General features: G+C 43.6%; 1 long non-coding RNA gene across 2 annotated transcripts; it reads right to left on the reverse strand.

Moving 5' to 3' along the window:
- Positions 1-8,951: 8,951 nt before the first annotated feature.
- LOC125501512 lies at positions 8,952-42,859 on the reverse strand. Of its 2 annotated transcripts, none has more exons than XR_007279100.1 (3): positions 41,511-42,856; positions 27,946-28,011; positions 8,952-9,026 (listed from the first exon to the last, which is right to left on the reverse strand). It is a non-coding gene; the product is annotated as an uncharacterized LOC125501512 (long non-coding RNA). The 2 variants fall into 2 exon arrangements; XR_007279102.1 differs by having other exon boundaries at positions 8,955-9,029; positions 41,511-42,859.
- Between the last annotated feature and the right edge of the window lie 27,503 nt (positions 42,860-70,362).

A 70,362-nucleotide genomic window follows, 5' to 3' on the forward strand; every position in this document is an offset into this window, starting at 1 on the left:
TGTATGTATTTACATGTACCCTGCACGCTGCTAACTATACTGGAAATATTTCGTAAATCTAACCACCGCAGAAGCGACGTACGTCCGCACCTCGTTATGTGGGTGGACCGTAACTTCGGCGCACTTTAACTATACGACCGTCTTTTGTCCCATCGCAAAATAATTTTCATATGCAGCGCACACATACGATATGTAATAACGAAATTGAATTTCAAAAGATTTTTTTCGCAGATCAAAAAGCGGTCGTATTTCACGACGCCGAATCCGCGTCTCCGCATCTGTGCGAGAACTTATCCATCGGATCTTTGATTATTTTTCAGAATTCTCGCTGATACTTCGTCACCTTCAAACTTTTCAGTTTCGAATACCTCGTGTCAGGTTGAACGTCTGAAGTTGCATTTGCATATATGTGGGGACGAAATGCGTTTTCAAGGATGTGGTGTATATATATGCGTTTTTTGCTCACCGCGTATATATTCGACGGACGCGCGGTTGTTACGGCATACGCGGCGGTAACTTATCACCAACGTTAACCTTCGCTAACCCTGTCGTAGCTGATGTTCGAGTGCAGCTGGTGCGGAAAAGATTTATGATTTTGACCGCGACACCGTATACCTTCGGCGCTGTACACGTTACCAACTTTCTACCGTAAGCTCTTATAACGAGATCTATGTACCGAGGAAAAAAAAACGCGCCATCCCGTATACGCGCGAATACGATATCCGAATATATCGTGCGAAAAGCGATATCGGGACAAAAAAAAAAAAAAAAACAAAATGGAAACCGATGTTGATGCCGATAGGGACGACGTGTTGAAAAGTATTATTGAATTCGCCAAAGATTTAGCAACTATAATATTCAATCGTTATCCGATAAAGGCAGTTTGTATCATATACATGACGTATACAATCGCAAAAAGCGCGCGTCGGTAATTAATTTTCCACTTCCTTCGTGTAACCGGTGTGCGTTTAACAACCGAGTTTCACGTGTAGATGAGAATTTCCCATTTTAGTTAAATACCGGGGGCATAACGTACCTACCTACCTACCTTTGCCTATATATAAAGCCGCAAATTGTCGGTACTCGTTATAACCCCCGTATATACGTATACTGTGTCAAATGAACAGAACCTCTGCAGGAAGTCAAAAGCACATTAAAACTGTACACACATCATTCCAAAGCTATGCAGACACGTATATTACCTATACCTATATACACGCGGGGTACGGGACAAAAATGAAAAACTAAAGAAATTCTCAATTTCAAACACATATCGCTCCATTATTTTGGTTCGCGTGTATCAGACATAGGAGATAAAAAAGAAGGGAAAGAAAAATTGTTACCGCACCACCTGACTAGGGACGAGGACCGATGATTACCGCGTGCACCTCGACGTTCATTGACTTTTCGTATGTTTTTTTTGCTTTCTTTTTCTTTTTTCTTTTTTTTCTCTTTTTTTTACGAGTCATAACAGTAAACTGTCGTAACTCAGCAGCTTTCAAATAAAAAGTAAAACACAATACTTGCGCTCATCTGGTGCATGTATAGCGCGACTTAAGGGCCGATGTGTATAGTGGTATAGCCGCGTATCGTAAAACTCGTATTTATAAAACACCCGTGACTCTGCTCGCACGATATATATGTATACGTATATATATATATGTATATACACAGAAGCAATTACTCAATTCACGTTTCAGAAATGAAGGTCAACCCGCTAGACGTCTAGCGAAACAAAAAGTCGAATAAAATATAAGGATACGTGCTTTGTTTTATAAATATTTCCCCAAATTTTCTCGTATATATATATATACTTTCCCCATAAATATAAACGCACATAAATATCCTAATACACATTTCAGTCATCCACAAAATTCATGTATCTCCACAAACCCGAAGTATAACGAATTATTATACAGCGCATAGTTTATTTTCATTCCCGCTTATATGTCTTATTATATTGAAACAAAATTGTTGAAAATCGAGTAAATTCTCTGCAGGAGCGTAATTTTTTTTTCTTCCTTTTCCTATTTAATCGTCGCCTGTCGTGAGATTTATAACGATGTCCTTTACTCTTCGAGAGTTAAGCGATTTCCGGTAATTCCCGTTACTCCCTAATTGCGCTATTTCTTTTTTTTCTTTTTTTTTTTTGAGAAAAATTGTTGCGTACGCGTTACATCTAAACCGGTAAATAATTCATCCGTATATATTCGTACGAGTAGGTAAATTATTTCAACGTCGTACACAGCGCATCTGTGTATGATCCACCAATTAACCAACCCGCACACCGTCAACGCATGTGCATATAATACGGCGGAAGGAATTAAATCAAATGAAAAATACCGAAACAGCTTTAGTTTACTGCCAGTTATTACATGCACTCTGAGTATATAGTATACCGGCTGCTACTTCGGTATGCGTAAAGTCGTATATATCCACGGTATAACCCGTAGGGATGAGAGAGTGACCAAATTGCGATACACCAAATTTTAGGGTCCGTCCTGCAACCCTTTCCGGCGTCCTTCGGTATTATGGGCGACAATTTTCGAGCTTCACCATTAAATGCGAAGGTTATTGGAGCAAAAAATCGTCCAGGGTTACGGGGAAAAACTGCGACCTTCGAATGGGTAAATATCTGCCGTCTTCGATGAACCGTGAAACTCAACCATGTCGGTATTGTATGTTGGATGGATTATGCAATGAGCGAATAGGTATGCTGGAAAATTTGTCCTCGCTTATTCGATCGTGGTTTATATTAATCGTTTGAATTTGATTCATATTCGATGATCGATCATCGAATGCGTATATCATGGTGGAGGAAGAAATTTTGGTTACATAATTTTCCCTTTACTTCGTCGCGATACGATTACATGTATATGTATACAATATGTATATAAACGGACTTGTAATTATTCGCTTTTGTGTTTCAAGAGTCAAAACCGAAAACGGATATATTTATTGCAGTGGATAATTTATGGCACCTAACGCCGGCTAAAGACGCTACATTATGGACTATTAACGTTTTATATGACCGCGAGCATCGAAGAACATTATGGTGGTATATGTATATATAGGTAGGTAGAGTACGGTACACCCATATACACACCACCGCTTGTAAGTTTAAATACTTGTGTATTTCAAGTACGATTCGGGACTCAAGGGTAGCTTTAATATTGTACAATTATATATATTATATTATTATTTCCCCGTGACATGCGTCCAACATTAATAAATTAAAACCCACCCCTTCTATCTTCCCGTGTATATGATACAATACAATATCCGTAAACGATACAATATTCGACTTCGAGGAGGTGTATCGGGTGTATAAATCTTCGTCCTGTGGACACGAGGCAACATTTTCATTTATATATATATATATATATATATTATTCCTTTCAACCATTTTTTCTTTTATCGCGAAGATGGTCGTATACGTGGTATAATACAAAAGTCTCAATGTCAGAGTCAGTCCTCCGTATGGTTCGGTCCGAGGTGGTTCTGGAAATCCGAGAAGGAGAAGGAAAAAATAAGGCCAAGAAGAATGAGAAAAAGGAGAAGACGATCGCGCTGCACAGGGTCGGCAGATTTACGGGAAATACGTCAGATCTCGCATCTATATAAGCGTACGCCGTGTACACGTATGTATAGCGAGTTTCGTCAGGATGCGGAGGCGTCAAATATAACCAAGTCCGTAAGAATATCCAACGAGCTGAATCTCCTACTCCTCTATATGTACGTCCATCGCATATGTTGCCTTAGAGCGCGGGCGAGTCGTCGAGCCCCCATAGGTCGCTAACTGCAACATCAAGTATCAACAATATTGCCCGGTCCACACGCAGCCGGCGTTGGTATATAGATATATATATATGTATAAGATCCCGACTTTTTTGACACGACGCACAAATAAAACGAGTTAACGAGAAACGCGTTGGGTTCCCTTACGTTCAGCCTTCCTTCGGGATGCGGATAGCTGCATCGTCGCGCAACCGTCGGCCTCGAACCTCCTCCTCCTCCTACCTCCTACCTCCTACCTTCTACCTCCTGCCGGTGGACCGGTAACAACGCACCAGACGCAGAAACTTATACTGTACGAACCGGGGAAGGAATTCAAAATGGCTGAATGCAGCTTAGGACGGCGGCCCCTGCACGTGTATTATATGTACATATATCGTCTCTGTGCGTAGCGAGTGACGTCAGCGAGTAATCTTTCGCACATACTTATATGTACGTACGTATACGTACGTATGTACCCTGCACTCGTGGTATATAATAATTTCCCGCACTTATATATATGTATATATATTTTTATATACGTGGCAAGGCTGGCTACTCGTATACGCAGCCGGTGTGCGGTAAATCAAGATTTAACGTTATCGGGATTTACCTTTACCTCGTCCTCCCCCTTATATCCCGAGGCCCGGCATTTATACGTTTCTGTGCGATATTTTTATTCATCCCGTCGTGTCAAGCGAATCCAGTGGAATCTAACGGTAGCCAAACCAATTTTACACCCGAACAGGATAATAAATAATACCTACCTATACTTAATTACGTTAGATTTGGTATTAAAATGGATTAATTACAGATTTTATACACGTGTGTTATTTAATCGAGTCTTATAGATGTACGTGTCTTATTTCTCGTTAGATTCAAGGATAAGATTTATATCCCGATGACGTGTATATGATAAACTCGTGCCGCTGATATTTAGATTGCTTTTATACACTAAACCATGCAGCTACTGGGCAGACAACGCGTTATTGTAACCATTTATAATCGTATATACACGTAGTAGATGTATATAGACGAACTTTATAATTATAGTATATACATACATAGATAGACGTGTATATGCTGTTCAAAAAGAAATATCATGCAGTTCGAATAAACTTAATACTCCCCAGGGATTATTATTCCCATGTCAGCTATCGTATCGTTTATGCACTACGGGTGTACGTTCTATACATATACATATACATAGTTTATGTAATTTCCGTATATCGCGTCCTCCGTATCTATCAGGATTTTTGACCTCTCCGCGCATAGATAATAATTCCAACTGTACAGTCGAGTTATCGCAGTCCTATACACAATATTCCCAGTTTTATATTTCTCCGACTATCCACCTGTCAATAATAACATCGGATAAAAGATTCTTCGGAATCTCCACATTCGTATTGCCGTTTCCTTATATATATTATAGCTCGGATAGGTGAGAAACATTTCTACGTGTATCATATATACGATATCGGTAAAGCTACACGTATATCTATGGGCCAAAGTGGCGAGAAGCGTTTGCGGGGCGGAGGGGGGGGAAGGGGTGAGTGAGGAGGGGGTGGGGGCGACGGGGATTTCAGCCACCCGCAGTTTCGAGGGAGCTTTAGATTCAAGACGTAGTCGCGCAACATGGCGTCGGTATACTATACGGTATACTATATATATATATATATATATACATATATATACGTGTGTACGCAGAGAGTTTGAACGGGGCTAACTCAGGTTGGCCTGGGTCTCTCCTCGTAGGGAGGGTTTGGTTTAGTTCGATGCGGCTTAAGGTTGGGTTGGGTCGAACCGTTCCGGTCTGGCCGGGCCGGGTTGTCTGGCTGGCTTGCTTTGCAGGCGGAGCACCAACAAGAACTCGATCCCGGTCCGCCCGCCTCGCTCTCCATTACCGTCGGCAGCCATGCTCTACAACCGTACGCAATCTCTCCTTTTACCCTCTATCCACTTTATCCGAACGTAACCCGCCGATTCTTTTTGGCCAAAGGAAATTTCGATGCTATCATCTGTACGATTTCGTACCGTCGATTCGGTCGAGAAATTATGGAAATTTCATCGCGTTATTCGTTCCGATGCGTTGAGGGGTGGTTTGCGCTTCACTATTTTCTCCAGTCTTCTGTGGTTTTTTTTTTCCTATATTTCAAAAATCGACTGCACAGCAGTCGCGTGTGTTCCGTCGGTTCATCGCGTACGTGGAAGAGAATAAAAGAGGGGGGAGAAAAAAAAAACGATCGGACAAAAAGAGTGGAAGAGTCCAACCAGGCGTGTTTTTTTTTTTATACTTCGTTTTTACCAATCGATGCGCTATGGGAATCGGAATATGGATTTTTAGGATTCTCACTGGGCGACTCTGTTTACCCTCTTCGACACGAATGTGGGAGAATTTCCGAGTTTTGAGTCGATCATCGTAGACGACGCGTTGGAAACGACTAAATTATACACATCCCTTGTTGTATACATCCGTACCTATGATGTCCATATAATATACGGCTCGCCTTGATCAAGTGGTGTTTTAGTAAAAGGTTATAAAAATGTATATAACACGCCCGGGGCAGTTTTGTTTTCGAAAGATTCGGGTACCGCCGAAATATGGACTTCGTTAGAGCGCCGACGATGCGAGTGTATATATAGGTATAGGTACAGCGAGATTTTGGGGGGTCGGAATCCGTGGTATGTTCTCATTAGCCGAGGCCGGTCCCCCCTCCCCCTTACGATATTATACCGTTGTGTAGGTTACGTTGCAACGGAGATGATCGTGTACATATATTTATCACGCATAGGATACACATAGATGCGTACGTGGTAGATATATATATATACATACACATATGTACGTATATAGAATCGTCCTCAAGAGCAACTCGCGAGTTGGTAGCTGCAGTTCGTTGGCATCGTCGAGGGCAGAGCCGTATAGACCGTAGAGACAGCGAGGAGCGTTTCCCGTTCTCTCGCTTCTGCGGCTCTACGGTCTCCCCCTGGTCCCTGATGGTCTTTCCAATTTACGATCTTCCTAAGGCTGCGCCACCAGCACGTCTGCATCTCGAGTGTATATAGTATAAGCGGGAGCGCATCGGGAGCACAGCGGCAACGGCAACGAGGTTAGCCTTGTTTCTCATTATATTTCGTTCACCGCGTCATCTTCCTCTCGTTTTTCTTCTTCAACTATTTTTTTTTGTTTTTTTTTTTTGTTCCTCCTCCTGCAGCGGTGACGAGTGTACCGAAATCACCGCCGTAATCACGACAATCGTAACCACGTTTCCACAACGAGGAGGAGACGAATGTATTATACATATATATACATGTATACATACCTCGTGTAGATACACAAGTATATATAAAGTAATATAAAATACCGCCGCTATCTAAATTACCATTTGGCTGATTATTGTACGTGTGCCGGCACAGCATGAGCGCGTGCGTATTAGATACACCACCGACTGTATACTTCTACGTTCGAAACGAAAGTAACCGTGCGCAAGTGTTGGTACGTAGGAGGACGTAGGTACCTACTCATATGTACACCGAGTACATGTATAGGTATATACATATATCGTACAACATCGGTGGGTTTCTTTGGAAACCGCGCGCGAGCAGCAAACGCGGTCGGCCATCCCGGCAGCTATGGGGGATAAAGAAGACGCAAGAAGACGGGCGAACCGGCGGCCCGAATAAAATTCAGAATTTATGTAAAACGAGGGAAGCTAGCGCGAGGGCGAGGGAACGGCAGAGGCGAGAGGGAGGGAAGAAGAAGAGAAAGAAAAAAAAGAAAGAAAGAAAGAAAGAAAGAAAGAAAAAAAACGGAGGGAGAGAACGAACGCGCGGGAGAGTGGTAGACGCCGTAACGAGCGAAACTGGGAGTGCCGGCGGGGTAGCAACCAACCGCCGTATCTCCCAGGGTTTCTTTTTTGCTCTGCACAGCACTGCCCCGTCGCTCTGCTGTACGCCGCTGTACGCTGCGGCTGCGGAATGAATTTGAATAAAAATGAAGGAACGTACGAGGGTAACCGAACGCCTCTACAAGTTGTATATATCCATGAATATATGGAATCTTAAATCTCCTCTCGCTTTTTTCCCTTTTTTTTTTCTTGTTTTTTTGTTTTTTTCTTTTTTCTTTCGCTTCACCCACTCGACGACGATATCAGATATTACAAGTCCTCGGGTGGTATATTAAGCCTGATTCATAGTCATCCGCGCACGCTTCTTATAATTTCGTGCAAGTATACAACAATAATATAAGTCGAAAATTTATCCTCCTTATCGCGCTGGGATACGGATAATTGGACGAGTTTCGCTTCGCACGGTTCGCGCCGCTCATTTTCTTCGGTATCTTTTTTTTTTTTTTTTTCTTAGCAACGCTTCTCAACGGATCGTACGCACACACGTCCATTTTGAATCGTATATACGAAAAACTTACAAACGAAGTAATAAAAATCGACGAATTTTTCACGGCTCTCTTTCTGCTCTTTTTTTTTTCACGTTACTATCCGCGAACCAACAGCTTTTCGACGAACTCTCGTCGCAAGGTGTATTACCTATATGTACAGCACAGTAGAGAGAAAGGGTGCATTGAACTAACAGAAATCAATAAATACGCCACAGAGTCAATTCGGTGGCGTACGGAAGAATTTACCACCTGCGTATAAAAGTATATTAGCATGTTTGCGAACGTCAAACGTCAAAGCACTTTTTTTTTTCTATACATATAAAATACGTTACACGAGACAAAGGTATTTAAGGAATGTCTCTCGGTTTTCCAAGTGGGCATAAAACTTAATTGAGCGCTTAAAATACCGCTTGCCGACGCTTTTCAATTTGTATCCGACGTTCCAAACGCCTTCGCGATTCGTGCGTAATATTCACTCGCGTTTATGGAATTTGCGAAAAAACGAATCAGACAACGAAAAAAAAAAAAAACAAAAAAACGAAAAGTTCAGTAATACCATGTAATACTACATAGACTACAAATAGACGGAAGTATAACGGATATATTCTTATATACACACAAGTTTGATAAAATAAATAATATCGTTGCGTTTGCAAAATATTGATAATAATTTCTGTGTCTCAAGATAAAGCAATTCACTCACCTTGCGGCTGTTACGTCGTTGCGTAGGAGGGCGTTGCGGAGCGTCGCTACGTGTTAGGGTTGTAGGGAGGTGGGGGTGCTTCCCTATTCCCTCGTTGCAGGGGTTGGTGAACCTGTGACGGCAGCGGCTAGTCCATGACTTCCCGTTCTTCAGCTGCTGGAAGAACACGAATTCCTTTCGTCACGATCACCATGATATGTACAATACATGTATATCAACGGCAACGCGATAACCGCGTTGTATACAATCCGTACACCGGGAGGACCGAGAACACAACGTGTAACGACTCGCGGGAGGACGAGAAGCATCGGCGATAGAATTCTTCTTCGAACATCTTCAATTTCCGAACGACCGATATCCGCCGATTTACATGTCGTACCGAACGACGCCACTGCAGGTACATCGTACGCTCAACGACGAGACGATCGTTGTTCGATTACAACCGGTCATGATGCGGCGCTCGCCGATATTTTCCTACGAACCGAGGAGAGGCTCCGAAATCTACAGGATCCCGTAGCGGAAGCTCGAGCGCGCGTTGTACCCACGCAAAAACGCCTAAGAGACTGTTTCAAAGGCGAACGAACGTCGGTATCGCCCGGTGCAGTCGTTTTTGCGTTCGGCGAACAGAAATAATATTCATACGCGAATACGAGAGCGCGCAACGGGCTCGCGAAAAGCTGCAGCCGTCCGTCCGTCTGATCTCAGCTGCGACGTATGTGATGCGTGCACGTCTCGTATAAGTATATACACCGTACGTGCGGAACTCTTGGTGTTGATTTCTGAGACGAACGACGAACGATTTGTGCGATTTGAAATTTTGTGCGAGAGCGCGTAGCGGATCGAGAAACTAGACGGAACGAACGTGGCGAGAACGAACGAGGCGGAATAAACAACACTTAGAAAATCGCGAGGACGAGGTCCGCACGGCCGTGCTCGGAGGCAACGATCGGGTCGAGGCGGTCGGTTTCTTCGTAGGATGGTACCAGACCAGCTGGAACAAGCCAATCAGGGTTCAACGTTGTGTAAGGTCTACCTGCATCACCGGGACACGGCGAAACTTTAACTTACGGAGGTAGTACTCCTCGTTCGCCTCTTTCCCGTACGGCAAAAGGCACGTCTAACCCGTAGTCGTTCGACTTACACGACGCACACGCGCGTTGTACGTATATATGTAGTATACGCATCGGTGTAGCACATAACGTGAAATATAACTTTTTAAACGTGTGCTACGCGGCCAACACCTGCGGCAACTAAGTCCGCTTTTTTACCCCCACCCCACCCCACCCCCCCCCTACTCTTTATTTTTCTCTTTTCTTCGAACTACTTTGTAGACGTTACGGTGGGCAGCAGCGACCACTTCGTAGTAATTGCGACTTCCCATAGAGACGACTACGAACTACGACGACGACGACAGATTGTAAACTATGAGATTTATACAGGGAAATTCTTGTCTTTCTTTCAACTGCCGCGCACGCCGCTAAGAATCGCCACACTATTTCTTGCTATCGTTCAAACCGAATCACGTGTATATTTGTATATATTTATATTTTTTTTTGTTTAAACCCATCATCGAAACGACCTGTTCTTTCTCATCGAAAAACGCTGATTGAGTCACTAAACGATTTTACCTGACTCACCTCGCGCGCTGCGGTCTGCGGTTTGAGAGGGTAAAATTTTTCGTTTTTCCTTCCTTATACTATACACCGGCGAGTTTTGGATCCGGCGAGGGTAAAGCATAGAGCGTTGTAACTTCTAATACGCGTACACATCTTTTGCAGCTCGTTACTTTCCCGTCCCGCCCCACAAATCCTCGAAATAAAAAAATTTCCGTCTTTCCCTCGATCGGACGATTTTTTTTATCTCCGACGATATTCGCCGCTCCGCGCCGCTCTTCGATCCACGCGGCGTATATAATATATATTTTACGGGGGTATTTGTGAGGATTGTACGTGAAGAGCGGAGGTTGAAAAAAACTCTTCTCAAGATAAATCCTTGGGACGATATAAAACGCGAACAGGGGGTTCGATTTTGCAGTTTATACACAGCTATAAGTGTTACCCTATATGTATACGGCTTACCCGCTAGCGAACGGGCGTCGCGAGACGCTGACCTTGATCCAACGTACTCCGTCTCTTTTCCAAGCGTATATATGTATGTAATTTATAATACATATTTACACTAGGTACATACATACATAACTGCGCAACATTCGGTGTATACAAAGTAGTAGGATAGGTATGTAGACGACATAGTCCCCGTTCCGCGTACCCCATGTGCCCAATAACTCCGTGGCCATTTGCATGTTTTAATAAAGTTTATAGGCGGGCAATTGTTTGCTTAACAAGCGCGCTCGGCAAACTGGCGTTAGCCGGAAAAGGGGCGAATAAGAGAATTTACAAGGGAGGGTAGCAGAGTGAGGGAGAATGAAGAAAAACCGCGGTGTGTATAATACGCACAGGGAGAGAATGAAGAGGGCGTTACAGAGATAGCGAGACGGAGGAAGAGGAGAGGAGATATACACGCGCGCAAAGTATATCGCGCTAAGGAGGAAAAGCGGAATGGAAGGGAAATGAAACGAAAACGCGTACGAGATTTCGGTTTCATTGTTCCTATGCGTCCCCGCGAATCGTACAGCGGCAGCGTACCGGTGCGTAACGTATTATACGTTACATCTAAGGGTGTTTTGTTTCCAACGCCATCTTTTTTTTTTCTTCCCGTTGTACGAAAGCGATTCAAAGCGCCTATCACCGTTCGCCTACGTGCTGTATAATATAGCTGCTCTGTACGCAAGTTGAAGTCAAGGATCGCTGGTTTACTTCGTCTAGATTGCAAAGCAGCGCAATGATTTATGACTCGTATAAACAAGCCGACTTCGCGTCTTCGCGTATTCCACCCTATATACGGTATATATGGATGTAAATTATATAAACGGAATTCAACGAAATAAGATTTCGGCATGTCGAGCTGAAAAAAAATGAAATGAAAAAAATATCGCGGATTGATGAAATTTTTTTTTTTTGTTTTTTTATCAAATGGCACTCAAAAATTATTTTCGAACGCTTTGTATCCCGCGTATATATCGATATTCGATACATGCAGGTTAACCGGGCTCGTTGGAATCGAGGATTGGTATATAAAATACCGATGAAATTTACGACGGGTGATTTGTTCGTGAAATTGAATTAAATCGTGCTTTCTATGCCACATCCGTGGCCCGCGTTTACATTTATTACAGTATTAGATAAAATCGAAGGACGAATGTACGCAACCGACGGGAAAATATGAACCGCGCATTGTGTATCGACGGATCCGTACGCGGTCGAAGAAAAAAACAAAAAAAAAAAAAATACAGCGATTGTCCAGACGGAGCACTACCCACCGATTCCACCACCGGCCGACATATTCCTAAAGGTAAGAACGAAGTATAGAGTCGAGAAAAGTGGAAAACAGCCAAAAGAAGACGTACCTATACCTATACCTGTACGTACGTACCTATACACCATAGGTCGCATGCTGCTAAAAATGCTAAGCCAAAGAAAGCTGCACGGGCACGATATTTTATCGCCGTTTAAGTCCCGCGACACGGCAACGACGGAGAAAATGTCGACGAAATATATATGTATAAAGACCGCGGTATACCAGCGACAAAATGTACCCCGCGTATATACGTATACTTGTATATATATATATAAATATATATACATCAGGTAAATATAGGCTCCACCTCGTTGCAGCAAAGGTGAATGTGCAGCGATCAATGATTCCGCCTGCCTCTGCATATATACACAAAACACATAACGAGGGTTGTTCTCTGTCATTATGTGCCTACGAATAGAGTCTACCGGCTCCGCGGTGTATTTAGAAATGCATGAAAAATTATTCACGTATATATATTACATATATACGTAATTGCGTGCAAAGGAAAATAGCAACGGCCCTTCGGCGTGTGCCTGTAATTAATGAACGTCGATATACCGTGAATGGAGGTATAATTGCAGCGGATTTCTGCACGCAACTATGTCAGAGTATGCATACATGTATACGTATAACGCGTTATTTGCACCCGAACATTGCGGTAATTCCAAGTTTTTCTCTATTCTCTCGTACCGCGCCGATACAAATCGGTACGGATATCCTAATACGTAGTCGCATATCTGGCATATATCCCGACAGATATAAACGTGAAAGGAATTACGAACACGGGGACAATAGACGGGAGAAGAGTACAGTTGACGGTATAGGTGGCATCTAACCACTTACTGAAATTGCCCGTCGGGAAAGACAATAAAACATTCATTGCCGGGCATCAAGGCTGATTGCTGCCACTATAAGCGTAGGTATACCGCGCGCGACTCTCCGGCGTTTAAGCAAATCCCTCGACTCTGCTGTGTATAGGTATAGGTATATATATACTTATGCACATGTGCGTATGTAACGTATACGCGTACACTCTCATTACACGCAACTTAGCCAACTCGCAACGTTTGTCAATCATTCGCGCGCGGCGCGCCGTTCTAATCGGGATTCGATCTCGATGGAAAAATATTTAGGAATGAGGTAGAAGCGAGTTTCGGCTTATACTCGAGAGTAGATCACTGAGAGAATCCTCGTGTTGTATTGCTATTCATATGTTACACGCATAAAAACGGTTATTGGTATAATACATATTTTTTCTCCAATTTTTTTTTTTTTTTTTATTTTTTTCACTTTTAATTTACTCACCATCGATAAAAATGTCAAACAGCTCAACATCGTTTCTTTTCAACGCGGAATGGAAAAAAAAAAAAAAAAAAAAGGACGAGAAACAAAAGGATTTTATATATACCTTGGCATTAACGACGCGAGTAACGTGAGAAGAATTTCCTGCTCACCTGTGCGATGCAACAAAGCTACGCGGGTTCGTGTAAATTTGAAAAATTTTAATTGAAAAATTTAACGAAGACGATCGTTCGGTTCGCCACACGCATATACCTATATCGTATCGCATCGCCGTTTGCAACGTTACAGCGCTACGCAGCATCGCGGCGCGATGATCCCCCAACGGAAATGAAGTGGGCCGATATCGCGTCGGGGTGTCCGTGGAAATTGGGAAATCGTAGCTGCGGCAGCGGCGGCCATAAGCGACGTTTTATACCTTATATCCAAACGTTGTGAAGAACCAGCGATGAAAACGACTCGCCCAACTCTTAAGGTTAATTTCGGCGATTGGCTCATCGAGCGACGGCTCGCCCGCCGCCCGCTTGTCCCGGAATATTCGGTCCGGCCCACGAATTAAGAAACCCGCTCGGATATCTTAATTGGTTGGCTGCCGCTCGTTCCCTACACGATCGCTTCGCCGCGGTCAGCATCCGACCTTCTCTCACGCTGGTGCTCTTTCATCTCAGATCCCCCCCACCACTCGGCTGCTTTGTATTATATTTTCTTTTTTTTTCGACCCGGAGCGCCCGATCATCCGCGCCTCGCTTTCGTTACTTTTATTTCGGTTCAAGAGCCTCCCCCGATGATACGGGCGAGCCGCATCCTCGCTATCCCTAATTACCGAGGCTGTAGCTAAATTATATGTATGTACACATAACAACCGCGAGGGCCTATGTGATTCGAAAATCGAAAAATTTTTCGAACAATTTCGAGCGATATTTTCTTCGAAGTCTTTTCTAAGAAAGTCGAAGCAAATCACGCGGATCTTCGTTTCGATATTTTTGAAGAAGCTGAATTTTTTCGATCCCGTTTCTATTTACCCTTCGTCATTTCGGAGGCAGCTGTTCGGCTAATTGCGGCAACAAGGAACGAAATTACGATACGAGAAGTGTTGCGCGAAGTGGTTTGTATTATATGTATATGTACAAGGGGGTAATTAGAGCCTGACAGTTTTACAAGTCAGAAATATACGGGGTGGCATTAAAAAGCGTTGAGAATTACAAGACGCTTTACGCGTGTATACCTACCTGGGCAGTAGCCACGGACACGCGTGTACGTACCTCGGTACAGCGTATAGATTAACGGTCTAGTAGGTGCGAAGTGCGTGCGGCAATGAGAAAGGAATGCGCGTCCGAGCCACCGTATATAACACGTATATACTCGGAAGTCGCGCGTCGCTTTGTACACAGTAATAATAATTCTCACACTTCGTCCGCTCGTGTGTCGCCCTATATGATATGCGCAATTGTGTTTTACGTGTTCACGACTTCGCCGCGGGGGCCCCGATCCATCGACGCACGTAGTTCGAATTATAAATGTGTAACGTGTGCAGATGGCTTTCGGATTTTTGAGATACCTGCTGTCCGATGTGTGTACACCGCGCATCCCCGAAGAGGACGTGATGTTATACTCTTGTATCAGCAGAGTATTCCGGTGTAATGTACAGCTGTCCTCCGACTATCGCGTTGCGTTCAACGCGAGCTTTTTCCAACGCTTCTTTTTCGGACGTACGCCACATGGCTTTTTAGACTATTTTAAACTGTTTTCCGAACACCAACATTATAACTCAGAGACCGTACGAGCTTTTTCAGTCTACGAAAAAAAATCTAGACGCACCGCAGCTGATCTATATTTGTAAATTGTGAATCTGACTTTTACTATTTTACGTATATGTATATAGCTATCTTGGGAGAAAAACTAGATTCACTGCGCTTCACGTCAGGTCGATAAAAGCATATTTCATCTGACGCGTGTATGTATACATATACACGTAGGTATACATATATACGTACACGTACGCGTTGTGCGGGGTCATCGGTTTTTTTCATTCATTAAAAAATTAACGATTACTATTGTCGTATAATATCTGTCTGTAGACATATTATGCGTACATACATATATACATATCTATCATATTTATCGCCTACTTAACTTCTCGTGCCGATTTGTCTTAGGTACCCACATAACGTTACCGTTCACACTTCTCGCAGCTCGCGGGTCCCTCGAGCGGTGGGAGAACATATAAGAGCTCATAAATGTGAATTTAAGAGGCGCAATAAAAACACATTGAAATCGAGAGTGAGCGACCGTATGCAGAAGCCAGATTGATTCTACCTTTCTTTAGTTTTTTTTTTAGTTTTTTTTTAGTTTTTTTTTAGTTTTTTCAGTTTTTTTTTCTCTTGTTTTCCTATTCCTCTCGGTCTCTCATCTGTACAATTTTATCGCAAGTAGGTGCGTAGAGTTCACTCCGGTTAACCCTGTCGTCGCTGGAAATCGTTCCGAAGATCGTCTCTCGCTTGTGGTGCAGGAAAAAAAGGTGGAAAAAAAAAAACTCAAGGCTGCGCGGATAATTTTCGAAGATTTTCAAGGCGAGTTGTCAACGTTTCACGTTTATTTGGACTTTCGGGTCCCACCGCCGTGACGTAGTCGGTCGTGCTTATTACCCCGGCTCGCTTTCCCTTTCGAAGGTTGTGCAAAAAATTTGTAGTAAAAGCGAATGAAGGAGTGAGAAAAAAAAAACGCACAACGACCTACGGCCGAATCGATCCCTCGCCCTTCAAATTCTGTTGATACTTTCCAAACGAGATGTTTGTCCCTCAAAATTCGATAAGGTATACATAGAGTTGTTGTTTTTTTTTTTTTTTTTTTTTCTTTTTATTTTCCGTCAGCCAGCTGCTGAGTTTCCAGACTAGAATCATTTAGATTACAAAGTTACAAATTTCTTCGTGCTTTATATCAGGCTACCGAATCGAAAAATCCGTATAGAGTTTTTTTTCTTTTTTTTTTTTTCTCTTTGAAGAGAACGTTTATAACGTGGGATGGATATAATCGATGGAATTAGATTTATTTATTCGGGTCGATTATATTTGGAATTCAGAACCCCGCGGCGACTATATGGTTAGACGATGGAAGAAAGCAAAGAAAATGAGAAAAAAAAAAAACGAAATTGACGTGAAATAAATATGAAGGTGTATATAAATGTTGAATAAATTCATCCGCGTAAATCGTCTCGATGGAAGAGAAAATGCAGACTACGAGATCGGTTCGAATTTGAGGAAAGTATAGCCGCCGCTTTTGATACTCGAGGTGTAAATACATCATCAACCAGAAACTCCACTATCTATGTGTATAACCCCCATCTTCAGACATCAAGTATTTATCCGTCCACCCGAGGATGACTGACCAGTGCTCGGCATCGGAGACGGAGCTTCGGTTTCTTCAGCACGCTCTTTGATCGTTCAACTGCAGCAGCTGGGGGGGGGGGGGGGGGGCAGAAAGTTGCCTCGTACGTCGTAATTTCGACTGATTTAAAGAACATTCGACGTCACTTGATACGTCTTCCAGTAAAATTCATATAGAATTACCTCGAGAATTTTTCGACGATCAAATTTCCGAAAAACAAAAAAAAAAATAAAAACCTCTCGGAGTAGAGTTCAGTTTTTTCTACGCTATACCGTGACAAATATCGCGCGAATTAGTGGAGGAGATTTTTGAACAAAAAAAAAAAAAATTGCGATCTGGACGTGGAACAAAAATTGCCAAGGATCGAGGGACGTCGCGAGGCCATCTCGTATATAGTGGTGAAAAATGGAGTTTCGTGCAGCGGCAGCTCCTCGACTCCGGCAATATATTACGAACAGGTGTAACCTACACCGCGACACGATGTGCACGCGTATATTCCTCTATATATATTATATATATATATATATTTCTCTTGCACTGTGTTATCCCGATGTGCATGCACACGATATATAACCCGCAGCGTTGTATAATACCGGGGCGCGAGCTGGCAGCGAAGTTATCTCTAAGCATGCATGAAAATCTGCAGCAAGCGGGAGTCCAATTATATGCAAATTCTTTCCGAAGGAGGTATACGGCGTATTTTTTTTTTTTTATTTATGTTTTTTTTCCTCCACAATATCCATAAATCCCTGCAAGCGATGGCTGCGGAGTTTGCCGACCATATAAAGAGAATCACCCGCGCGCGTATTCGCAATTTTATTCTAACGCAGATATATCGTTACTTATGTATAACGGATGGATATTTTTACCATACAGAACTATGATTCGCCGATTAATTTTTTTTTAAAACATATCGGCAGAATTCGTTAATTTTTTAAAATAAAAAAAAAAAAAAAAAAAAAGAACGGAAACTGTAACCGCAGTCGACGCAAAACCCCATTACACGATACACGCGCGTCCGGCAAAACTGTAGCCGCATATTACAAAGCATCCAACTTCCGCTCATTTGCTCCGAGAATCCTATTAGACGCTGCGGATAATTATAAGGTCGTGAAATATGACGAGGTGCAATTTTTCCCCCTTCGGTTATACTCCGAGAATTCATAATAATCGAGATATCGTTGGTGATTTGTTTATCGCTGAAATGAATTTTTTCGAGTATACGGATGTGTAATACCGAAGGTGAAAATTTTCTCGACAATTTTTTTCAGGCGTAAAAGTTAAGGGAGACCTGAAAACGCGAGGTGTATCAGGTGCGCGGTGGTGCAAGGGTACAACGTTCATCGTGTTCGCAAATGTGGCGCCGTATAATAAACGAATATACGTATAGTATATGCGGTACCTAGGAACTGACCGTCGGGGACCTAAAATTTTCAGACGCTAAGTACCCAGTGCTCGTCCGAGTTCATTTAACCTTTCATCTATTACCGCACAGGGCAGGGGTGCCGAGTACGAGCCGGTTACCTGTACAGGGGTAAAAACCAATCTAACCCAACCATCTACGGAATGAGTTAATACCACGCTATATATCGCAAATGTTGATCAAAAATTAAATTGGATCACGCGATATACCTGCAGCAGCAATATGTATAACCTACTGCACGAGATCGATAACGAAATCGTGGAAATGAAAGCGGAGAAGCTTCGAAAATTCTTCTTAATAATAATAACAACGCGAATCACTTTCCTCATTCTACTTTCAATTTTATTTCAAGATTCGGAAATTTAAATTTCAGCTCTTACGCGCGGACACGTGACTCGCGTATGAGGATTTGTCACAGGTATAGGTACATACATCCTCGTACACACAAAGGTTATATATATACGGGCAAAAGTACATAACGTCTGGCCGCACCGTATAGTGTAGCACCGATGAGGAGTTTACGGTCTCTCAACGTTATATCGCCTGTATATCGCTGACGATTCGTCGGCTAATGCTCCGACCATTAGCGTCGATTGGTTGTCAAAACTTGAGGTGTCACTTCGACGGTCGTCGGCGCGATTTACGAGTGAAATTTTCGGATGCTTTGAATTCCTCGAGATCGCTTAGCTAGCCCCGGAATCCTCGTGTTCAACAACGTTGGCGAGGAATTCAGTTTTCGTTAGAAATAATCCTGCAGCGGAGCGGGAGCGCGAGACGATAACGCTACAGACGTCGTTGAAAATACTCGGAATTCCGTGAACGCGAGTATATTTTCACCCCTTTCGGAAAGTTATATACGTTCAATGTCTCGTTCGCCGGGAACGCTGTATATGTAATAATAATAACAACGTCGCAAAAAAGTTTCTCCTCTCCTACGCATAAAAGGATATCGTATAGCGCGTGGAGTGAATTTCGTTGAAACAACGCTGATTTCATCCCTTGCATGCATGTGGTCGTAAAACAACGACGAATATCGCAAAATCGCATTGAACGTAAAACCTGCAGCCTCTAGGAGCTTCGGTATTTAAATTATATATATTTAATCCTCGAAACGGAGCCTACGGGATTACCTGAAATTGTTAAACGAAAAAAAAAAAACAAAGAAAAAAAGTTTAATCAGGCGTCGCGGGGCTTGGACTCCGAGGATAACGCGGGGATCACCAAAACGGTGTTGAGCGTTATACTTGCTGTTATTATGTCCGTTAATCTCCGGGCTGGCTCGGTAGGGGTGCTCCGCGGATCCCGAAGGATAAACTACACGGAGCGTATCGTCGCTCTCGACGAACGCCACGAGTATATTACAACCGACCCGGAGTATTCAAAGATCCAAAAACAAAAAACAAAACAAAAAAATAAAAAATCATATCTAATCTTTCCTGCCGTGTAAGTCAGCCAGCCAGCCCACGAAACGGTTGTTTCGACATCGAGTCATGCTCTCGGTGAAGAGATACGAGAAGAGGATCCAATTCAGGGACCTCGTGGATGAAATTCTCAGAAGTGCAGGAATTCTTTTCAGTTGTTTTCTTCTCTTCTCCTTTTTACCATTCGCATTACGTTGTTTACGCATAGCGGAGTGCTCGCTCGGATAGGGAGTGCAGCCAGCGGTTCGAGACGAGCGCCGGAGGTACGGAGAAGAAATGGAAGAAGACGAAGACGAAGAAGAAGAAGAAGAAGAAGAAGGTTGGCGAGGATGTTCCGCGGTCGTTGCGCGAAGGCCGTATAGAAACTGGTAGAGGCAAAAGAAGCGAGGCATCTAATGGATGTGAATATATCGCTGCAATAAATTTCGCAAAAAGCGACCAGAGTGCTCCGCGAGTATAGCGTAGCCTCTGGGATATTCCGGCGGACTTATTTCTTGCGTAGAGTCAGTCAAGTCGGTCGCGGAGTCCGTGCAGCGAGCTGCAGAAGGAGCGAAAAGCGGTAGCGCTTACAACGCGGTACGTATACGTACACCGGCGAGAGTAGCTGGAAAGGAGGGAAATAAGAAGTTGGAAAGATGGCGGAAAATAAAGAAAAAATGAAAAAAAAAAATAGAAAAAAAAAAAGAAAAAAAAAACAACTCCGACACCGATGCGTGCGGGAAAGCGGCGGGAGAGAGCCGAAAGAGTAAAAGGGGCTCCCCCGTCACGTTCACGGTACGTGAAGGCGGCGGCCATCTTTACTCGCCGCGGGTATCCGGCCAATGGCGCGCGCTCCTCTCTCATCTCCGTTTCTGCCGAAGCGAAAGAGGGGCGGGATGAGAACGCTACACGGAGAAGGGAGGAAACAACCCCCGCGGAGGCAACAACCCCCACCGAACGAGGAATCAACCGAAAGCGGATCAATACCCGCGGCCACCCCGACGTTACGCTCCACCCTCCACCCCCCCCCTCCCTCCTCCCTCCTCAGACTCCCCCCAGCTCCGACTCCGCAGGCTGTATACCGAACACCCCCGTTCGCAACCCCTGCGGGAGTTTAAGTCGTGCGGAAGAGACATTTCCTTAGAGTTCAGAGAAACGTAAGTAACAAAATGACGCAACCAGGCGAATATTCTTGCCTCTGAAATATCTCAGATAAAGGGCGTATTACGCCGGAGCGGAGAGAGTCCGCTGAAAAAATAAATTTCGTATCTTTGAAAGCGGAGCTGTTTTTCTTTATTTTTTTTTTTTTTGTCAAACCAAGTTTTTCCTTTTATTTTGCGATAACGACGAAATTTTTCTCGTCGTTATCTCCAAACTCCTGACATCCCGAGCCCGATGGAGTCGTACGTGTGTATATATGTATGTGTATACATTATCTCAATTAAAGAATTTTATATACACTTGCATTTTTTTTCGTTTCTTCGTCTCCGAGTTTTACGAGTTCGCGATTCGATAGCGTGGGATTTTTAAAGTACACTCGACTTCTCATAATTTAAGTTGGTATATATACCGGTGAGAGAAAAAAAAAAAGAAAAAAAAATGTCCGCGCGTTCTTTTTCATTTTTCTCCTCGAATATTTCCCCGCCGTCATTCGACGCATTATTCCCGGGTTCTGGGTAGAAAATTAAAATTCGAACTCCGTAGATATACCCGGTCGTACGTATCAGCGCCGCACCTCTCACCGGGACGTCCGAAAAGTCTCCCCAGGGAACCCCGTTGCGAGATATACATTATACACCGGGACTTTGTATAAATCCGACTGCGTGCTGCATATCGTGAAACGAAAGCCGCGGCGAGTTCGCGTTGTACTTACGACCCTTTAGCGTTCTTCTCTCTCTCTCTCTCTCTCTCTCTCTCTCTCTCTCTCTCTATTGCTCTCTCTCTCGCACAATACACCTAATTCCGGAACAAAGCCCGACGCGGACGAGGACGTACCCTCGCCACGGCATCGTAGAGACCCGCTGCAGTAGGGCGCGGCGATGTTTTAACTCTCGACACAATAATATGTAATGAAAAGTTTCCTCATCAACGGAAGTTACCCGAGCTACACATAACGCCCCTACAGTTTATATCGTACCTATAGTATATATATTTCTCGGCTCCCCCGTTGCGACCGACCAAAGTACACGGGGAAAATGTTGTAGTATAACGGGATGATATATATATTAGGTATGTACCCGAGCTTCATTTTCATGCGGACAATTAGAGGAAAGGTTATATTAGAAATTTTTGGAATATCGCAAGAAAATTGTGGGAAAGAAGTACGAGTTAAAATCTCGGCCTGTCCGTGAAGAAGCCGGTAATTTTTGAAACCCCATTTTTTTTTCCGGGTGTTTTTCAGTAGATATATACGTTACAAGGGGGCAGGTGAAACGAGGTGAACGTAATAACGAAGAAAGGGAGCTAACGAGAAAAGGAATAAAAAGGGAATCGAATAAATTTCGGGCTAGACTTGTGGGTACTCGTAGAATTGAGAAATCTGTAGTTCGTGAAAGAAAATTAAGATTTCGTCCAATAAGCGTTAAGCTCCGAAAGGAGGATTTATAAACTCGCTCGAGTTTGAAATGGGCGTATACATATATACGGCGTCGGGATATGTATCTATAACAAAACCGTATAGATATATACATGTATACGTATATACCGAAGTCGTTGGTGAATACGTCGGGGAAATAAGGCGAGAAAAGATAAATATCAAAAAGATAGACAAAATAAAAAAAGAAAATAAGATGAAAAAAATGTAGAAATAAAAATGGAGAACCTTGGGTCGGGATAACCGCGGCGGATCTCGCCGTCCGATCACAGACACACACACACACACACACGTACATCCCGTTGGTGCAGCGGGAGTTGCAGCAGGTTCCTATATGTATAATAACATGTTCGTATAAAGATGGTGGTGAAGCGCATGCCCATCGCGTCTCGCGCCTTATGAATAATATTATATACCATTGCCGAGGGCCTCCCCGAAGCGGAGCTTACCCCGCTAGGTATATAACCTACTGCGGCGCAATATTCCTTCGTTCCCATCTAGACGAGGGTCAGAGCGGATCCTTCGAAAATATACAGCCTCCATATTAATTCGACGAGTATACGTATACGTATGCGTACGTGCGTGTACCGTATATGTATACGTATACCTCTAATGTCGTGAGATCCGTGAAATCCCGAAAGATTTTATACATATACAATATACGCGTGTGTGCGCGCGTGTGGTAGGGAACGCGCGAGGAGCTCGGAAGACGTCTTATTTAAAACAATGTTTCTAGCTCACCCCTGTACACCCCTGTCCCCCCGAAGACCGTAGTAAATCCTCATTCGGATCCCCTTCTCTCGAATCGAGAGGACCGCCACATATATCTGGCGCGAGAGACGTATATCTTTTTTCGTTACCTCTCCTCCTCCTCTGTCGCCCCCCGAGAGGCTGCAGCAGCATCTCTTTCCCCCGATCGTTTATCTTGGCGAAGTTTCGGTCAACCTTTGATGTAGCTTGCCATAAATGTGTTTGTATATGTTATTAGGTAGGTACGTACATGTACATCGCTAGATCATCCGATTTTAAAAGTTTGACGAACAAACTATAAGGGATAGCCATATTTTCATAATTTGTTGGAGTTGTTTTTTCAATCGAATTAAGAATTACCAAGTTTTCAGCCTTAGACTTTTTTTTTAAATTTGAGACTCAATTTAGAATTTTTTTTTTTTATCGAGTTGAAATGTGAAAAATTTGATTCAAAAATGGGATTTATTCTCAACTTAATTAATTCCACGCTTATCTCACGCTTCAGTGAATCTCGACCCGTCGAAGAAAAAAAAATTTCAAAAGTAATTTTCAATCGAACTCGCTTTACTAAAAAAAAAAAAGAAACTGGCGAAATTTGACATTTGAATTCGAAGGTATAGAGCGCACGTCTATTGCTGTATTATAGTGTACAATAGATCAGAGAGATATACGATTCGTGGGAAAAGATTTAAAGAAAAGGAGCCGTAAGATTCGATCGGACTTACAAGGAGGAGGACAAAGACGTTGACGAAAGATTGCGAAGATTTCTTTTTTTCAAAATACGTGCGAATCGGCGTTGCGAGTGACATAAAAACTGAAAAATTGACGCTCCGGCCGTCGATCATTCGCAGGACATCGAATCCGACAGGTGAGACTATATCGGTAGCTGAAAGTCACCTGTAATGCCTCACATGATCTCGACAAATAATAAATCAGAAAGTTAGACCGCGCGACACGCGAGTCGTAATATTTAAGTTAATGGCTCCGTATAATAAAGTTAATAGCTTTATGATAGTCGTTCGAGACACCGACTTACGTACATAGAAACACATATTCCCCACCCCACCCCACCCCAATCCATCGTACTTACACACTTATTGCCCCCGTGCAGGTTATATACGCGGGGCAGCTGATTTCAACCCTTTTTACACCACTGCGACCGTGGCTCGTGCTGTTAATTTCGCACCCCTCTCCAGACAAATTTAAAATAGGTGTTTCTTTTTTCTATCTTTCGTCGGAGTCTACGGCAACCGATCAAATGATTTCAAGAGCCCTATATAGAAATTAGATTAGATGCCTCGAGTCTCGCGTACCGCAACAGTTCTCCCTTTTCTACGCGCAAATGACAACCCTTGGTGCATTTATATGTCTTTTAGGATAATAAGGGAAAACCTGCGAGTAATTAGCAACGTGATCGACCGACGCGGCTCGTCGATACGGATGTATATACATATATATATTTTTGTTTCAACAAGTTTGTGTAATATTCTTGGAGAGGTGATCGTTTCTTCATTCTTTGTATTTTATAGCGATTCTAGGTACGAGTCGTGAAAGAAGAAGCGCGGCGTTTGAGAGGGCGTTTGGCGGTCGTCTTCGTCTTCGTCGCCGTGTGTTGATTTGACGATCGTATATATACCTATCGTTTGCGAACTCAAGCGCACGTTCGAGAGTCACCCCGCGCACTTACAGCTCCGCTAACCTCGTTTGCTACCACCAAGTCGCGGGCGTCGTCCTTGTACCTATACACCCGACTAATTTATTACCAATCGACATCTTGTAAATATATATATCGAAACAAAGGGTTTGCCGAGATAACGGCCTATCGTCAGCTATCGAGGACCCTTTGTATCAACACCACGGCGGTGGACAAAATTGTGTCCCATACAGAAAGCGAGGAATGAAAAAATGAAAATAAAACGCGACGTGTAACTAACGTTTGAGTGTAATAGAGAGAACGCAAAAACGCTAATGGTATAATCGGCCGTAAATATGTAATAAATTTATTTATAAACGAAAATCGTTCGCTGCGGACGTGAACTGTGCACAACTGCCTTACATGTAACGCGTACGTACGGATACATTATGGATGTGTACGTATTTACTTTCCATTGGCGGGATGGTGGCGTGCAAGCGGAGCAAAGGATGGCATAAAACCTTTCGTTGCAACGATTAAATCTAACTACCTCACGGTTGATTAGTCCCCAGGCAAATTGACCGAGTGGTTAGTCTCCGATCGGCGATGGCTCAACTGTAACTCGCGTTGAATGAATCGCACCGCGTGTACTCGAACAATAAAGTGCTACCGTATGTACGTACGTATGTATGTACCTAAGGTTCGACGAAAAGTCGTACTGGGAATTGTCGCTAACCGAGTGAGTCGCAATCAAACGACCGGATATACGCGTGCAAATTGCACGGCTACCGATCGCCCCGCAGCGATCTCAATTATACATTTATTAAAACGATCCTTATAGGTATGTGCGATCGTAAGTCGATTGGACGAAACGATCGCATATATGTATACTTTCAAAGACCTGCGTACCTCTCGATTGTTAAAAAAAAATATAAATTCTTTGTTTTTTTTTTTTTTTTCTTCTAACACTTTCGCATATCCCTCGTTCTCCGAAATTTTCGCTTCGCCGCCGAGTAGGGTGGGGTGAGGAAATGAACTTCGTATATAGCCGCTAGCTGTGCAGGGGGTTAAATATCGCGAGATGCCTAATTGGATCGGATATATTATAGGTATAGGTATATATATTTATCGACACGGGGAGATCAGATACCGCCGGCTATAAATAAGTTATTACGACTTCTGACAGTATTTACTAAATTGATCCAATAATCCCTCGCTATAAAACCAGGCGATGTTGGTATTAACATTATATACCTGCGCGTATGCATCGAGAGCGATATAGCGAAAAAATAATGTTTTCTATACTTTTTTTTTGGTTTTTTGTTTCAAGTTCCGCTTTTTACCCGCTCGATCGTACGTACGCGTTCTTACCCCTCGATCGTCCGAGCGGTTGTTCAAATATTTTATTTTCATACTTGTTCTCTCCAGATATCAAACAATGATAATTATATTGTCGAATCAGATAGCATCCAACTTCAACTTAATTAATCCTTGTATCTTATATGAATTAAAAATTCGATCATATCTTCCGAAAAATAGAGGGTGTAATCCACCCACGGAAACGAGTATAATAATACAGGTATACGTATGCGTGTTGTAATTATCATTCGTGCACTCTAATTTCTCGCCACGTATGGAGTAAATGAGCTTTGAAAAAGGAAAATAAATTCCACTCCACGTCTACATTGAACCGCGCGACTACCGTCGCCTGGCGATCAGCGATCCGTGAGAAAAAAAAAAATGGCGAAATTCAAATTCAGTTACCCGATGATATTTGGGTAATAACGTTCTCGCGATTCAGGTGTATACCTCGCGTTGAAGGAAACGTCTGATATACATATATATATATAAATTTCTCGACATATGTGTTTACTTATAACGCATCGTGAAATTTACAACTGTGCCGTCTACGTACGTACGTCGAATAAAAACTAAAAGGAAGGGAAAAAAAAAAAATTACGGTAGATCCTTGCGCTGCACCTTGAATACAACTCCGTCTTTTCTTACCACTTTTTATCCCGCAGAAGTACGGCCGATTAAACGTTTAATTACCCAGCAATTAGTACCTATATGGTCATGAAAATTGAAGGGAATGCAGCTGTAGCTTGCTGCGGATCGCGACCTCGAAATATTTCGTAACGAAAAAAAAATAAATCGAATCTAGTTATTCTGTCGAACGAAACCCGGATGAATAGAAACAAAATAATGTTATATATATGTATTCAACTATATCGTCAACCACGTTAACGATCCTTCCTTATTTCTCATTATTTCAACGAAGAGTAAACCCATGAATTAGATAGGAAAAATTTTTGGACTCGCAGTTTTAATAAATCTAATCGATTCAGGATAATATTGTATGTATCTGCCATCTGGGCATTATTTGCACGCCTCGGCATATCAATATAAAATGTCTACGCGATTGCCGCAGGAGTAGGCGATATCCGCTGTGTATATATATATATATACACGCGTACCGGGTAAGTAGTATTATTTTGTAGCGTTTAAATGAGCTGTTGGTTTCGACCGGTTAACGCGTCTAATAAACATGAAATATTACGACAATAAAAGAATCATCATATAATGCCGAAGTACCGAAGTGCCGCAGAGGCGCCCGCACGAGAGTCCAACGTACGTACGTACGTACAACTCCAGAGTTCTGTCCCTCGCTCGGTGGTATTTTGCTATTGCGACGAGTGGCTTCTCCACCAATTTTACAACCGGTACACGATCGTCTCAATTTTACCCCAACATTATCTATTTCAATACGGCGTTCAAACGTACGGGGATTTATTTGATCCACGTACTCCGTCGTCGCCGAGTGAGTGCGGAGATGCGTTTACGTGGAGAAAATGATTTCGGAATCGAAGAATTTCGCGTAGTTTTGAGCGTAAGAAAATTTACCCCATTCGTCAGCCGCATGAGGGCAAAACGAGGGCTTCGATTAGGAGATATTGGGTGTAAGAAAAATCTTGACGATTGATCTCATTAGTCGACGTTATATGGCGGCGGGGGGGGGGGGGGGGGGGACGTCGAACGTCGAACGTCGAACGTCGGGGCGTACGAATTGCTCGAACTTATCGGTCGTCCGTATCACAGTTTCGAGGGCGCGATCGAGACGTTGGGATACGATATTCGTCGCTACGTGTAGAAAAATTCTGAATATCACTCACCTCTGAATGACCGTAGATGCGGTGGGGAGCCAAGAGGGTGAATTCCTCGTCGCCGCATGAGGAATCCTGAAACAAAAAATTGAGAAACAAAATTATCTAAAAAAAAAATCCGCACCTCGTTGCGATACACATATGTATACGGAGCGGTGATTGAAGAAACGGATTCCAGAAATCGTCGACGCACGTCACAAAATAACTATCAAAAACGCAACGCCTCCGTAAAGCTACACCTTCCGACGCTCCTCCACCATGATGCTCTCCACCGCCGGGCCTGCCGCCGTCGCCATGGAAGTACGATATAAGCCCGACGCAAAGATTTTCTGCCACCAATTAACGTACGATACGTAAACTATAAAAAATATACAGCGAGGATCCCTCTTCACTTTTTTGCAAACCGATTCGCGTATCGACAACTAGAATATAATCAATCTTTTTTCACCTGTAAGATTCTCATTCGAAGATCATCGCGTCTCGGGAGCGTCGGCCATTCCGTGTTCGTTCGTCGAACTGGTCCGTCGCGTCGGTACGCCGGAACGTTATTTATCCGCAGCGGAGCGTCTCTCTTTCCGTCGCTACGTGGCGAACGAATGACGTCGAACGACCGCCCGTCGCTGAACATGTTCGCCGTTGAACTGTAGTACAATCTAACAACGGAATCGTCCGGAATTAAGAATCCGTCGCTCTGTGACGGTGTCGCGAGCCAGACTGTCAATTTGGAAGTTCGGACCTAAACACGTCGTCGTCCTCGTCGTTGTCATCGTTGATGGCGTCTTTAAGCGATGAAACACTGCCGAGCGACGTCCGACAAACTAACTTTACACCCGCAATGAACCGAGGCGGTTCAAAAGCGTGGAAAAAAAAAAAAGAAAAGCGAACGGACTGGTGAGAAAAAAAGTGGAAGAATGGACGGGCGAAAAAAAAAAAAGGGCACATAAGAGACTCCCCGTTCGAACGACCTTGAAACTCTATTAGCACCCGAGTTAAGTGCGCCTCGTATCCCCCGTGGTTCGTTTCGGTGTACGTTATGGGGGGAGGGGGGGGGGGGGGGGGGGGGAGAAAAAAAAATTGGAGTATTGACGGAAGCGGCGAATAGTTGGCTGACCCTTCGGCGCGGAGACTAGCTCCGATTGTTCATCGGTTTCTTTTGTACGCCGTGCGCGCATTAAAGTTGACCTTGGAATTGGAGAGTTTACCGAATCGTGGACTCGATTCTCGAAATGAGCATTCCGAACCGACTTTACCCCGAACGTAGTAGAAGGGTGTTTGTTACGGGTTATACGACCGCCGAGCGTGAACGTCGGTAGTTTCCGTAAACTGCGTAGCTCGAATTTCGATACAGTTTTTTTTTTTTTTTGTTTTTTTTATTTTTTTTCATCGTTTCCGACGTTCGGTCTAGTTACGCCGATTTATTTGTACGGCGCGACGCTCGATGCTGCGACTCGTAATATGTACGTAAATTAAGAGAAAGAAAGATATCTGGGCTCGAACGATGTCAAATTTATTCATGCGCGGTTAACGTACCCTAAATGTCAACTGCGAGTTACCAAGCGTTGACGAATGCTCATTTTGCGGCTTGTCCCGTTCGGCTCTTATTCCCAGTTTCAAAGATACCCACCTCTATTCGATTACCAGTTTCGACGCAACACAGAGCTTTGGACAAGACAGCTGATACCATACGCTCTAAAGTCTAAACGTTATTATGTCGTTTCGAAGATGTTGAACTCGATAAGTTACAGGCATCTCGTACCTTCCAACATCGTTGTACAAGCGGAACGGTCGGTCGAAAAAAATTATTACCGAATCAATCGAATGGCGGCCATGCCCAGCTGTTGTACACCCGAAACATTTATCGGACGGTTCGGATACTTGTGTCCTCGAACGCTGCTATCTTCTTATATCGATAATTATCGAAATGGGCGGCTTTCTTCTCCAACACTCGCTAATTGGGTATACCAGCCGATCAACTCGTTCATCTTTCATATATTGTATCTGATGTGTACAGAAACACCCGTTCGAACCTAAATTTTCCACACTGTACCATTCGAAGCGAAAATGTGTGCAAACGGCGCAAAGCTTTGGATTCGAATGGAGGTGCGATGATCGTTTATAGATCTGCGGGGGCTTTAGAGGGAAACAAATTTTATCTCGCAAACCGGGGGGCGGAGGCGGTCAGAGGATGCGAGGGGTTTTCTCGTTCGCCGGAGATAAATCCCGGGTGCAGGGAACGTCGTCGGTCGGGAAAGGGCAGCAATTCGCCGATATCACGGGAGCGCGAGCTTGATGGGAGCCGGTCGCTTGATAAGGGCTGTTACCCGGGCATACGTGGGCCCGGTGCCGCAAACCGCGGCGAAACGTTTCGCTCGCGCGGCGGCGGGGGTCGGGGGGGGGGGGGGGGGGCCGATATGCCTTTCGCCGGGAATAACCAGAGAGCCCCGTTGTTGCCTGTCGTCGTTCGTCTTCGCCGCGCGTCTCGGCGGCTTCTCCCTTCGTCCGGAAAAGCAATCATCCTTCCGCGTGACGTCATAAATCGAAAGCCGTAACGGCGCCGCGACGTTAGGTGGCGCCCGGCAACCCTTATTCGCCCTTTGCCCCGCTGAGGAGTCCCCCCCCGCCCCCGCGAACCTCCCGAAACCCCCGCGAGGAGTAATTTCACCTTATTCTCGTAGCCGGCGCAGCGTTCGTCGAAGGGGAGCCAATAAGATTCCAAACTTTGACGCTTGTGTAACTTTTACGCAAGTTATTGTAACTGAATAATAATAATAATAATAAAAGAAAAAAAAAAGGTATTCCGAAACTCCTGTATACCCGATACGGTGCGAGCGGGGTATAAAAAATTATTAGTTTTGAAACGAAAGGAGGAAAAATTAACTCGTCAGAATGTTGGGATTATTTCCAAAGTAGGTATCGTGGCGCGAGGACGATTTCCTTACATCCTATAAATTCATCCATCGCGTTTTACGTAGACGTGAGAAATAATAGGAAAACAAGAAGGGGGGGGGGGAAAAAAAGTGTTTGGGTTCCCTCCAATTATTGGCACATCGATCAGGCACTAAAACTGAGGAACGGGTATAGAAGAGAGAAAAAAAGGGTGTTTGCTCGTTTGGATCCCCGAAGGGTAAAAAGGTAGAGTTGGGGCGTGGGTTTCGGGAAGGGCGAGACTCGGCTACACCGTCACAACGATGGCGGAAGAAAGTAGGGGATAAAGAAGCGAAAGGCAAAAGGCATCGAGAAAAAAAAAAAAAAAAAAGAAGGAAGATAGAAGAAGAGGAGCGAGCACGCGGAGAAGGGGGTTGGAAAAGTAATCGGTAGCATTCGAGGCACGCCCGTAGGGATTTGCCCGCGTACGTTCTTGGTGTGTAATATACGACTTCCGTACGTTGATGGAATATTTGAAAAATCCAAGTCAAGCCGGCAATAAAAGTATGAAAACATTTACACACGTATACCTACCCCCCATATTCTATACCGACTATACTGCCCGCCTAGCTTCCTATACCCACTTATCGTTCACTGTGATACGCTACCTGCCTCGCCGTCGGTTATTATACCTACAAGAATTTCTCGTAATAACCGCGTAATCTCCGTGTGTGGTCATCCCGTGTCTAGGAAACTTATTTCCTCGATATTATAACGATATTGTATCCTTCCGCGCGGTGTAACGATATTAAACTCTTCGAGTCAAGAATCTCACGATGTTAAATCGCCTCCCAAAGACTCACAATCAACAAAATTACCCGACGAAATTCAGACCTCAAAAATTCTTGGCGTGTCTGTTAAATAATAATCAGGGGGGGGAGGGTGAGACGCGCATATTACTCCGCAGTGGTTCCGAAAGGCTCGTTATAGCCAGGAGAAGTGGAAATGTTATCGCCTCGGTCTCAAAGTGGCCAGCAGGAGCAACCGGAATGTTAAGCATCGGGGATGTAATATTCACGAGCACTAATACGAGGCGTTGCGCAGCGCCGCGAGTAAGCCTGATCCTGCCACCGAGGAATGTGCGAGGCACTTTCGGGTCCGGTGGTAACACAACAACAACGCGCAGGATTTCTAGACTCGCGTATCGCTGCAGCGACGCCTCGTACTCCGAGGACCACCGACGCGACTGACGAACGCCTGCAGATAATCCGAGCGCCTTTATTATACATTCGGCGGCCGGTTGTACAGCCGAGTAGAAAAAAAAGCCAAGGAGAAATCTGAGTTACGTCCAGCCCCGGTACAGTTTTCGGTAGCACCCTTCGGGATCGGTAGGATTTTAAAAGTAGTTTCGTCCCGCAGGTCCGCGTAATCTCCCATATATCTAACCGCGTGTGAGGAAAAACGCTCGACGAGAGTCTGAGAAATTTTCAGAGCCGGAAACACGTCCCGCCTTGTAAATTCTACACCGATATAATAATAATAATAATAATAATAATGAGCGCAGCTTTAGCTTTTTCGGTCTTAAACATTATACGCGGCGTTAATTCGTCCGAGGATTTCTGCTCCATATACCTCATCGACGCACGTGAACGCAATTATATTCCTCTACGCGATGCTCGAGAGCTGAGCAGATTTAGGTATAGCTGCTCGTTATGTACACCTCGGTCGGGGCAGGACCCTCCCCAGTTCGTCCCTTAGCGACGTACTTGTGCACTATACGTATGATATTTTCGTATCACCTCGTTACTGTATTATCTTCCCGTTTCCCCGACTCCGAAAAAGGAAATTGCCGCCGGGAGTTTCGAGCCGGTGAATAGAAAGAAATTGTACAGAGCGGGTTTTCCAGCTAGAACGTATATCGCCGTGCATATATATACATATGTACGTACATAACGTTGCTGTATAGGCAGAGTCTTCTAGGCCGCCGTTGTAATATACATGCGGGTAGGTGGTTATGTACCGTCCTATACCCTATACGTACGTATATGTATTACCGAATACACCCGAGCGAATGCGATCCCGTCGGTACATAGGAAGAAACTGTAAGATGCTCGGTCGTAAAACTTGGTACCTACTCCCCAAAGAAAATACGAATTAAAGCAGCCCGCTTGAGCTCGCTATACGTATACATATATATATATATAGATATGCGGGAGGAAACTTTCCGTATATAATCATAGCCGGAGGAAACGGTGCCGGTTGGATGTTGGAACTCCAGTTCTCATCGCATCTCTATGTACATATGTATAATCTATATATATATATGTACGTATGTATTCAGCACGCGAGGGTAGAGTCGGTATGTAGGTTGTATGTACAGTTGAGTATACATAGGTATGTATATACCTGTATACATATCGTCATCTTCAGGAGCTTAATACGCGTATATAGCTTACGTGGCCCATTATACCTAAGACGTGACCCAGAGCCTCGTCAAATGAATAAGAAAAAAAACAAAAAAAAGAGAGAGAGAAAAAGGAGAAACTGCTAACTCGCAAATAGAGACGATTCGCGTCGTACCGATTTCATGAATTATACACGAAATAATTAGCTCGATGTTATGTTATTATTATATATACGTAATTAATTGCGTGTATCCCTGCAGTCAGCGGTATTGAAATATACTATATATACATACACGAGATAAAAATATCAAGATTATTACCGTGCAGACACCGAGAAAAATTGATGAAATATAAAAAATGAAATACTACAAAGGTCGTGGGAATTGCAGGCGGATTTTACCCGCAGGGTATATACGGATACGTTGGGACGATCAGCTGCATAAATTTACTCAACGGTCATTAGTTACATGGGTCTATATATTTCCTCTTATTACCCGTACCTATAATACATACCTCTCGTACTATACGCGGACAACGGGGTCCAGGGTAAACAATAACACCGTGACCAAATTCCCCTCGATCGTGGGGCCGGGCAACCAGAGGCAAGGGTTGGAGGAGGAGGTAAAGAGACATTGAGGATAGGACGGAAATGGTGCTCATCTGTAGAGATACTGTGTAGTAGTCGAATGTATATAGCGGAGCCGACCCCCATTACATAAAATAGCGCGGAGGCTTAGGGTCTAGATAACTCATAGAGAGAGCCCTGTACCAGCAATGGTGGTTCGGAGTATCCAGGTCCGGATGGTTAAATATAACCACGTGTATATAATGTAGAGGACCGTGGAACGGCGCGATGCGGTTTCAACCCTTTCCCGTGGCCTGCGCAAAGAAGCCCGACGCGCCCACCCTCGACAATAACTTTTGGACCGTATAGCTGCTGCGGAGAGCCGTAAAGCCTCTGTATTTAATTTACTGAATAATTGGAATCAAGATGCCTCATTTGTGTGCCGGCCACCCCCCCCCCCCCCCCCCCCCCTTCCCTAAGAGAAACGAAACGTCCCTCCACCCTTTTCCTCTCCTCCGTCCGTTCCGGATACTCTCCACCCCGCGTATATACATATATATATATATACGTATATAACCATTTTCTTTCCTCACTCTTCGCCCGGCAGCCCGCCGGTGGGATCCTGCGGGAGCCTGATGAGGAGATTTGTGCGCGGCCGTAAAACAGCCTTCCCTTTTCCACCCCCTTCGGGACCACGGGACCGACTGCTCCCCCTTCGCCCACCCGACCGACCCCCGTTGCCCAGAGGGGGTGAATAAAGATGGCCAGATAATGGAACGCTTGCCGGTCGCGGCACCGAAGGGTGGCGGGGGTGGCGGGGGTGGCGCCGGATTAAATAAGCCGCAAGAGCTTCCAGAGTTGCCATGCGCCGGCGGTGTTACCACCCGACGGTGTTGAGCAAAATTTCACCGGTATTGGTCAGCCGAGACGGTGTGAGTCTTCGTATACGTACGCGCGGATACGTATAGGTCCGGGTTATTTCGGACGGAGTCGTCTTCTGTGTTCGTGAGCACCCCGTCTCGGTCGACCAATCGGAAAATGGAATGCCCACGGGTGAGTCAAGGCATGCGCAAACGAGTTTTGTAGGATCGATGGCCGCACGGCAAGAGGCAGACCGAGTGTGCGAAAGAGACGAAAGCGAAAGAGAATGCGAGTGGATGTTATACAGGTATGTATGTAAGTGCGAAGCGCGAAGATCCCTGCGATTCTTTGATTCGTAAAGCGATACGCGCGAATTGTACTTCGGGGAGTAAAAAAATGTTTGCCGAAAATTTGAAAAATTTTTGATCACCGAAAAATCGAACCACATGCACGAACGAAAGCTTCTTTTTCTTCGAGATCCATGCGTGTACTCAAAATAAATTAATTAGCTCCTCGATCGATTGGCCCGAACTGGATCGACGCTCTACCATTTTCTGGGTTTAATAATCAGGAGAGAAACAATTTTCTCAAAAACAAATGGAAACGTTTGTCGGATAAATTGCGTGAGAACAATGTATGCGCCGTGTACGGCAAAGATGTGTACATAAGCACATGTATCAATGATGTATATATATACGTATAAATTTCAAAGAAAGACAAGCTTGGGTGGTCTCAGATGAACGCAGTCGCGCGGAGAAGTCCCTGATGAACCTGTGGAGACCCAACGCTATAGCGCGTAGTCGTCCGACTATCCATCGGTATGCCGGTGTTTCCACCACATGTACACATTCGTAACGCTATATACATACCTACATCGCAGCCGATACAAAGAAAGGATCTGCGGCGAACTGCTGGCACTTTTTCGACGTGCATATGCAATATATATATATATATCGATCAAATTTAAAATCTACGATTCACGACGTGTGTACAAGTTCTGGAGAACTTGTACAAGTGGACGTCGATGGTAACTATGAAACGTTGAACTCGCCATAGACGTTCGAGATTGGCTAAAAATTACTCGCTACACTCGTTCGATCTTTCGACTTCTTTCTCGGCTTTCCCCTTACCAACGCTGCAACGATCTACAAGATATAATCACCATCTTTGGAAACAGTTGAATTTTCATTTTATCTCTTTAGAATAATTCTCCGATTTTTAACAACATCTGATGTACTTATCGTTCGATTTCATTTCGTTTGAAAAGGTAATTCGTGAATGCTCAAACTAAAATTCATACAGCATCCAATCCGAGGGGATATAAGAGGCCTCGATAGATCGATCGCGTTAATAAATAGGAAGAAGGAAAAAGAACGTCGAGCGCCACCCGAGAGCCAGAAATGTGTATGTCGATCGTCGGAAGCTCGGAGAAAGACGCTGTTCTCAAAGGATCGATATCGGGGTACAGGATGCTACAGCATCTCGGAGGATGCTTTGACCTCCGCACGATGACCGTATCTTCTGCGACGGGGTTGCTCGACGAAACTTTCTACCTTACCACCGGGACACTCTTTACTGTCACACGGTAACAACGAGTGAGCCTCACCGAGGTTAACGAAACAGGATTTTTTCCTGGCGGGAACAGGTAACTGAGAACTGCAGGGCCGAGCCTTTTATCTTCCTCTAATAAATTTTAATAAATATAAATAATAACGCTATAGAAATTTTTTAGTGGTAGAAACAAAGGTAATGTAACACTTTTTAATGCGAAGCGATGAAAGCGAGAAAATTTGATATAATTAACCGATGATTGATCGTCGCAGCGAAATTATCATGAGGTAGCGGGTCGACTATTTATTTGAACGAATGTTTGATGTTATTGAGTCCGATCTTATCGTCGAGTCGCATAATATTTTGTTAACCGTATCAGATTTATGAACAATAAAATGTGCAAATTATAACCATAAAACCCGTTGTTTACGTATACGATGGATGTTCGTGCAGAGAATGAACTACAAATCCCACGTTTATCTTTACAACAAAAGAGAAACTGCATTTTACAGCAGCTGACTGACGCACACCGACTGCATCGGCAATGCAGTGCTCTGTTCGCTGCACTGACCGTATAACTATATCCTTCAAGGATAAGGATGCTGATGTTCTTGACATTGTTCGGTCAGCGGAATTACAAACACATATATGTGTACATACTTATCCCGTGAACGATTCATTAAAATTTATTGAGGTGGCTAAAAAACTTGTACAAATCACGGTAATTTTCAAATGTCAGTAATCATGTATACGAAAAAGCAGGAAGCAAAAAAGTCAACGTGCACGTTAATTGGTGGGGTCGGGATGATTAACGTCCAGTTTATCCAACAATATCGAATAAAAGTAGAAAATCAATCGCGAATTGACGAAACGAGGATACATCGAATCCACTTGGAAAGAAACGGTGGAAAGTATAATCACAATGGAATGATGTTGATTCCGTGATCTTCTCGCAGCATCCCACCGGAGCATAGAGCGCAAGCTCAAATCTTGCGCACGCATTCCCGTCAATGATGGCCGCCGCACTCTGACTTCGCTTCGAGCTTTTCAAAGTCGAAGAAAATTATGGGAGACGAGGAGGGATAAATGGCCACGAGGCTTGGGACTTCATTGGCAGGATCCCTATGGGGCGAGGCGTTGCTACGTGCACCGGGGGGGCCAGGGCGGCCATCATGGATTCCAACATGGCCGACTCGGTCGGCTACTAAGCCCAACCAGCTAAACTTTCTACCTATACACAGTCCGTATACGCTGTATATATATATATGTATACATATATGCACTCGGAGATCTACGCTACACCTACTTCTGTGTATACGACGTTTACATTTACACTAAAGATGTAACCCGTTTATCCCATTTCCCATGGCTTATAATTCCAGGACTACATGAGCGACCGAGTCGTGTCGTACCTCGGACGTGTGTATAGACGACGAAGGTTTGTTTAGGGAACCGTATAGCAAGTGCAAGTGGATAGAGGGACGTTAATAAGGAGCGCATATTTGACGAGCTAGTTAAACTGTTGGTCCATAAAGTTATAAAGATTATAAATAAATAAGTTTTTAGTGGAATATAATAGCCGGGCGATTCATCGAGCCAACACTTGTACAATACTTGTACCCTATTTGAGGTTGTAAACCAACGAATATTAGCACTATCGCTTTGAACAAACACTAAATTATTACATCACCCACGAACGAGTTACCGTTTCAAATTACTCCAAATTCAACCAATTTCTAATGATACAATTCACGTCTTCGAGATCACACGGTATACCTGTACCTACTCAATTTGTGCACCGAGGAGAATTGAACGCGGCGTGAGACGACTAGACAGTAGTGCGAGCGGGAGTACGGTCAGACGCCTTCGCTCTGTCACAAGTATCATACACAACACGCTCATCCGTATAACGATAAGTTATTAGCTCCGCGCGTCCATCGCTTAATTATTATTCGAACATTTCCGCACGTACTTCGTACATCGAATTGTTATACGCATAAATAAATATTGTATACACGTGTAAACAAATTATATTACGTAACGACGGAATCTATTTGAATAGATTATTATTTTTTTCATTCAGGTATATACGACATCTGCAGCGAACGAGCTGACAATAATTCAATACACGTGTACAATTATTAGAAATAAATCACCGCTCGATGATCTATTGAGCATAATTATTATATACGCGAGCTGTATAGTGTAAGAGATGTTAACGAATGCAGCAGATCCCATCCTATATGACAACTCCGTAATGCGATATTTCTACATATCAGAGTGGAATAATTTCTCCGATCACGCCGAGCGTGTAATATGCATTTTATCCAGACACGATCGTAACGACGATTATAACACCGTACGGTATTCGTTGCGACGTTATTGTTGTGCTCGTATCACTGCGAAATTTCCGAGCCGATCGTGACGTAAAAATGTATCGGTGCACGAGCTGAGCGTACCTTACATACGTCACGTGTATCGAGTAGGTATATATATTATATAGGCGAGCTGCGGCTCTGCAGGGCAATAATAATTCGCTGGCAATAAAGTTGCGTGAAGGCATTTTTACAGCTACAGGGTTTCATTACTATCATGTTTGTTATTATGGGATAGAAACGCCTCATAAATCTTTGCAGTCCACGTGGCCGCGTAGCTCGTCGTTCTGTTATTTTTCCGGACGATTATACTTATTATATATGTATACGGTGTACGCATACCTCTACCTATAACTATATGCACGCATGTATAATGCACGTACGGATTCCGCTATCCCAAATTCATTTTTACACAAACAAAACCGATTATATTACTTGTAAAAGTGATTGATTTTTGTTTCGATCATTCGAATATAACGACGGTAAAAATCGGAGACGATCTTCCTTCAAAACATTCGCACGTATCGAACTTCGAAGAGTTATACGCATGTGAGCGGGAAAATTGACACTCGATTTTACACAACCGGAAGTGTGAAAGAATTCTCGTCGCAACTTGGTGTTATATTTGTGATAAAAAATGGCGAAGACGTAGATCGTCGTCGGAATTACCGTCTATACTGATAATACCGTATAGCGAGTTTATCGTATCTATAGTCGACGCAGCTTATGTGCACGGCAGTCGGTAACGCGATGGTGACATATGCGGTTGAAAGTGAATCCTGAGTTATACCGTACTATATATACACTACGTTTATTGAGCTTTCACTCTTTACGAACAATTGCATCATTTAATGTAAAATTTAACTATTATACGTCGCCGCGCTGCCTCTACTATACTATATATATATAGGTATACTATGTGTCGTTGTAAACCTACAAACGGAGAGTTGTTAATCGCACGCGAGTAGGTAACATTTTTATCGCACAGCTGACTGAATCGTAACGATCAGTTTTTATACTAATTCATGTTCATCACTGTGTCGTAAAAAAAAACAAAAAAAAAAAAAAACAAAACGCTTCGCACGATTAAAGGTGCCATTGAACTTTCTCCCAAGTGATGCGAGTCATTTTTTTATCCATCTGTGTGGGAATATCTTGTTTCGAGTGCTTTAGTTTTCTTCGTTTTTTTTTTCTGAATTCAACGCAACAAACAATTAATTCGGTGTAAACGTTTTGCGGTTATTTGATAATTTGTCTCTTATTCGCTCTATGGTCAGACAATCTAAGAACTAAATTATACGAGATGTGCGTATATGTATATATACGATATCTATAGGTATAAGTAATGTATATAAATTTAATTGATAAAACAACTGTAATTAAACAGCGTCAATTAAAAATAATGTGTGTTCGTTATGATCGGGGAATTATACTGTGCAACAAAATTATTTTAATGACCATAAAATCGTACGATGATTTATTACGGGATGATAAATCACACGCGTGATTATACCGATAGAAAGTGGAGTCGTTCTAGTGAAAAAAGAGTGGAGACAATTAGCCATGAACCGATTGGGGGATTTCTCGTCGTATTCATTAAACGCAAAAAAAAAACTAAACAAAATTAAGTTGGCAATGAATTCTCTAATCAAAGATATCGGACGTCCATTCCGCTGTAATGAAGATATACACGTTGTATACAATATACATATTATCTTTGAAAAAGAGCGCGAAACACACTTGCGGAAATTTGCACGCGTGCAGGTGTTTATGTGAAAAATAATAACCAAGCTTTATGGAGCTTGACAAGCGAGCACCATTACATCGCTCGTGATTGTAATTATTATTATTATATATGCTGTGATTATAATGCAGCTGGTGCTGCAGGCATTTCAGTTCACCTCGCTCGCTGCGATATATTCAACTTTCCGCACGCATCGTCCCATTGTATAATATACATTATTCGCTTAGTTTCGTCAGCGTTCTATCTCGTTGAGAGAAAATTAGGTATTCATTTTCTCAATTTTTTCGATCTTCATTTTGTTTAGAGAATTTCTAGTTCAGTTCTGAAGATACAGACGTAAGTTTTCAATGCCTACGAATCGATTTTGAAAATAATGCGATTATATTTGAACGAGAAATTTATATTTCGAATGCGGTCTGTATGTAAGGGGTGGTCATAAATTGTGAAGCTATCAATTATGCACAATAATTGACTTCTTAGCACATTTAGAAGCACTGAAATATTATTCAATCCATGTGCTGCACATTAATCTAGATACGCGAATGTGAAAACATCGGTATATATAGGTATATCTATACGTACATAACTGGAATAGTGTGAATGATTTATATATTCATATAGTGTGGAAACAAACAATCCGTATATATTACATTATATGCATACAAGTATAATAAACTTTCGCTCGGTTTGATCCTGTAACACATATAATTCAATTTGCCCCTCATTTACGCGAACACATATTTATTTGTTCAAAAGTTATGTACATAAATATATGTACTGTGGGATATTTTTTATGTACCGTGAGGTGATATATATATACTAATCTACAACGTACATGCATATCCGTGTTATATGTATCCACAGTTTTTGTTTATAAAAAATTTCTCCACAATTATTACTACCGTGCAGTTTATACGGTACGTATAGGGAATGTGCACAATTTTCGACTTTAATAATCTCAGAAAGTAGACCGCGTAATCGTATCGGACTGCACCTGAGAAATAGGCGAGATTCTTTTTCCAATATGGGCGTGTTCGAAGTTTCGCGAGGCGACGATCGCAAATCTTGCGATACTGCATCATCGTTGTACTTATTCGATAAAATTACCGACGCGATATCAACGCGACAAAGTACAAGAGCGTAAGAAATATTTTTGGTCAACATGGAAGTCCAATTCCATCAGCTGTTTAATAATAATTTCGTCATACCTTTTATTCTCGAAGGGTGCGGGGCTGAAGCGGAGCAGCGAAAATTTTCGAACGATCTGCGGCACAGTTGCGTTTCTTTTAAATCACACTCATCACTATCGATCCCTGTCGTGCAGATTCAATGCGTACAGTGCTCGTCGTGCATTCGACTTTGATTTTCCAATCAAACCTCCTAAACGTACGCAATATTTACACCATCTATCGAAACATCTCGACGCATTAATCCGCACGGTCGTGGTCAGCGGCTATCGGTTCGTCGAACAAAAAATGAATCAAAAATTCGTACAACCGACTTTCATCCGCAAAACGTGCAGGCTGTCACTCAGGCAAACATCGAGCAGTAGTCGGTCTCACTGTCTGGTCCGACGTCAGCGTAGCGTGCGGATCGGCGATCGACGAGCTGCGATTTCTTGCGCTCTCCGCGCGCGGAGCAGAGACGGTAACGGCGAAAATTGGCGGTATACCGATCGTCTCCGAGTTCTACTTTGGAGAAGAACGAAAAATAGTCTTCAGAAAATGTGTAACGAATTAAACCAAGATGCGATCACACCGCGTGTAGTTTCCGCTGCACCGCCAACGACGAACCTGCACCGTGCACCTTCATGAAACAAGGCCGATCATGGTAAGTAGGTATGGTGCGAGATAGGAACGTCGCGCGCACTGAGACCGACGTCGCGACGCGCGCCCCGGCGCCGTCCCCCACCCCGCAGCGGAACGGCACCCGACACCCTCTTCTCTCTTCCCTCTTCTCTCGCCCCCTTAGCTCCCCACTAACCACACCGCGTCTTCTCGCCTCGCCGGTTCCTCCTCCCGAGTTCCCTCTCTGCCCTCCGTAGTCTCGCAGCTGCACGCACCTCCTTCGACCGCTTTGCTCTGCCTCCGTTTGGCCTTGCGGCGGACGTTGGAGAAAATTTTTGTTTCAAAAACCCAGGCTTTTCGGGCCCGCCAGATTCTCCTGTACGCTTACACGAGCGAACCCCGAGGAACGAGGACTCTCGAGGACTCGAGTCCATGTACGGAATTCTCGAGCTGTACCTATACCCGTTGGGTGTGGCTTGTTTTTAGGATGTCTAATGCCGTCTGGTCCTCGCAAACGCGATATTACATTATATGGGCGTAGCGCGCGGGGATTCCGATGCCGCCGCGGCGAGTACGGTTGGAAAGATCGGCGTCCGATCGGGCGCGGGACGGTTGAAAAGCTCGGCTACCTTTTCTCGGCGCGTTCCAAAGGTCAGCCGGCTTTTGTTACTTTTTTTAAAGGACGCCGTACACGAAGTTTCATGCAGGGGGTCGAACGTCGGCGGCTGGTTTCCCTTCGACGTGTCCTTCTCTTCTTCAAAAGGATCCTACAAAGTACTTAAATTCGGAGCTTCGCGGCGACCCTTCGGCGGATCTCGGGGTTTCCAGATTTTTTGGAATACGTCGGATGAACACGGCGGTACCTATCGAGCGGTTCGTCTCCAGCTGTCCGATGGCCCATTACGGTTACGAATCAATTGTTATTCGCCCCGGGAAGAATTATAGCTTACTATTTTTCACGTACGCACGCCGAATGACCTCCGATGCGGCGGTTGATCCTCGAGTTTTTACGATCGCATTATCACGTACTTACACTCGTTTATCGTATATCCCCGTTCAATCAATCGCGACACGAGAAACGATCGAATCGTCGAACGGACAGTCGCCTCGTAAAATTCCTCGATTGAATTAAAACGAAAATTTACATACGTCTAATATAGTTGTAAGCGATGATGAAAATTCTCTAACGTAAAATTGGTAACTCTACTCGATCAGCTGCCGTTGAAATTCGTTGGTGCGTTATCCGCGCAGAGCGAGTTGCATTTTTTTAATTCGTTATTTTCTCTCCCCTGTGCCCATTTTCTCGTTTTTTCGACTCTCTACATTTTCGAGGACTCTCTCTCACGCAGAGTTTTATAAGATACATCCGAAACCGCTGCGGACGCGACCGACCGACCTGACACTCGTACTAAAATACGAGCTGGTTCTGTCTCGTGTCAACCGAGCGGAGGCGGCCGCACCTATGTGTCTGAGGATGTGTGTACATACGTGTATCGTATGTACGTTGAAAATTATATACTCATGTATATACCGAGTTTAGATGCTGCAGGTATTTGTCGAGTACGGGTATATATATACATATATATGTATAGATGTATCGCTGTACATAGGAATATGTGGGGAACTGCACCTTTATACGTGCCTTTCGAGTTGACTGTATTATATAGTATACGGAATATTTCAACGGTCGTAACTTACTACGTCTTTTTCTAAGTCATTCGAGACGATACCCCGCGTTTATATTCGTAGAATAAATACCATTTTGATATACCCGCTATACCTCATTCCCTTGGTCATCCGTATAACACGTTTTGGATCATCGACTCTGCGTATAGTATTATAATACGCGCGGTACGTTTCTTAGAAAGAATTTTTACAACGAGGAGAATCAAACGATCGGCGCGGGTTCGTCGGGTTGTTACGAGAAACAGTTGTCAGCCCCTCCCGAACTCTCGAACGAGAAAAGGTGATTTTCACCTTTCGAATGTCGCGCTGAGAAATGTAAATTTCTTCTATATAAATATATTCGCGGAAATTGAGAGTATATGGAAAATTGATTGAACGGTCGGTATTCGTGCATTATTGCGCAGGCTTCGGCCGACTGTACAGGTCCTCCGCCTTCGTTCGTTTCCTTTTCCTCTTTTGCGGAATAGCTGTACGGCGGCTCTCTATATACATATACGTATATACGACAAGGGTCGTCCACGAGGTCGAACGAAGGACCGAATCGATCAACGGCTGAGCAAGCCCAGGGAAAGCGCCGTCTCGCCCGGGCTTTCCCGCTTTCGCGATTCGCCCTCCACCCTAACGCGAACTAGGTATACATATATATATATATAGATACCACTCGAAATCTGTGCTGCACGAATTGATGTCGCGCTCCTGTAAATTTTCTCATCGTCCGGGCGTTTGTCTAACGAAATTTCGATTAGAACAATAAGACAAACGTTCGTGAATTTTTTAACCCTTAGTAGCCTGATTTACGAAAGTGATTTATTTTCAATATTACTGTGTTTGCTTGAGGGTCTAGATGGAGGAAAAAATAGCTAAAAAAATCACAATATTTATTTTAGATATTTATTTAGGGAAAAAAAAACAGGTATCAATTTTGATACTTCAGTAAAATACGTGAACATTCGGTTTAAAAGATTGGTATAAAAATGGAAACTCTAGGTTATTAAGGGTTAATACTCATACGTTGTGTATAATGCATCATAGAGCGGGTCGAAAATTAATTCGCATTCGGTTCACGTACGCACCTACATCGATGCCAGGGATCTTTGACCCCGTGCGAAATTGGTAACGCGCGTGTTATACTCATAGATAGTTGAAGGGGGAGGGGGGGAGGGGGGGGAGGGGAGGACGAGGGTTGAAATTACGCGGGGTAGATTGTTGTACGTACACGCGGTAAGGACGATGCTCCTCCGCCAAGAGTTGTTATATTTATCGAGATACTCAAATACAGCTTTACGATCTATTAAACACCCATGCGAAATACTTCGCGTTGTCGTACGTGACTTGTGCTCTGCGTCTTGCACCTATATATGTATACAATAAGGTATACTACGTCCAGGTACACATATGTATATAATTATAGCGTCAAAGATTTTTAAATATTTCTTTCAACACTCGGGATACGTCAGGATCGATTGTAACAATCTCGAATTCAAGGGGATTATGAAACTAAAAAAATCATCGCTCCTCAAAAACCGTTCGGTATATATTTTTACCGATTTTGTAGATTGAAAATTTTACGAAACATCGTCAACATTGAGGATATTGAAAAAATCCGGAGAAACTGGTGAATACAAAAATTTAGAAAACTAGCCTCGCCGTAACACGTATGTACACAATTGATCAATTTATGGCGGTGTAAAACGAAAAAAAAACAAAAAAAAAAAAATTACGACTGCAGCTGAAGCTGAAAGGTGAGAAGGATGACATTTTTGCAACGACTAGCCCACTTGACATTTGCTATCCATGAAATAAGTCATGCCCTAATCTGTATCACATATACGAGAGCGGTGTAATATCACACATGCATCGTTAGATCAGAACAGATGTTTTCTTTTTTTCGAAAAATCTGAATTTCGTTCTCTTTTTCAGCCGTTGCAATCAGGTTGAAATACTATATCACGCAATTTCGTCTCTGAGACGTGGTAATTTTTTTTTCTCATTGTTAGAGGGAAGGCTGTATAATAGGATATTCTATTGCTCGGTCTTGACCCCTTGAACAACCCTTGTACAAAGGTGATCCCAGCCGTGTCCTAGTCCGGTGTAATTCAGAGGGTGAAACTGCGGGGATCGTCGGTTCGACCCTGTAACGCAGAATTTTTACAAAGGGTTGCGGTCGGAATGTTGCCGGAAATATAAACCGAAACGGGGGAAAAAAAAAAGGAGCGAGAGCCCCACGCGGTAAGAATCTGGAGTCCTTGGAGTTCTGCGACCGAAAGGATTAGAAATCTAGGTGAAGGTCGAAGGATTAGATCCGCCCTACGGTAGCCAAACGCATCATCGCAGCTGTGGAGAAACTCGAACACTTCCGTGTTCCAAATTTTGGCTGAAAAACTGAAGCGAAGAGAGAAAAAAAAAAGAGAAAATTTTTTACTCCAAAGGACCTACGGCTACCGAAAATTGAAACTGTCGAGTTTCGTGGCAAATGAAAAAATAGGGGCTGTTGCTACTACAATAAAATTTTAACCCGAAAGTTTCGAAGGTCCGAGTGTGTTTGTACCCAACCCTCACAGGATGAGTATACAGATCTCATATGAGCTGAATATTATTTTCAATTCATACGCTCTCTTATCTCTTCTTAATGTGTATAGAGTTAGATTGTAACTTGTTTCGAGCATACATCATGCATATAATCATGTTATTTTTTTTTTAGACAAATCGTTAGAACTATTTTCCTGATATAATCAGACCGTTAAATCGAGGGTGATCCGATCACTCGATTGACTCAAGAGGCTTGAAAAATATTTAAAATTCAGGTGTCGACGTTTGGCGCGATTTATTCTCAATTAAACTACCGTCTCAAACCTGACCTATGTAAAGCGGAAGTTTGCACCTGTTGGTCGCGTGATTATGGCACTGAACGGTATATAGCATGACTACTGTAGTTTTAGTGATACATAATAAGTATATAGGTGGGCACACTACCTTACACCACCTGAATTAGTTTCTCTCGCTCGGTTGGCCTGCAGCTGGTACCATGAATATTCGGAGTGCGCGCATTGTTGTAATTTTATTATAATCTTCCCATTTCACGACTTCGCAGCTACGATCACGGTAGAGTGGAAAATTATCGCATTAAATGAATAAAAATCAACGAACGAACGAGATTAATTAAAATCACCGTAACAAAGATTTTTGGCAAGTGAAATCCGGTACTCGTTCGAATATCACATATGCCTAGATATACATACAAGCGTATACCCACGCGAGTCAATTAAATTCCCATAATACATATATATATATATATATGTAGAGGATATAGCGCCTAACGTATACAATAGTAGTCAAAGCTGATCCCGTCATTTAGTGCTTGTATTTACAAGCCATCTAGCTAAACGGTTATATACAGCACGAAGAACGCGGAATTGGTGCTACTGCACCGAAGTTATCGTCATTGTAAAAGTTAACGTTGCCTACACTCGTTACCCCCTTTTCTAAGTTTAACGCCCGCTCAACTCACATCAGCTTCTCTCTATACCCACACTCCCTCTCTCTCTCTCTCTCTCTCTCTATTTCTCTTCTAGCGACACGTCCACCACCTGTGTACAACCGATTGCACCGAGAGACATCCGAACCACGTACATGCGCACCTTATAACGGTGTTTTCTCACCTATTTTACATCTACCTCGATTGCCTCCTACCTCGCTCTTCGAAAGAAACCGGTTAATCGCTTACAATATTGACACGTCGTAATCATCGTTACACCTCGTGCTGCTCGAGCCTCATTTTCTACAAACTCTGTTCCCCCCAAGTGATAATCTCATCTATTCACCATTATCGCGTCGTTACAATGATGTTTTTACGTTTATTGTATAATTACATTCGATTCGGATCGCTTCCGGATTATCGGGGATCGCGACGGTCGGTTGATGTTCAATTTTCGATACAGAACCGTGCGACGTTATTCTTTTCAAAATACTTAATTTTTTTCAGTTTCTTTTTTCTTTTCGGCTCTTCTACACACCGGTGGTAAGAAAGTAGAATCGAACGACCTACGCGCCATTGTACGTGTATAATGGCCAATCTAGAGTAGAGAATAGTATAGTTGGAAACAGTCTAATAATATGTATGCTAGCCGCCGCACAGCAATCTACGTATGACTCGATGAGGTGAAAGAGAGCTCTAGGGGAAACAACTGTTGTACATACGTAATGTACGCGTAAAGAGAAACGTCGCTGCTATACGAATGAACGATCGTTTCAGGAGAGCAATATTATACTCAGGCGAATTGTACTCGTATATCTCAACGCAATTTTATAATTATATATATCGATGCATGCATGAAACATCGGTGACAATACCGCAGGTGTAAAAAGTTTAACTTCGGTCGTATTTTTATGACGATGACGAACGATTTTCAGGAGTTGCGTACGCGATTGAAAAAAAAAACAAAAACAAAAATAAAAATAAAAAGGTATACATAAAAATTGGGCGGGGTTTGCGTGAACTGAAGAAGGAGGAGTGGATGGAAAAATAGAAAATATTGAAACGAAATTTGTGGACCTGGGAAAAATAATAAAATGTTCGTTTTTGTGGAGCGGAGTTGCAGTTGACTGGAAACCGATAGCCGTGTTTTCGCTATACTATAGCCAGATTCGAAATACCAGATGTATATAAGAGCGCGCGCGGTAGCTTGTTTTTACGAACGACCCGTTTCCTTCTAAGAAATACAGCGAAAACCAATCAACCGATATTCTAGAGTTTCCTGAGAACTTTATTTTATACTAATAGAAATTCTTCGTTCTAAGAAAAGCAGATCGTTTCGGAACCACACGCCGCATAGTATAACGCGACCGCGCTAGACTAACTACCTATACATACCGACGACGTTGTTCGTCGCGTTGGATATGTACGTTTCAAGTATATTCGAATGAAAATAGGCGCTTTTTTTTTCTTTCATTTGAACTTTTACCGCAACCCGCGGTATAAATTCCATACGACAAATCCGTAGGATGAAAAATTGGAACACAAAACCGAAATAACCTGCACGGTGATCGAAAAGAACGGTAGCGGAGTCCAGGCGGAAGAAAGAAATACCTGCTTCGTTCCGCCGCCTAATTGAAACTAGAAACAAAGCCGGGTGTCCGCACACTCCGGGCTCTTCCGGTTCGAATACATGTACGTGTATATCCGTTAGTTTTCAAACTTCACACATCGCTTTACACACCGGCGCACTGTCTTCAGAAATTTTCACACATCCCGCGTATAACGCGGCGCGTCCGTTGTACAATTCATATAGGTAGATAGCGAAAAGTAAATAAATAAATAAATAAATAAATAAAAACTCACCGAATTTAATTAACGCAGGTAAATCTAGGGCCCCGCTGTGTTTCCGTTTCCGACGTATCGTCGTAATCCCCCGTCTTTGAATCGTGTCGTGTCCGTGTAACGTGCGGGTATTTTTAGTCCGCAGCCGATTTCTCCTGTCGGAGTCCAAGTCCGAGCGAGAAATTCTCCCGGAGATGACCGCGAGGCGATATATCTGCTTCGGCTTCGTTGGCCGCGTCGTCGATCGTCGCAAGGCCGTCGGAAGCGTAGGGTGAAGTGCGCTTCGCTATAAGTAAAAGTGTTCTTCACCACCCCAATCGAACGAGGGGCTGAAGGCGCCGGGGTCGCGGCGGGCTACGGGCGCCGCTTACGTCGTCCCCGCGTCGGCGTCGTTCGCGCCCTTGCGCGGTCCTCGCGGCGCAAATATTCGCCACCCCTGATACGCCGTCTTCCCTCGTATCTCCAGCCTCCCCCGCGAAACCTCTCGCCAACCGCCGACGACGACTCTGTACGCGAGGTAATCGCGTCTAACGACGACCGCGACGCTTCATCCCGCTCGTGGAGATTCGGGCCCTTATCGCACGACTCGGAGCCACTCCCTGTACGCAGTCCTTTCCCTCGGCGAAAGGCGAGGGAAAAAAAAAAAAGATAAAGAATGTCTTCCGCAAAAATAGCGGATGAAACATTAATTTGCCTCCGTCGATCGGAAATCTCCATTGACGATTCACCTGATTATTATTCGTTTTCCATACGTCGAATTATATGTTTATAGATGAATACGTGTACATTCGTGTTATACAACGGTTAGCGTAATTGACACGCTCTATATATGTGTATGTATATAGAAATCGGAAGCGTGATTCGTTTGTTTTTTAACAGTCTTAGCATCGGTCTTCTCAAACGCCCGAAGGAACAGGGGGTTATAGTTTATTTGTTTTTCTAGTCTAAGGGTTCACCGTCTATTATTTGTTAGGTTGCGAGCTGACTTTATTTATTTGTATTACACGCGGTAACTGCTCGCGTACAGCGGGCCTGATCGTTTCGCAGGCTCAAATAGAAGCGGGGTTAAAAACGTGGACAAAAAAAAGACATTCGAATACACGGTGAAGATGAAGCGAGAACAAAGAGAAGAAGAAGAAGAAACAAAAGAAAAAAAAAAATAGAAAAGAAAAGCAAAATCCGGAGTCACATGTTTTCACATAAAGATCATCCGGCAGCCCATAAACCGTAAAACGTATAAATGGTTAAAGGTTAATGTTCAGTTGACTTAACCAAAACCAACGAAAGACCGAAACGCACGACACGTCATATCCGAAGTAGTCGAAACCCTGCGTCGATTTACGACTTCGGTGTACAGCCGCGATCGGCCGATTAAAAATAAAAATCGCTGTACTATTTATTTACCATCGCCATTAGGGCGTCGCGGCGTCTGTACGTATGTACATGTCTCTCTGGTGTACGTGAAATTTTCCTATGCACATTCTTGTACATGAAATTATTATACTCGCGTGTGAATCGCGCAGCCGACTGTATAATGTGTCACGTTCGTTAAATAACATCTAACAGCTGAGGACAGATTTACAGCAGATGTTTTCGCGTTCGGCGTGCATCGCATGTGATTCTCTAGTCTCGGGACGAACGGACACGAATCGTCCAACCTAATGGAATATTAACGAAAATTTTGTTCGCCCCGTACGCATCGTGCAATAAACGACGCTTTTGATCTCCGTAGGGGTTTTCGCCCAGATACACCGTATTGCGCGGGTCAAAAAAAAAACAAAAACGAACAAAAATGAAACGAAATAAATGTGAATAAAATAAGTTGAGCGGAGATTCGACGGAGGTTCAAGGCGTACCTGTTGTACGATATTCTCTTTATCTCAATTTCAATGTAACCGAATGCGAGAAAAAAAAAACAAAAAAACAAAAAACAATGAATTCCACGGTACAAGTTAATGGGGCTCGCGTAGCAAAATTAAGCGAACCGTTCGCAGCTTATTCGTCGCGCTAAAAGTGCAACAACAACGATACCGGGCGCTGATTTTACGAAGGTAAATTACAGAGCTCCGTAAGCCGCGGTTCGGGTCGATGTTCGGAGGGCGAGAGAAGAAGCGAGATACGAAAGGAGGCTCACGAGGCGGGGTGCGTGTGGAGCGTAGAGCGCGTTTACATTTTTCAAAATTTTATATACGTACCGCGCGCCGCGCGGTCTGGCATTTTTACTTCGACCGATAATTTGATGCTTCGAAACGACGGGGAAACGGTATAAATGAATATTAAGACCGCGTTCTTTTATATCCCTGTGTTCCGCGTGGGGGAAAAAAGTATATCCACCCCTGTTACATTATCCGCCGGCGTCCGCGAAGACGGGACAAAAGGGAAGAGTATATTCATATTTACGCACGAACGAAACGGAGACGGATAAAAAATTGTACAAGGTAAACGGAAAATCGAGAAGGAGGAAAAGAAGTTATATCGAAAACAATATGGCGGCTCTCTCTTCTTTCCTCATTTCGGTTGAAACCCGGAGCACGGGATCCCGCGAGTCCTTATATTCACCGGTACCCGCGCCCGTGACGTCTGCGCGCGTTTAATTAGCCGGGTTAGAGTAAAATGGGTTTTGGCGAGCGGGGGATCCGGTAGATATTACTTTGACGAAGGGAATACTGCGGGTCGTTCCGGGGTTGGTCTAGGTCTCTGCAATCCAGCTCCGCAGTATCCACCGCCACCTCTTGTATTTCTACCCTCCACATCTCGCTCTCTCTCGCCCTCTCTCTCTCTCTCTTTCTCTCCTCTTTCCTTGGATCAATGTTTGCTCGAAGTAGGTACGAGTAGGTATATATATATATATACATACACATACACCGTATACATAAGAGTCGGTCGGAAATTAAAGTTGAATCGGAATAAACAACCCTCCGCCGATCGGAGGGTCCCACCCGCGGATGAATCGCGCGTTCTTACCCCATAATATTTCCATTCAACCCTTATATGACGAGAAAAAAATAGGAACGGGGAATCAAATAACGTGCGCGCGTGTCATCATTACGTAGAGCGCGGATACGCGGGCGTTTGAGGTGTGAAAATTTTCGCGCGAATCGTACGTCGTTGTGACACGTGTGATATTAGCGCAGGGGGAGGGGGGGATGGCGAACTGTACGATATAACGGTGACGACGTTGTTTCAAGACTCCAAGTGTCCACCGACGGACCGACCGACCGGTCATTCGCGTTCACCGTCGAACTGTACGTACCGCGTTCGTCGTGACGCCGCTGCTTCGTGTCGGCCCCCTGTATATGTATGTATAAGCGGCGTTGCGTTTCACCGAACGGTTCGCCCCACGTATAACGACGCTCTATACACCGACCGGAATTTATTGGGTCGTCACGATTTCGAGCGATTGTCTCGTACCGAAGGCAAATCAACAGAGGTTACCCCGTTAAACTTACAAATTTACGGCGACCCTGAATCTCACCAATCGTACCCCCGATATTCCACTCCGCCGATCGCTCCGCCCGAAATAATTAAACGCGAGTCGCTTCCGATCGGCATTTTTTTTTTTTCCTCCACCTGCACGGAGCGTACGAGCGCGATCTACTGCACATCTTTGACCTGTGTAATAATAACGCAGAAGTAGAGGAGAGAGAGCTTTCAATTTCGTCGTAACGGGGGGAGGAAAAAAATCTGGAATTTCGGGGTTGAAATCGCGTATAACGTGTATGTATATATATAGTATGTAGGTTTATTCCTCCGCCAGTATCGCGTAGCTCCAGAGGGAGAGAGAGAGAGAGAGAGAGAGAGAGAGTCGTTCGGTCGGTACCCGATAACGTAGGCGGAGGCTGTGTCGGGTGGGTCGATGTTGCGTTCGCTCGGCGATGCTGTTACGAAGCGTAACGGAGCAGAGGAACCATGATTGGTAAGGGAGAAAGGCACGCGGGATAAAGAGAGAGAGAGAGAGAGAGGGAGAGAGAGAGAGAGAGAGAGAGAGAGAGGGATAAAAAGGGATGGCGGAGAAGACGGAGAGCAAGGGAGGAAGGAAGAAAGAGAGAGAGGAGGAGGGCGGGCCCCCGGATAGGGCAGGGCAGCGCGAGTGTGCGGCGGATCCTCGCCCGGGCCGCCATCGGAGGGTGAATTGGGAGCCGAGGGCATAAATAACGACACGTCAACCACCCTGCCCGTTTCGGAGCGACGCGCTACGTGTACGAGAACCCCCTCGTGTATATTCGTGAAAACGAGTAGATACGCCTATGTGCAGTCGTGCTCCCCGCGATGGAAGAGCGATGAGAAATAACGTCAGTTTCTTCGATTTAATTGATAATTTGGAGGGAAAAAACGCGAGCCGATTACCGAAAATCGAATCCAAAAGCGAAACCGATTCCTCGTATATATCTGAAAAATATTCCGAGACGCACGTTGTATACTTATAGCTCGGCGGACGCCTACCGCCGGTTCCATTCGGAGATTAATTCATGGCCGGCTTAGCGGGACTGACATCGCGGGTACGAGTATAAGATGAGCTCGAATACACGTTGAAAAGTTATCTCTTCCGAGGTTATGTATACGATGGCGCGGCGGGCGCGTTATAAGTTTTAGGGCGGGATTCAGAAATCCCGCATACATACATATATGTATATTCAGTTGGAAATTTTAAAGCAGCCTAAGAGATACGAGAAGAGATCCTTAACTCCTTCGCGTTATGCAGGCGGTTGGAGCAAACGCGAGGACGCGGGGCCGTGTCGTAAAGTAGCATTAATTGAAAATAGTGGCTTTTGCTTTGGACAAGCGGACAAACTCGAGCCGTATATATTGTACATGTACGTGTATCGTTGACGGTGGAAGCGAAGAAAGAAGAAGCGTACGACGACGTGATTTTTTTCTCTTGAATAAAGCATGAGCTGCTGCGCCGAGGCATATAAGTTTGAAAATAAAAACGAATAAACTAATAAAAAAAAAAAGGACCACCGAAAGGGCGGGTACACACGTACGCCGAGCGGACGGCGAGAGCTAGGGATCGAGGGGAAGCGGGATGAAGGAAGAAGAAGAAAAAAAAAGAAGAAAATCGCACCCTCGGAGTGCGACGGTCAACTCGCGGAGAGGACGAGATTGCCCGCGGATTCGAAACGGAGCTTTTCGCGCGTCATGCACCGCGCCGATGTCCGACCGTGGACATAATACACCCGGTTCGCGGATCTGTAGCTAAACTTATATACGGCACCGTTAAACTGAAATAAAGCTTTCCGAGCGCTGTAGCTCTCGCGCTTCTGCACTCGCTAACCGGAGACTGCAACCTGATGCAACTCCGGCTTTAATACGATAACTCTATACCAAATATTTGCAGGGTGTGAACGCGAAATCATTATATATATGTATACGTATATACGTGAACTACAGCTTTATTCGAACACCTTCGACGAGTAGGTAGGTAGGTACATACGAAGTACCGGTAAAATCGAGTATAGATAGCTGAGAAATATAAACGGACAATGTATAAACTCGTCTGTAATTTGTTCGTATTAAAAAAAATGCATATCCCACGGCAAACATCGTAGGAGTTTTATACGAGTGTACGCAGAGAGACCCGTATATAATATAATACAATATAATCCCTATTGGTTCGGCGTAAATAAATGAAAAATAGTTGTCCAAGATTTTACAGGTATACAAATAATAAAAGCATTACCGACGCGCGATATGATCGGTGCTCGCAACATCTGTACACGAAAGGACGAACGAGGAGCGTAGGAATTATTATTATATGGACGTATTAAGTATCCGAGGAGCGAAGGGTGTAATTCTCGAATCCGCGCGCTCCTCCGCTCGAAAGCTCTGCACTCGGTTCACCGCGCGCGCCGGTTTATTTCCGTCCGCTGGCCATTGGTTCTATAAACCCTACGGTGTACCTCGTTTACATTGACGTTCAAAGTAAACGACGACAGCGGCGATATGACTCCGAGGTTGCAGAAGTATTATACGTGTGTATATCCTTTCTTTGCGAGCTCGATGCGAGATCTTCGCTAACCAAGGTCAGGTTAGCGAACTCTCGCGTAGGTTGGCGCGCTCGTTTACGTCGCGTTGAATTTTGTTTTTGTTTTTTTTTGTTTTTTTTTTTGTTTTTTTTTAAGTACAAAAGAAAATAGATTACCAGAAATTTCGAACTATCGCGACGCGACTGTAACCGTCGAACGACGTACGGACGGCGATATTTATTATAGAACTCACCATCGCGGAAAAAAACAAAAAAAAAAAAACTAAGAGAAAGAAAAAGTTACGAGACATTCAAATATTGACTCTATAAACATAACACCATCATAAAAGTTACCGTAACGAGCTCCGCTCGACAACTCACGAAAATATCATCGTTGCTTTTTCGGATTTATTTTCGTTTAATCCAGCTGCACGGACCAGTTATATATATCTATTATCGGAGCGAGGAAAATTAATTACTTTTCAATCTATACGAAATTTAGTACAAATAATCCGTACAGTTTTTTCAGGATACGGACTTTAAAGAAATCGAGAGAAATCCGAGTGAATCATTCAACCCTTTGACGATCGTTGTTTCGTTTTCTTAAATACGTTCGTTTCTATCTCCTCGTTTTTGTTATTCGATAGGCAGGAGGGGTCGGTTCGGATCGGCCGGTGAGAGGAGGTGCAGCGGATAGATGCGCCTTGAATACATCCACGTATACGTATGTATATAAGATAGATATATATATATTATATATATATTCAGGTATCCGGTTCCCCCACCGCTTCGTACATAATACGGGGAGGTACAGTAGGTATATCTACGTTTTATACGACACCCTTCAGCCATAAATTACGCTGGTCGTTATTTTACGCTTTCAGAGCCATCTTAGATTCGGCTCGATACCTCGTTCGTCCGTTCCTCCGTCTCCGGTCCGGGACGCTGGCGGAGCGACGACGATCCCTCCCTCCCTGCGTTCTCCGTGTTATTCCGTCGCGATCTTTCCCCCCCCCCCCCCCCCCCCCCCGTAACTTCGAGTCGCCCGATGATCACGAACAATCCCCCGCGCCACGGCGAAGACACTTTTCGGCGATTATCCTCCTCCTTTATTATTATTATTATTATTATTATTCCGGGGAAACAGAAATTCTTCACATTTCATTACCTCTTAATACCTGCGCAACGGATCAGGACCCGAGTGATGCATCACTCCGAAATTGTGCCGCTCGCTCGGTTTCGACATTTGGAATAGAATGCGACAATGAAGTTGTACGCTAATAAGAGGCAGCTGCAGCCGATATAACGTTCTTCGGGGTAGATAGATGAAATAATCGATCGCATCGAACGAACAATCGGTAGAGCTTTTTCCTCTTCTCCGATCCGGAGTCGCAGGTATATTCGATGTTACTCGTCCGCACGTGGTGTGGAATATACTATATGGTACGTTAAGCCGATCATTGGCATGCAGGCGTATAATTGGGTGATGAGCAACTTTGAATTTGTCTCGAGTGTATTATAATTTAGCGCGTTTCGCTGCGGGTAATCGGTGCAGGTTTTTTGCGGAGGTTTCGCGGGGAAGTGGTGGTAAACGAGAGGAAGGATAATTGGCCGCGATGTAAGTTATTTGTCATTTTATGGTCCGAGGTGCCGCGTTACGGCGAAAGCAGAACCGGGTGACGCGCGGTATGTTTTGTTTTTGTTTTGTTTTTTGTTTTTTTTTCGCACTAACTCCGTCGTGCAATTAAACGCGGGAGATAGAGAGCGATAAGTGATTAGCGCGAGGCTGACCGCCGAATTCGGGAAAACAAAACTACCCTTCCTCATGTTCCGTTTTCGAGGATACGCTATACTATACCGTATACCGACTAGCAGCGACGTGACGCCGACGGATCGGTTCGCTCACGTTAATTGGCCCCGAGGCATCGTACGAAGCGAAGAATTCACGTAATTTTCTGTTCGTCGGGTCGTCGGCGCGGCAGATAAAACTTACGTCGCGACGCGATAGTGGCTAACGTCTTTCTAGGTATTCGGAGCACAAAGGGAGCGGCTACCGAGCCTATCTATACTGCGGAGACTCGTTCCTTCCATCGACTCTCCGCACTCACGCGGCTTTCCGTCTACCTTTCCAAGTTTAGTTTCGCGTTGAGTCACGCCAACCAATCACCGTAAGTGCGCGTTTAGTGCGGTATATGTATATACACCCTAATACCTTCTTTTTTATTTTCATTTTTTTTTGTCCACCGTTATTTCTCCCTTTCTCGTATTCTTCTCCATATTCGCAAAGACGATGGAAGCAGCGTGTGGTTCGGTTCGATTATGAATTTTCACGCGATGCGAATTTCGAATTGAGTACGACGCGATGTGGTCGTTTTTTTTTTTTTTTTTTTTTTTGCTTCCGTTGTCCGATAAACTACCAGACTGACAAATTTCGGTTCGCGCGAGTATGCGATTCTTCGACGTGGTCGTTGACAGAAAATGAACCCGTAAATTATCCGGTATTAGGATCAAACGACGATCAACGTTCGTAGACCCCCAGAGGCGTTTTTCACCGTTGATATAATATATTAGGGTGACGCGCTGACAGGAAATTATACGAGTTGGGAAGTTTACAGTCGTCATCACGGTTTCATGCAAATGAAAGATATCCACGAGCGAAGAAAGTAACGAAGCTAACCAACCCCCCCCCCGTATCACGAGCACTTGTCTCTACGTACGTACAGGTCCGTTCGACGCGACTTTGAATCTCCCTCTTCACGTCGTTGTTATTATCGCGCGTATAACCGAACGGGGAGCGACGCTTACGCACCGTACCCCACGATTCTATTAGCGATTGTACGTATTAACGGCTAAGTTTATTATGCTGAACGGTCCGTTTTATAGTTATATCTCGAGGAATAAATGTATAGCCAAACTGAGGCAAAAGCTACGTTAACGCTGTATACATAAGAGAATGGAGGGTGGTCGGTACCAATTAGGTACGATATAGATAGATATATATATATATATATGTATGTTTGGTGATTTGTCTTTCGGGTCCCTCTAGTTAGACGCACTCCGTCAAGTACCTACGTGTATAGTATAACGAGTATCGAAGAAGACATTGAAATATGGTAACTATGTTTGTCATAAATCGTTACTCATACATCTGAAAAAAAAAAATCAGATCAATCGCTTTGTAATAATCATCATCGATATACTACAGATTAATGAAAAATCCAAATTCGAACTCCTGAAATCGATCGAGTCAAAAAATGCAAAAATCCAAAAAGCGGTCGTTGGAATAAAAAAAATTGCATCATTGGTTTATGAGGTATGAGGAAATGGTTTTAACGATTCCGTTGTTCACGCACGTGAATATCTAAATAAAATGAGATTGAATAAGATGTGCAAGGAATAACATTCCGCCCGTACGTATAGAAATTTTATTCCTCCATAACGCATACATCTCGTTAACGAGATATAAGCGCGGTACAGCCGGTATACATACATATATATCTGTATGTATATATATATGTATAACGAAAATATAAGGAATGAGCGGCGGTGGTGGCGGCACAAAGGGGGGGGGGGGGGAGGGTTGGGGTTGGTTTAGGACGTGGCTTGCACCAAGGGTGGGATTTGTGTATGCTGCGGTATAGGGTGGTCGGGGACGTAGTTGCACAGAAATTTTCGGGCTACGGGTATCTCGTCTACACTGTCACCGCCCTTCGTTCGGGGGGTGAGTCAGTGGAGTAAGATTTACAACGGAGTTAGCGATATTCACGTGCGACTCACTTAGCCTTAGCTTTCGATTGAATTAGAGATAATTTACGCTCGCGAGCTGCTTGTATAATTATATACGAGCAACACTTTTATTTTCGTCGTGTTTTTTTTTTTTTTTTTAGTTTTTTTTTCTATTTCAAGTATTTTACGATCCCGCTTAAGCCATAATCACGGATTGGAAGGTGCAGCTAAATACGGCCGAGTTAGATGAAAAAAAAAAAAAAAAAAAAAAAAACTAAAGAACTTGTAGCGACTAGAGGAACGCAACGCGGAAGAAAAAAGCTTTTCCATGAAATCGGGCGTAACCGTCAGTTCGTATCTGAAAATCAATACTGATATCAATCACTGGAGAAGTTCGATGACATTCGATATCGATGTTCAATTATCGTCGCACGACTTGACAAGCGATAAAAAATGAAAAAAAAAAATCAGAAGGAACCGAGTACGTTTCTCATATTCCTTGACTCGCGCGTACAAATGCGTGTCGCCCTGTGTCTCTTATGCGGATTCATTGTACCGCGGACGCGAAGTTTACTTTCCGAAGGGAGTAGGATGGGGGGTGGGGGGGAAGAAAGGAAAATGTCTTTCGGTTTCGAGGGTTACAAGAGAGCGAAGGGTCGGTCCCCTATCTCTGGCGGAGCCTTCCTTCGGTTTCATCTACGAAGGGGATCTCCGGTTCTGCGAGTTAGCGATGGCGGTTGTTGCCAGACGAGGGGATCGAAGGGCGCGGCGCGGCAGGGACGGAGGGGAAACGAACGGAACGGAAGGGACGGGAGACGAGAGGAGGAGGGAAGAGCCTCGTAAAACAGCGGAAGTCGCTTCGAGAGGCAAAGCGCGCATCGCGCTTTGAGAGATCCGCGCTAAGCTCGTGACTTTCGTGTTGGCGTATCTCTCCGTATACGTGTTCCCGTGTACCCTGTATCTCCGTATGTATGTGCCGCTGTACAGCGGCACACCGATGCTGCGATATTACGGCGTGGAAGCGACCCCCTCGCTTTTCTCGTATAGGGTGATACAAGTCCAAAGGTCTCCAGAGATTTCGGTTTCTGCCAAACAAGTCCTCGGGGAAAAATTGATCCACCTTTTCTTTCTTCCTACCATTTTACTTACATCAATCATCGAGTTTCCCACGGGGATATATAATTAGACCAAGATAGTTTTTTTCCCCCCTCGAAGCTCCGGAAAAAAAAACATTTTTTTCATTCAAGGATGACGCGCGTCGATCCTTCCCGATCGCTTTTGTTCCGATCCTATTTGTTTCTCGAGTCGAAACTAGATCCGGTGATGAAGAATCACGTGAGATCTGACGGAAGATTTCACGATAAGAATCGCGACTGATTCGATTTCTGGTGAATTTTTACCCAGGTTTTGCGAGATGCTTTTTCTCTCCGCGAAATTTTGTGCGGATTGAAACGTGGTGTAGAGAAGCACGTTGCGACACTAACGTACCTTATCGTCGAGTGAATCCTTGGCGGGGACGTCGTTAAAACTGAAACTACACAGATAGCACAAACGGAATTTTAGAGAGACGCGCTAGCGCAATTCCACTCCTTGAATACCGACGCTCGTCCCCCCCGGTCTTTCCAGTCGCCGTCGTATCCTGTCTCCAGGATCTCTCTGGGGCACCAAACGACCGCTTTGATTACACATTTGCATTTCACGCTGTGCCTATATACCCTGGCTACTATATACGCTGTGTATATACGTTACGCTCTCAATAAAAACAAAAAAAAAAACTTCTAAATTATATTTTCAAGACGAGATGAAGAGTTGCCAAGTTTTTCAACGATTTCTAGCTCCATTTTCCCTCAGCGACGACCATTAATTTTTTGAATCTACTTAAGTAATCGTGATTTAGAGATACATACCATGTACCAACGTTACACGCATTCAATTTCATTCGTCGTTCGAATTTTTGTCCCGTAACTTTTTTTTTTCAATTTCATATCATGCATGCATTTCACACGCATGCCGAGAGTTTTTTTTTTGTCAATCTACGTTATTGCTATCGCAAATTGAATTTCATGTTTTGGGGCATTTCACGTCAAACGGGCCACTATTTGAAAAATGTTTTTTGAACTTGATGGAACTCTTTCGACGTTTTGAGGAGTCTCGAAAACCAGACTCAAGACCACTTATTAACAGCAAATTAGGTCGAAATTTCTATTTAAGCTAAATAATTACGAATTCAACGTTTTTACTATTTTCAATATTTCTTTCCCGGTAGAGAAGTAAAAAAATTGCTAAAATTACCTACTTGATAAGATTTTTTCCGTACTTTCACGAAAAATTGTCCATTTTGTTAGAACCTAAATAAATGACCACGTAAACACGTCTTGAAAATTTCAATTCCACTTTTCTCAAACCTCTCCATGTTTAAGTTTTTTATTATTTCTTAAAAATTAGATCATTCCCTGTACTTATTAACTCCTACAGATTGCATAATGAGCCGAGAATCATGAAAGCGTGAGAAAGACGTCGATTACAGTCCATCAAGATATCCTTGATTTTTCACTCTTTGGATCGAAAAATTGGCGATGACTCAATCGATTTCATCGATAGATTAAATTAGCTTTCAAATTTGGATTTTCGGATCAAAATATCCGAGAATACCACAGAAAATTCGAAAATAAAATATCATCACCGTTCAGCGGCACAATTCACTCGTCTTGCAAAGTCCGATCGCGGCCCACACAAGCGAAATGTCACGACGCTCGTCTCGTATATATTTCGAATTTCGATTGGTCGTCAACATTTCAGGATAGGACATTTCAGCGTCTCTATAGAGCATTATCATTTACCTACTTTTTTTTCAGTCGGAGCTTTCCAAAGTATTCGCACGGTGGATCGAAAAACATAGGGGCAACGTAACGTCCGCCAATTTCATGGGCAATACGATGTGACAAGAGTGTCCTACCCCCGCTCTCTCCTCTCCTTTTCTCTCCCGCTCTCTCTGTCTCTCTCTCTTTCTCTCGCTCTCCGTCTTCCTCTCCATCTCTCCTGTTAAACGATTATTTTTGTTGACGTCGTAAATCCCTTTAACCGCGCCACTTCGAGTGCTTCAATATCCTCGTGACTACTACCCCCAACTTCACCCCTGAGACTATCACGTCTCAATGATATCTTACTCCTTCCCATGAACATAGCCGCACGCGAGTACGTGGTAATCTGTTTTCAAGTGTCGTTTGAACCTGCGGACGATATATAAATATATATATATATATATATACATATATATGTAACGTGTAATATACTTTCGCAAAAAAAAGAAAAAAAAACGAAACACTGCACTCCGCGAGCGGTAGTCCCGCGGGCCGCACGCGATCGCGGGTAGGTATCCGAGTCCGAAAATTTCGGCGTTATTCCAAAATCTTCGAGCCTCCTCCGTTCAAGATCTTTCACGAAACTGCGAGTTTTATCCAACCTGCCTCCGAAAACCCGGAAGTTTAGAAATCTGGAAAATCTTTAGGGTTATATACCTACCTCCCGCTCTTTTCCTTTTTGTTCGCACTGACCTTAATTGCTGGGATTATACTCTATGGTCGGTGTTCCAAACAAAATTTTTTGCTCGTCGGTTGTTAAACCTTTCGAGGGAAAATTCTTCCGGGTTTATTCTGTGGAAACCACGGGTAGATTTCACCGGCGGTCAAAATTGCCGCATCGTTTGCACGTTCTTTGGGATAATATTGGAAAGCGTGAAACGCGACTCTCGATTTTCAAATGGAACGATACAACCGAAAACGGTCAAAAACTCCTTCGTTCAATGTAACCTTCGATCGAACGATCAAAAATCGATCGATCCTCCACAATTTTTACGATCTTGCTCAATCCCTAGCGAGGAATTTTTATATTCTTCCAAAGGGTCGGTTTTAACGTCTTTCGGGGATGAGAAAAATTCAAAAAAAAAAAAAAAACTTGTTGTTAATTGGAGTCAAAAGTGCCTCCGCTCTGCAGTAGCGATTAATTAAGAGTAGATTTTTGTCGGTATCAAACGAACCTCGAGGTTGGAATCCAGCCCTAATATATCCCTCTATTCCAAAATGATTCGAATCTTTCGATGTTCAAAAACGTACGCCTACTCGAGACCCTCGAATCGATGGCCAAGACTCTTCTTCCTCCACCTTATCCGGCGTGTAACCGTAAAGATAAAAAAAAGGCTCTATATATACCGGTGTCCGGTATAAAGAGATGAGCAACCGAACGAAGACCGTTAAATTAGTGAAAAACGAGACACCGATTTCCAGATCGAGATAACGGAGCGAAACATCGACCAATTTTTATACGCGCTGTACCGCACGGCCATGATGTTGTGGTTGCGCGATGAAATTCATTCGATGAATCGCAAACTTGGATTAACTAATGCAGCACCTTACGCATATAAATCTCACATGTCTGCACGAGTTTCCGAGAAAATATCCGTGGGAGGGGTCGGTCTGAATAAATCGAAGGCCGAACGATGAATTTGAGAAATAAGGGGCGCCCTTTTTTTTTCTAGTACAATTTTACAACGTGCAGTATAATACCCAGCCGCAATATATTTACACGTGTATTTATGAGTAGCCACTTTGCCCTGCAGCACGTCGGACGGAGTTTATATTTTCCTTGAGTTTGTACGTATATTACAACGAATGCCCGCCTGTAGCGGTCATATCATATCCCGCATAATCGTTGCGTTTTGCAACATCCGTATTATATATACCTCTATACTTGTATGTGCATCGCGGTACTGCAGCTGCAGCGCAGGAGCTCGAATCTCTGCATTTAGGAGCTTTAATGTCCGAGACGTATGGGGCACGGCTTAACTAAATTGCACGCGTTCGAAATGATTTGACTGTATATATACACGTCTTTCCACCTCCCTCTCTCTCCTTCTCTCGTAGTCTCCGTATTATTTTATTTATTTATTCATTTTTTTTTTGCGCCGTATGCCGTAGCACTTAACACGCCGCTGACGTTTATTAGCTACACTTACCGAGTAGGTACTTACCTATATACAGGAAGGTATATACGGGCCATCGGCAGCGCCGACCTTTAATAATTTTCGAAATCTTTGTCGTTCCTCTTCTTCTCACCCTGCAAAATAATCGGTTTTTCACCCGCCGAAATCTACCGCGCCACAGGCGGCCGTGGAGCGTCACCTCGATGCCCGACGTGTTTTTGTTTTTGTGTTTTTTTTTTTTTTTTTGTCGTACTTCGACTATCCGCACGTTCAGCGCGACATGTCCTCCGGGCATCGTAGAGTGCGTCGATATAATTCATATACGTATAATATATTTTTTTGAGGGTAGCCGATTTGAATTCCTCCCGCGGAGTTATGGCCGCCCCGGAGGCGGTTCGGGGGGGGGGGGGGGGGGGGGGGGGAAGCTAAGTCGGCCGCGCGGCGGCTGCCCAAATATCACGAAATGGACTCCGTCGTCGTTGGCAGCGGGGCGCGAGTGAACCGAAGGCTTTTTCGAAGTTAAAAATCGACCGCGTTTGCCACTCCCACGGGATGCTGCGGCGGTGGTCTTGACGCGGGATTCTCGAAACGAAGAAATCCCACCCACTCCCTCGAAACCACCCACGTGTTTCGAAAAATGAAAAAAATCAACGAAAAAGGAAAAACGAATGGAAAAAATGGAGAGGAGAAAAACAAAAAAAAACAAAAGAATCGAGTTAAAAAATGACGAAAATCAAGGGCGGCGGCGTGGGGTGGGGGGGGGGAGGGGGGGCGGAAGGAATTTGAGAACCAGTTTTCTTCGGGGATACAAATCATTACCAAATACACCCCACTGCAGCCACACCCTCCATTTTTCTTCTCCTACGTATATAGTACAGTTCTTTGTAACGGATGACAGCGAGTTTAGAGTATTTCGACTCATATTATTATATAGGTAAACTATGATATATACGCGAGAGCGGAGCTGTCAACTTCGACTCGGGGTCGATAAATTAAAAAACCATTTTACATTCATGGATATTACGAGTTTATGTATCGGAATATATCCGAATTTAGTACACTCTTGGAGATCTTTTTTTTTTCTCTTTTTAAAAGCGTGCCGCGGTAGACGAACATTCAGCGGCGTTGTTATACATACAGACGTATATATATGTATATATACTCGGAATTGTCGCTCGTATTTATCGCATATACATTTATACATCGTCCACCGAGATCTCTTCATTTATATAAGTCACATTTCTATTCGCGAGCTATAAATAATTGCCTGTTGTACGAATAACAAATTTCAGGTAAATTATTATTATTATCGTTGTATCATACATTCCAGGATAATATATATAGATTCTAACCCTCGGAATTACCCACGGCCTCCGCGGTATTTCCGTACCCTATGCTACACAAATTGACTGTCAAACTCTATACCTGCTTAATTAATTGCGTAATGAAAACTTATCGCATTATAATCGCGCTCATCAAATCGCAATCTTCATACCTCGCCGTGTGTACGTTGAAGTATAAGAATGTCGCGTTATTCAGGATTCGCAACGGATCGTGGATAGGCTCGCGTATCGTTTTGCTTGTAACATGGAACCACGTAGCTCATTCGTTTTATACGGTGGATGCATGTACCTATAAATATACAGGTATACGCGCGAGTAGCGAGCTGTAGAGTCACCGATAAGTGAAAAACAAAAAGTAACAAAAGAAAATAAAAAAATAAAATAAAATAAAAACTGAAGAACTGAAAAAAAACAAAATGTCGAGAAAAAGAGAAGATAGAAGGCGAGGTGAGGATCACCTCTCGGGTTTCACCGGGACTTGAGGAGAGTCGGATGGCGCGGAGGTCCTCGAAAACAAAAAAAAAAAACAAAAAAAACAAACAAAAGAAAAGAAAAAGCAGAAGGAATAAGTTCAAAAAGGATAGGCTGCTGCCGGTGTAGCTGCTGCTGCTGCTGCTGCTTCTGCCGTTGCCGCTGCATCGCGAGAGGAGGAATATAAGAGTTGGAGGAAGGGTCGTAAAACGATGAGTGCTGGAGAGTACCATCGACCGACACGAAGATCCCGCGCGCAGATAATTGTGTAAGTGGACCCTCTGCGTGGCTTCGACTTCTCGATTCGTCGGTTTTGTCTTACGGTGGTTCCGAAGCCTAACAGAATGTTATAGATATGGCCGTACGTAGGTATAATATACGTACGGTATGCGCACATACCGACGAGTCGACGTATAGAACCGCGTACAAGCGCGCTTTTCCGACTAACGCTATCGTTAACTCGCATACATCCGAGGTGGAATTTCTTCGAGATTCTTCGCTTGACGAAGAGATCGGAGAATATCATTTCGTTCCCAGCTGCATGGCCCCGCGTCGTCGTCGTAGTCGTCGCCATTTGCGAGCGAGAAGACGAAATGAAAGTAAAGCGTTATGCGGTCGGACGAATGTACCCGCCGCGCGACGCGTACGCGAAAACCGCGAATTCGATTGGGAATTATAAAAGAAAAAGGCAATTTAATATCCCTGTATACAGAGAAACGCGATGTGACGATAAAAATCGTTCGCTCCTAGTTTAAATGTATTACATGTAAAGTATAGTACGTCAGCGCTATCGAATTATACACGTCTATACAGTACGAAAGAAAATGCATGGTGGATATTTTTTATTATATTCTTTCTCTTTTTTTCTTTATTTTTTCGAAATTTCATTTTTCTTCATCCCGTGAGTGCGAAACGTACATACATGTATATATATATATACCTCCTTGCCTCCGAAGAGTTATTAAACATTTCTATTTTATATCCCGCCGCGGGAAGGCGTATATAACAGCAGAATTTCTGCAGAGGCTTCCTTGTTGCAAGTATATACATGCATTCTACATACGTATATATATACACTAATATACATACCTGTATGTATAGTAGCCCTATGTGTATGTACAGGCGGTATATAAGTTCGCCGAGTACGACACACGAGGTGCGGCTGCTCCATTGCAGCCGCACCGTGTACAGGTATATAACCGAGTTCGTATGGATGTATAAAATACCCGTGGCTTCCAACCAGCGACGGTAGCGTTTATGACCGTTTCCATCGTGAATATTTATGTGCGAACCATTATTGTCTACATAATAGCAGCACGGTACGCGGGTTAGGAAATAAGGATAAGTGAGGTGACGCTGGACGGAATATTCACCTGAATAACCCGTATGGATATATAGGTATATGCATCCATATCTCCTATATACGGGATAACATACAAGCGCCATTGAAATTTTTGTTCTCTCCACCGCGTGAAAACGATACTCATGGATAACCTAATTTCATTCACATCATTGATCTCGTGTCATTATAGTTTGCTGATATTCTGCCGACTGTAGAAAGATTCTTGTTGAATGGGAATGTCAGTTATCGGAAAAATGCGCAAATTACTGTACATTACAGCGATATCCGTGATACGAACACTGCACTTCCCGTAGATTTTGTACTTCCTCTACTTTCCGATGTTGATCGTCATCGATAATGCGCAAGGATTAAATTTTTCAAGCAAAGGTGAACGAAGTCGGAACTCCGACGGTTCGTCCGACCGCGTCGTACGTACACACATGTATACATGTATTATATAGAGATACGTGTGAGAGGGTGTGTCTCTGCATGCGTGAGATCGATCGAGCCCTTGCCGCGAGGGAATGTTGTCGGATCTCCAGGCCGATCCTAGAGTAAATATATACCTACCCTGCACAGCGAGACAGAAACGAATGTAAAAATAAATAGATAAAAAAGTGCCCACACGTTTCATTTACATATACGAACGTTATAACTGCTATATTCTTCGACTCTCTGTATATCGATGGTCGCCGCAAGAAGATGGAATAAAAACAAAAAAAAACAAAAAAAAAACAAGACAGCTGGAGTACATCGAAATCGTTGCGATGGAAGAGCTTTGAATTACAGAAGCCGATCGTTTGGACAATTCAGAGTTGCGCGTTTGATCTTTTTCGGGCTTCGGTTGAAAATTTTCAAAATTATTTTACTTCGTTCTTTCTTTATTCCGTCGGGGGGTTGGTTGCGTCAGGAGGGTCCTTCCTTTGGCGTAGCTGTGAGCTCGCGGGCTCGGCGGCGTGTCGTAAAAACAATTATTATTGTTATTATTATATACAGCTGACCGGACGGGTTGTGTTTATGCAGGCGAACTGCGGCAGCAGCAGCGGGGCATGCAGGCAGCGGAGGATGCTCGCCATCTCGAGTTCCGAGGGCCGCGCGATCCGAAGGAATTTATTGCATCTTGCCCTCCTCGTACTCCATCCCCAACGTTTTTCCTTCTTCTTTTTCTTCCAGTTGCTTGTTTTTTTTTTTTTTTTTTGTTTTTCTCGGTATTATTTTTTGCTCGTCGAAAATAGAAAAGCTGCATAAAGCCTGCGGGCGAAACGACGCGACGCGCGACGCGAGACCGATATTAACGTATGTAACTCGGAGATATGTATAATTCAAGTTTAATGCGCGTATGAAAGAAAAATCAGAAAAATCAAAGAAGTGAAGATTTTTCATTGAAGTTTTGGAATATCACGTGCGATATTTCGTAACCGAAAATTCCTGTCAAAAATTTACGACGCTCTGCAGAGCTATACATAGACCTACTCAAAGAATTTCAAATTTTGCAAGCTCTCCGAAAATTTACCCTATATACAATATGTTTATATACATACGCGTATTATATGTATAACTCTGAATCAATTGAGCCAATGCATCGTTGCTTATAAATCTCCGTATAAATTTGCTTGGTATACATCGCGTAAGAGAATCCCTTTCGGAATTATTAACTGCGATGAGCTAATATTCCAAGTACGTGTACATCGAGGATAATAAGTATACGCACTATATTAGCCGCCCACTCGATCAAACACTTCTTGTTTCTCCGCTAGTTAGAGTCAATTATCAATCTCCGTTTCTCATTGAAATCCGGCGGTGCATCCCCTATTTTCGGATCACACGGCACCATTTCTGAGAAACAAAAAGAAAATCTGGAACATTCATACTCACCATATAGAAAAAGTCGCATCACTTCCCTCGCGGATTGACGAGAGTCGAATGCGGTGTGACGGTGAATTTTCATGGGACGTCGACGGTGGCCGTCGGACGCTTTGGAATTGCAACGAGTGGAAAAGAGCTTTGCCCGCGTGAGCCAACAGCGAACGGGACGGTTGGCATCTTGTTTCACGTGTTAATAAATAGCCAGGTTATTACCCACAAGCTAATTTCTCAGCCTCTCTGTTCATTTAACGGAGCCAATTATGACAGGCATAAATGTAAGCACTTAATAGTTGTGTACACAGGCGCACGCGCTCACCCCCGGCTAGCCTCAGCGCCCGCCGGCTGCACCCGCCGCGTGACCGCGTTTTCCCTCTACCGACGCGATGAAAATTTTTTTCAACAAAAATTTCGAATCGCTTTTAACGTTCGTCATCTCGTACCGTAAACTCGAAGCGAATTAACCGCCAATTATACGCTGCACCGACGGAAGTGCGGTTTCGCCGCTTTTCTTTTCTCTCAACTCGGCATAAGTGTGATAATTTTTACAAGGCAATTATATATATCTTTCTGCAAAGTCTTTCTCCGAACGGATATCCCACAGGTGGAAGAACTCAGGTACCCGAGCGTCGTACAGGAATCCAAAATTTGGAACACCTTCACTTCCTTCCTAATTATAAACATCAATTTTAACGGATGATGATTTTTTTCAACACCTCGATGAGGTTCTCACCGTGTCTCATTGTTTACGAGTATATACTTTATTATATTAATTCGTTAACAACTTTCCCGTGGTTTATTATGTAGTATGGCTGTAAAATATATTTTATTAACGGAACATTTATTTATACCGTTGAGTCTGCACCACAATATTATTAATTGTTCGGTAGAATCCGGTTATTTATTTTTTTTTTTTAAATTAAAAAAACAAAAATTTTTATTCTCATTGTTACAACGTAGTCTCGTGATAATTAAAGCTGGCGCGGTATCTTTCAATCATATGGATAGGTATATAGGTAGTAGAATCTACAGTGATTTGCAGAGAAATGATTCAAACACGTTCGCCATATTCGCAAGAATTAAAAGGACTGCAGCTCCGCGAATCGCAACTGGCGTGTGTATACACACAACCTCGTAGGTACTGTAGGTATAGACTATGTACACAAATGTATATATATATATAGTTATATACATCTCGGTTAAGCAATCGCTTCACTTAATTGCCGACATAATATTTTTATTGTACATTAATTCCGCGATTGTCGTTATGAAATCAATTCGCTCGATACTAAGGCGTCGTAAAATTATTTAACGTGTATTATAAAAACAAGTGTATGTATTTACAATTTCATAAAGTATATATACACACACGTGTCCACAGGTACATTATACGGACACACCCTTGCTCCCTTCATATATATCCATGTATCTATGTACACGTGTTACGTTTACACACCGCAAAATGTATCGAGCAAGACTTTAACGGTCAGATGTAAGGTACGTTCGAGCGTCTGTTGCACCGCAAAAAATTATTAATCGTTTCATTACGTTACACGTTGTGTACTATGCAGTCGTCAACACC

This window comes from Athalia rosae, chromosome 6 (genome assembly GCF_917208135.1).
Source record: "Athalia rosae chromosome 6, iyAthRosa1.1, whole genome shotgun sequence".
Taxonomy (NCBI): domain Eukaryota; kingdom Metazoa; phylum Arthropoda; class Insecta; order Hymenoptera; family Athaliidae; genus Athalia; species Athalia rosae.